General features: G+C 43.9%; 1 protein-coding gene across 1 annotated transcript; it reads left to right on the top strand.

The window, feature by feature from the left end:
* The first annotated feature begins 20,360 nt into the window (after positions 1-20,360).
* Positions 20,361-41,558, top strand: GRPR (gastrin releasing peptide receptor). Its single transcript, XM_069028644.1, has 3 exons — positions 20,361-20,779; positions 37,899-38,250; positions 40,750-41,558. Exons 1-3 carry the CDS (start codon positions 20,361-20,363, stop codon positions 41,140-41,142), a joined length of 1,164 nt encoding a protein of 387 aa, XP_068884745.1. The 3' UTR covers positions 41,143-41,558.
* Positions 41,559-72,089: the final 30,531 nt, after the last annotated feature.

Here is a 72,089-nt window from a genome sequence, read left to right as displayed (position 1 = left end):
AAAAGAAGCTGCTTAAAATGTTTGGCCATGACATGGCAAAAGAAGACACTTTTTAAATGCCCTGTATTGAAGCATGAAACATGCTCTGAAAAATGAGAAAGAAAATTGAAGGGAAAGTATCACCTAATAATACAAGAAGAGAATGCACAAAGACAGAAGGAAATTAAATGAACCAGTGAAAAGGACACACATCAGAAGGAGGGCTAGCAAGATAGCAGGTCAAACACAGATTTTTTTTTTTTTAAGGAGAGTTGGGATGAAGCTTTTGCAGCACATTCTCATTTAATGTATGACACAAGAGAAAAGATGACACAGATTAAAAGTCCCCCTTTGGAAGGGGGAAAAGAAATAGCAATTTTAGGCAAATATCAAAGGGTGTAATAGCTCTGTTTATATTGAATGAAAAATGTTCTGCAAAGGAGTCCATTTACATAATGTGGAGGCAGTTAGTATGATTTATAGCCCTGCCTTAAAGGCAGTGGAGTGAAAAAAAATGTTGTTAAAACCCCTGAATTTTCTTGGAGGAATAATTAGTGTTGAAGAAGAAACTTGTAAGAACATCATGAGTTTAGAGACTGAGAAGAAGCTGCAGGTGGACATGTGTTATTGCACAGTTAGATGGGGGGCTGCAATGACACCTTTTCCCCAGTACCATTATGGGGAACAGGAGGAAAGCACCTTACAGCCAGAGTCAGATCCCATGAGACCTTGAAGAGGACAGACTTTCCCTCCAGTGCTCTAATGTGTGGTGCATGGATAAGGATATACTCTCCATCTTAAGCAGTAAACTAGCAGCCACATGCCCTGCTGCATCTCCCCAAGTTGCCTGCCTGCCCGTGCTCTAGCTCATGCATCATATTTTGCTTGGTAACTTCCACACCAAAACCAATCTGGATGTAAAAAGTGTTTAGTCATTTATTTCAGCTCCTGTTGCCAGCCAAACTTGCTTCTTGAGAGTACCTCAGGTCTCAGGTACCAGTAGTCATAGGAGCACAAAAGTGTATGTGGAAAACACATGGCCCAGCAAAGGGACAGGCAGGACCTCTCTTGTGACAGCTGCCCCCCGTTTTTGCAGCTTAAAGCAGCTGCAGAATGACAGCCTTGTTCCCTGCAGAGATCCCAGTGGGGAAGAGAGCTAAATCAGTGAGCGGCACAAGACCTGAGATTTTATCAGGCTTCAACAGTAAAACAACTTTCTCGTCACATTTAAATTACACTCAGAGGGAGAGGAGAGAAGTGCAGATAACTTAGAAGAGCCTCCTTTACGCCAGTGTGACAGGGCAGCCCGAAGTTCATGGTAGGAAAAGCCTGACACAGAGGGTCTGGCAGAGCTTTGAGAACGAGTTCCCTGTGGGTGAGTTCCCAGCTCTAGGAGCTGTGCTGATCACTGCCTGGGAGCTCAGAGGGTACACATGGCATGAGCACTTGCTGCTGGGTGCCTTTAGGCTGAGCCTAGAGTTACATCTCAGCTGTGCTGCTGGGATCCAGGGCAGTTTTACTCCCAGGCTACCTCTAGCCTTATTTTGCTCTGAAAAAGGGACTGCTTTTCCCACAAAGATATTGCCCCAGCACTCTGTGCTTGCTCTCTGTGCTGATCCCTCGGCCCTTCTCCTGTTCTACAGCTCCAAATGCAAGTGAGTTAGCTTCCTATGACTGGCACAGGGATATTCCTGTAAGTTCTGCATAGCATGGAAATACTCTCCTTTCTGAGAAAAACTGCTCTGCTACTCACCTTCCAGCTGAGATGGAATTCATGGCATGCCTATTTTGTTTTGAATCAAAAGAGGTGATCACGTTTTGATTCGCCCATGGATAATATTTAGTACAGGCTTTTAAAGGGAAGACTTTTTGCTTTGTTCTGCTAGACACTGAGCACTCCCAAATTTTGAGCAGCCTGGTGTAGTGGGAGTTGTCCCTGCCCATGGCAGAGGGGTTGAAACTCAATGATCTTTAAGATCCCTTCCAACCCAAACCATTCTCTGATACTATAATTCAGTGGCCTAAATGTGAAATCATAATCCTCCGCACAACAAGGGAACCATCTTGATCATGTTCTGGTGACAGTCACTGAGAAATTAGTAAAAGTTGGAGCTAAGCATTCTTCTTTTCAAATTCAATGTTCTATTTACTTCTTTGAAAATGTGGAGATTGAGTTTCCTCAACTGAGTGCAAAATAATTTCCGCCAAACAAGTACTTACGGAACATACTTGTTCATGTATTTTTGAGAGGTGTAAAAAAAGAATGAGAACATTTTTGTGAAAATTGCCATAGACAATGTTTTACTGCTTACCTTTGAAAAAAACAACATTAAGCTAAAGACTCTACCTCTCATAGTGTCAAGAGTTTCTGCTAGCCACAGGTTAGCAGGTTGATAGTGTGTGTAAAATCAATACCAGATAACTTAATTGTTGACCAATCTCAATTCACACATTCCTAAGGATAAGTGTACTATAGAGTCTGCTGGGAATTTTATCCTGTTTCGTTAATGAAAAAGGAAAGATTCCAAGATTACCCAGGCTGTTCACTTTATAGACTGTCCTTTAAAAAACACCATTCTGTAAAATTGAGGAAACAGAAATCTGATACAAATGTGATACAGAAGGCAGCCGGGTAATTCATAAGTTGAGCTCCATTCATAAATGTGTTAGATTTATAAAGGTAGAAGAATATTTACCCTCTCACACACAATCTAACTCCTTATCTCTGTCTGGTACTGTAGTCAGGGCATTTGTCTTTTGAGCACTATTTAAACAATCTAAACTCATTAGGGACCACAATACCATTACTTATAGGGAGCAACATCTTACATAATGAGCAGTCTCACCAGTCTCACCTATGGAATAAGATACTGGCCAAAATCAGTACAGGTTGTACAGCAAGGTCCTGAATATGTGGTAGCCACAGAAGAAAGAGCAGTAAAATGTCATGGTATTATTATGTCAGCAGGAAAGGTCTCATTGTTCCCAGTCCAATTCTCTTTATTACTGAACATGTTCCCATTACACACTTGCTGTGGGATTTTCAGGCTATTTTAGAGTATTTGTGACTCAGTTCTGAATCTTCATAAACATGGATCACTGTCAGCATGGGCTCAAGTGAATTCAGCATTTCCAAGGAGAAATAAATAGCTATTAAGAAGCCCACTTCGCATTTCACACGTCAATTCAAATACTGTCTCACATCAGTCAGATCTATGCACTTTAAAGCCTGCCCCAAGACACTGTGGCTGCACTTGTAAATAGGAGCAGAAGCACTCAACAAGCTGAAAAGGAGTCACTGAAACAGAGGGTATGTCACTGGACACAAAGCTTGACAGACACTCATAATGGAGCATGACAACATGAAAGCCTTGACTGAATGCAGATTATGTTCATGGTTGTTCATTTGTGGGTTTTTTTAAGGAGAATAATCTTTGCTTCCAGAGTGGTTAAGAGTCTTATTACTTCATTCTGTTCACTGTATAACAGCACTTCACTGCTACTTCTTTCTTTGAATCACAGAATCACAGGATCAGTCAGATTGGGAAAGACCTCTGAAATCACTGAGTCCAACCCACGACCCCAACACCTCCCAACTAGACTGGGCACTGAATGTCACATTCAGTCTTTCCTTAAACAGCCCCAGGACAGTGACTCCACCACTTCCCTGAGCAGCCCATTCCAATATCTAATCACCCTTTCTGTGAACAAATTCCTCCTAATGTCCAACCTCAACCTCCCCTGGTGCAGTTTAAGATTATGTCCTCTTGTCCTGTCGCTGGTTGCCTGGGAGAAGAGGCTGATCCCCGTCTGGCCACAACCTTCTTTCAGGCAGCTGTGGAGAGTGATAAGGTCAGTCCCTCAGACAATACACTTTGGTGCTCTGAGAGAGCATTTCTGCCAAAGGAAACACACCAAAGCTTGGCAATTGTCTTGTATGAAATGGGTTCGATTTCAGCTCACTGTCTGCTTCTCTCTTCAGTGAAAGAAAAGTGAGTTGCTACATACTTCAGAGGGCTTTGCACCAACAGCCATGAATTTACTGGATGATTACATGGATAAGGAGTTGCTTATCTGTCTGAAGCCAGTGTTCCTGTAAATTGTTAGTAAATAACAGCAATCCCATAATTAAGCATTTCTCTTCCTTTGGTAAGAATTGCATTTGTAAGAGAACGCACTTAATTTTCAGGACGTAAACCATTAAAAACCAGATGTTTGCATCTTTACATTTGCCTTAGGCTGTGATGCCTAAACCTAAGAGGAAGACAAAAACCAAAACCAAAACCAAAACCAAAACCAAAACCAAAACCAAAACCAAAACCAAAACCAATGTAAAAGAATATATAACATATCCTGCATCTATCCCCATGCTGCACAGGTGGGGCCCATAGCATTAATCTAAAAATCTGAAATCCTTTCTGCTAGTTCTTACAAATTATGAACTTGGGGAAGATGAGGAGAGGAGTAGTTTTTTGAATCCTGGTATCTGTTACAGAAAAGGTGGTCTTACTTCATCCCTGACAGGAATCTGCAGGGAGTTTCCCAGCTTGCCAATTCCTCTTGATTAGGGCCATTTGGATCAGCTCCAGTGAAAATGTTAATTATTCTATTGAACCAAATGAGGAAAGATAAGATGGATTGGTTGGTTGGAGTAATGACTGCTGCGTTTGCGGAAGGTGCAGAGCCAAAGGCATTAACAAAGAGTGCAAGGCTAAAGAGTGGGAAGGAGATGAGAAGCCAGGGTGAGAAACGTAAGGAGGGCCAGCCGTGGCAGGGGCTCTGTGTGTGCTTTGTGCCCTCATTCTGGCAGTGAAGTGGGAGTCCTGCCCCACTAGAATATGCTTACCTTCCCCATCTTCCCACTTGTTCACGCCTTCAGTGTGCAGTGGATGAACAGCACAAAATACAGACACATCTGAGCTGGCAGTGTGCCCTGGTGGCCAAGGCAGCCAATGGAACCCTGGTGAGCATAAGGAAGAGCACTGCCAGAAGCTCAGGGAGGTAGGTGATCCTGTCCCACTATGCAGCCCTGGTGGAGCCACATCTAGAGTGCTGTGTCCAGTTCTGGGCTCCTCAGGACAAGAGAGACATGGAGATCCTGGAGTGGGTTCAGTGGAGGTCAACAAAGATGATTAAGGGATTGGAGCATTGTTACAATGCGGATGCTGTAACACACGTATCAAACAACGAGGCCCGTGGAAAAGAAACATATATGGACCGATTCTTGCTAGATGTTTCAGAGATGTTTATTTCTCCAGCCGCATGGCCGGGATCTGCCAAGGAACTGCCACAATCAGGGGACCCGAGGGTCCTTGCCCACGCAGGGGAACACAAAACAACCAATGGGGAACGAGGCTGACCAGGGCCAGGGAAACCCTGTGTCTCCCCCCAGGGCCCCTCTCCCACGACCCTACGGCAGGGGGGAAGGGACCCTGACATTTCACCCATTTATTTTTAACAAAAAGGGATTTAAAACTTAACATTGAAGACAACAAGGACAGTTTCAAAACAAAACAAGCCACCCTCCTGAGTCTTTAAATGTCCAAACAGATTCTCCGGAACATCTTAAGACTGACAGAATGGAGACAGGACTCTCCAGGCACGCTTTGTGGGGAAACTGAAGCAGGAGAGGATTTAATTTCTTCCCTCCCCCTTTTCATCCCGCCCTCAGCATCGGAGAGGAGTTGTAGGGAAAAGGAATTGTATAGGGAAGCCATGGGGTGAAAAATGGATTAGGAATAAACTGGGGATGGGGTAAATTTAGGAAGGGTTCATATTGGGTAGAGGGTAAAAGGCGAGAGTGGGATTAGGAAAGGGAGACTGTAGGAGGGGGCTTATAATGGAGATATTGTCTAACATGACTACGATTTTTAGCATGTATACTGCCTTTCGCAAAAACACCATCAGGCCCAGTGACCTCTGATGCTTGTAACCCTTTTCTACCTTGCAAAATTTTGAATTCCACCACCTCTCCATCTCCCAAGCTTGGGATGCATTTTTCAGGGTTATTCTTTTTAATAGCAGTTCTATGAATGAATATGTCTTGTTAGTTGTCACATTTCGTTATAAAACCATAATTTTGTTTAACATTATACCATTTTACAATTCCTAAAACCTTAGCTATGGTGATTTTTTCCTTTTTTCGAGTGGCTACTGTTTTCTGTCTCGCTGTGGTTTTGCTTTCTCTTTCGCTCACTCCCGTGTTGGAATTGTCGGGGCTGCTTGTGCCTGCGTGCTCTTCCCGGGGTCACATTCGGGGTCTCATTTGGGGCTGCGCGGGCTGGGCCAGGCAGCGCCGCTCAGCTCCCTGTGTGCTGTCTCCTCTGCTCTCAGCTGCATTGCCACTGCCTGGGGCTGCGCCCACGTCTCATCCGGGCCCCCGAGCGATGACTCCCCCATACCCTGCTCCAGCACATGTCTCGGCCGGGTGCGGCTCCGCTCCACCACCACCGCCACCAGCCACTGCCTACGTGCCACCCCTCTCAGTCGGGCATTCACAGGGCTCGCTCCACCACGCGCTGCGCGGGGCCGGGCGGGCACCACCAGGTCGCCCCGCTCCCGCCGCGCCTCACTCTGCTGCTGACACTGCAGCTCGCATCACTCCGCCCGCGTGCAGGAACTGCCTCGCTGCTGCTCGGACAGCACTCAGTCCACGTGGCCTGGGTCTCACAGACTCTGAGGCAGGCTTCCCTTCGCCAAGACACAGCTGACATTGCTCAACAGTCTTGGTAATTAAATAATATTCACGAAAATATTCTTCCATCGGCATATATTTTGACTCAGAAATTAATTGTGTCCAAACGGTCTTCCAAAAGTCTTTGGTAAGAATCAGATCCCAAGAAACATAGAAAAAATTCTTAAACAACCATGCCAGGAAGTGTTTCAGTTCTTTTTGAGCTTGAATTAAGCTAAAATTTACAAATCATTGTTCAAGAATCTTTTCAAGTTTAAGATAAATGTCCATATGCAGCTCTGAGAGCCAAGAGTCTTTCCACGGTTCCTCCATAGTTTAGATATGGAATAGGAAAACAAAAACAAGAAGAGAAATCCAGAGTTTCTAGGGTTTATTCACAAATCAGTCACTTAGGGATCGGGGATCGTTCTGCCCGCATTATCCACCATTTTGTTACAGTGAGGATGCTGTAACACACATATCAGACAAAGAGGCCCAAGGAAAAGAAATTTACATGGACCAATTCTTGATAGATGTTTCAGAGATGTTTATTTCCCCAGCTGCATGGCTGGGGCTCTGCCGAGGAACTCTTACAATCACAGGACCCGAGGGTCCTTGCCCATGCAGGGGAACACAAAACAACCCATGGGGAACGAGGCTGACCAGGGGCAGGGAAACCCCGTGTCTCCCCCGCAGGGCCCCTCTCCAAGGGCTACATGGCAGGGGGGAGGGCCCCAACAGAGCATCTCTCTTAGGAGGAAAGGCTGGGGAAGCTGGGCCTACTCAGCCTCAAGGAGAGATGACTAAAAGGGGACCTCATCACTGTTTATCAGCATCTGAAGCAAGGGTGTCAGAGGATGGAGCCAGGCTCTTCTCAGTGGTGCTGAGCAATAGGACAAGACAACAAAAAGTAAGAATCTTTGAGCTCCACTAACAAGTTGATAGGTGATTTCTCAGAGTGGAAAACTTTTGCTCATAGCTTTTTATTGTGGCTTAGTTTATCCTCATGGAACACTGAATGAGCACTCTTAATAACCATTCTGAGTGAAAGAACAGCTTGGGCAGTGAGGTGAAGTGCCTGCACCTGCTGTGTTAGCCCAGACAAAAAGAGCACTTTGAATTGCCTTTACACACACAGAGCTTACTGTCGAAAAAGGTATTTTCATTTATCAGCTCCCTCACAGACTTTTCATAATAACATTTTCTAGCTTTTCTGGTTCTTTAGTCTCAAATTAGAGCTATTCAGATAGGAAATGTAGGGTGCCTTCCCATGTATGAATATCTTGATACTTTTTGGTCTTCAGCTTAGGTAAAGTTTTTATGTCAGGAAAATGGCTGTGGTTAGACATTGGTTAAGAATGTTCCCAGTGCAGCCTATTGGTGTTAATGGAAAACCTCCCATTTGACTACCAAGGTTTGGAAAAGAACCACAAAATCTGTACTGAGTTTTCAGATGTGGCTGAAAGTTTTACAGCTGTGTTGGGTTGAGTCTGCCTCAAAATTGTTTTAGACACTGTTGCGGACATGGTTTCATTTTACCTTCATCATATTTAACATGCCTGAAATGGTCCATTTGCATTGTACATTACAGAGAGCAGCCTCAACTGTTACTGCTGTTAAATGTCTTATCAGTACTACTGGGTTTTTTCATCTAAGGGACAGAATGGTTTTCAGATTTGGATGGCAAAGCATTTAATTATTTCTACTCTTTCTTCCCTAGCGTTTTAAATATTAATATGATATCTGTGTTCTGGCACACCTGAAAGAGCAGACTGGATTAGGCAGAAAAGTTTAATCTCACAGAATGTGGGTGAAGGGTAGTGCTGTTTTCAGTCACTGTTCAAGCTCCTAGAAAGGATTTTCAGTGTGACAGCATAATTGGTGTGTTACAGATAATTGTTGATAATTCAGAGTCCTCTGATGCTTTTCTTCTGTGTGTCCAATACCCTGCCAGCATAGCTGTTTTTCTGAGTGTCATACATGAAATCCCTATTTGTGCTTGGTCTTTGCATATTAAGTGCTTTAATTAATTTTGAGTTAAATATTTTTAAATTGAATGTTAAAATTAACCCATCAGCCCAGGTACACAAATCAAGTTTTATTATTTTGGTTTTCACTTGTTCAAAGCAGTTCATTTGCACCCTTCCCAGTAAAAAATCCCCAGTTAAAAGTTCCCCAGTTAAAAGCCCTTTTCAAACATTAATCACTTGTACACCATAAGAGTTATCCTTCCTGTGTTTACTGTATACTTTTACAAGTGTTTTAAGATGTGTTGGATGTATTTTTTTATGTTTTTACTTGTACTTTGGTTCCAAAGCAAATCTCAAAACCCCAGTTCCAACAAACAGCCCAGCCCCCATAGCCATTGACCTGTAAGCTCCACGGCAACCTGAATTTTAATGACCCTTATCTCAACTAATACCACCCCTCTGACAAGGATGAGCCATTGGTGGACAGAGATAATCTGTCAAAGGGAAAACACCAATCACCTTAAACCAAAGGGGCGGACTGTGGGCGGACTGTGGGCGGAGCAAAAGCTATAAAACAAGGAGCACAAGAAAGACACGCCCTCTTTCTCCCTTCCTCTCCAGCCTGCTGAGTTCAGTGCTGGAGAAATCTACTCCTTTTCAGGAGCCTTTAGAAATATATTTCTTTTTGACCAGCCTAGCACTGCAAGCCCTTTTTTTTCTCTACCTGAGGTCCAGTGCTGTCTAAGACTGAAGATCTCGAATCCCTGCGCTCCTGGGGCATACCTCCTGAGCCACTAGGATCCCAAATTTTTATATTTTGCTAATTTTTGCAATTTTTCAATTTTTCTGTTTTAATAAATTGTTTTAATTTCTACTAAGAGTTGTCTCATTCCTCACACTGAGGCTAGCTAATCTCCTTTACTTTTACTCACAACATCTTTGCAAAATAAATGCCTCTTGAAAATCTTTTCTTTCCTGTCAGATTTGTAAGGTGGAAGTTGAGGACCTCGATGTTCTTCATGTAGTCCACAATGTGTTTATATTACCTAAAGTTTGAAGTCCTATGCTGAATAGAAGTGAATAATTTAATTTCAGCAGCAAAGTTACTGACAGCTGGAACAGTTCATTTGCCTTTTCTAGTGCTGCATATCTCATCCAAATTAACAATACAAGTACACTAGAAGAATGTGTAGATTGTGAGGTGGATAAAAAGCACCCCAAAGTTAAAAAAAAAGGTACGTGTCCAATGTACATGGGTCCCAAGAAAAGGGATCAAAGCAAAGTGTCACAACTACAGCTCCAGTTGAATGGCTGCAGAGTCATTCCTTGGTAGAGAATCCTCAAAGCATTTGTCAGATGCTTTGTCTTTTCCATATTCACATTTTCACTGAACTTCCAGGATGATACATTCACTTTGTACTTGAATTCTCTTCTCTTCTAACAATGCAGTCTGACAGATAATAGGATTAGTTCCATGAAATGCAGAAAAAGCAATAGTTGTATTGTATCAGAAGCCCCTAATTTGGGATTTGTATGAATAAGATGTTTGCTGAAGCACAGTGATATGCTGAGAAAATTATTCAAAAAGTCATTTGTTTTTCACACACTTGTCTGTCTGCCCAGAAAACCAATAATTTGTTTATTCAGTTAAATAAGATGGGACACTGACTTGCCAAGACACAGGAATGAGTGCTTAGAGCTGTCAATACATTCATGAATATATAGTGTTTTACACTGACTTTGATTTGATTTTAGCTGAGGGCTTATGCATCTTCCTGAAAGATTTTTTTCCCCATGGTATTCATGGTGAGAACCCTCAGGGCTGTAAACTCCAGGGATCTTCCAGCTCTCTTATTTCATATGGATAACATCCATAGTAGGAAGAACAGCTGTATTTTATTGGAATGACATAACTGAATTGAGGTCCTACTAAATCATATCCATTGGCACATTCTCTACAAACCTTCGGCAGTCTGATTTCTGAGTGAAGTTTAGGAACATGTTTACAAATGTATTCTCCATAGATGGAGTGGGAATTGCACACTGTGCCTTACTTCTTTACAAAGGATCAAGAGCTTTCTTCTCCTGGTTCAGGGCTGACTTTTCCAGTGCACTCACAGTTCTGCATCTCAATTTTGTCTCTCTCTGCAGTTGCCATAAATTCAGAATTGAATTTGCTGAATGCTGTTACGTGTCTGTTTTTTGTGTAAATCAAGACAACAAATCACAGAGTTCAGGGAAGTTATGCCATTAGAAAAGCAGTGTGATATCAGAGTTGGCTGTCTGTCTCATTGCAAGCAAAGCTATACTCCAAATCAGACTAAGCTTTACCAATTTCACACTTTCAGGTTCCCTTCTGATGCAGTATTTTTCTGGGGATAAAAACCCAGTTATTTCAGCATTGCAATTCTATTTCAAAGCCTTTTATCCCTCTGTCTTCATTGTAGCTAATCTAATTGCTTGTTGCAAATGATTCATTTCCCCTCTTTTTTCCTTCATTAGTTTATCCTTCGTTAGATGCTCAGAGAATACCACAAGACCATTCTGAACACCTGTCTACCTGTATATTTTCAGAAGTTGTTTATACGAAGCACTCTCCTATTTTGTAACCTTTATTAAACCCTAAGTTTATGAAAGCTTTCATGGAGTCCAAGCACACATGTATTGTCTGACTATCCTTATTTACAGCCTCACTGACTCCTAACTTAAATAATATTAGGTTTGAGAGCTATGACTTCCTTCTATGAATGTTGTGTTGATCTTCCCCTACTCTTTGTATTTCTTCACATAGCTACTGATTTTATTTTTAATATGCTGTCTTCTTCAGACATCAGAAGCCTGGTGTCTGCCCTACAGCACCCTAGCTCTCTCTCCACACTTTATGGACAACAGTGTAACATCTGCACCACCCTTCCTTCTGCTACCATTTGTCAGAGCAAAGCCACTACTTGGCCCAAAACCTAGCATTGCCAAATTCATGGGAGGTGTTCTGAGTAAGGGAACTACACTGGCAGATGGCTTTGCTTTCCAGAAAACCCAATTCTTCCCTTGCTTCTCAGACATGCCAACCTGTGCTCTCATATCAAAAATACAGCTGGAGGTAAGCAATAAGGATCGAGTCAGATGCTCCGTTGATATGCAAAGCCACTAAAACAAATCCTGTGAATGGATGTTGGGGACAGCCCACGAAACTAAAATCAGAGCTAAATTAAACTGAGACAAGAGCAGAAGCTCTGCTCAACTTCTGCCCTTTCCTCTCCCTGCGGTAGGAAGATTCTCCGAATCTGTCGCTTGCTGACTTCTCGCTCCTGCTGAGGCCGGAGTGCAGCAGAGGGGGGCTCTCGGCCGGCTCTCGGTGGTGGCGGTGTCAGTGCCTGCGCTCGGTGCTGTCGGTGTCGGTGCCTGCGGTCCGTGTCGGTGTCAGGGTCGGTGTCGGTGCCTGCGGTCCGTGTCGGTGTCAGGGTCGGTGTCGGTGCCTGCGGTACGAGTTCTCGGTGTCGGTGCCTGCGGTCCGTGCGGTCGGTGTCGGTGCCCGGTGGGGCAGCAGCGGCCCCCCACGGCCCCTCACGGTCCCCCCACGGCCCCTCACGGCCCCTCACGGTCCCCTCACGGTCCCCCCACGGCCCCTCACGGTCCCCTCACGGTCCCCTCACGGTCCCCCCACGGCCCCTCACGGTCCCCTCACGGTCCCCCCACGGCCCCTCACGGTCCCCCCACGGCCCCCCACGGCCCCTCACGGCCCCTCACGGCCCCCCACGGCCCCTCACGGCCCCTCACAGACCCCCCACGGCCCCTCACGGCCCCTCACGGCCCCTCACGGCCCCTCACGGCCCCGCCCGGCAGCGCCGCCGGCTCAGCGCCGCCCTCTGGCGGCCGTGCCCCGCAGCGCCCGGGACAGCGGGGGGCTCGGGAGGCTCAGCCCCGGGGAAGGGGCGGCGGGGGCGCATCCGACCTACCCCAACGAAGCACAGAAGGCTTTGTCAAACCAAAACTGCCCTCAGAGCTTCTGTAGGGGTCCAGGGAGCTCCCCTTCCCCGCGAGAAGTCTCTGGAGCACACTGCGGGGATGCGCCCCTCGGAGAGATCCACGCACGGCTCAACCCCGAGCATCACCGGCGGCTCGGGGCCTCTTGCTTGTCACAACTACAGCCTCTTCCCCTTGTAACTTAGAAGGCAAATCACTGCCCTTAAATATTTGAGATTTGCTCTCTTTCTCATGTGAGGGAGTATAATAGAAAACAAATCAGATACCAGCTGCAGACAAAAACAATTTGTTTGGAATGATTGTTACTGCATGACTCTACATTACATGATTTTCTTCTTGAAACATCCCTCAAGTACAATACAAAGATGGTAAATGGTAATATCACGTTGCTGTGTTCCTCCAGCACATTTCTTGGTGAGTTATGCCAGCTAGCTTTGGAACCATTTGTTTAGAAAAAAGCTTAAACAACCTTGTTGATGAAGGCCTTCAACATATTTTTCTTCTCTAAAATACATATTTGACACTGAATTGTTTCATTTGTTCCAATGTCCCAGAGTACAATTCTTATTATTAATAATAACAATATTTCCATCTCTGTGTTTTTCTCTTAGGTGAGGAATTGTACTTTCCCATGACAATGAAGATGGAAAAGAAAGTACATCTTACCTTTTAAAAGGAAAAGAACATCATGCATTAAGCAATAATTTATTGCACCAGCTACTTGTCAGTGACAACATTGAGAGAAAAAATATTCCAACCCCAGGAGCCCAAGGAGGATACTGGGATGATGCAGGGAAGGAAGGGAGTGAAACTGTGTGAATGGGTGTGAATGCATCAGCACTGCTCAGCCCAAGGAAGGGCTGGCATGTCCTAAATGATACTTCTGCAGGCCAGGGGTCAGGAAGGAAGATTTAGTCTTGTTAAAATGGCACCTATATTTCCTGTGAAGTGACACAGCTGAGATGCTGATGGACACAGGGCTGATGCTCATAATTCTAGGTCTCAACATAGATCTTCTGGCCCTTAGTATCCTGCCTGACCTCGCTAGAGTTAATATTTGAATAAACTCTCTGGCTGACTCTGCCCAAGTTTCACCTACCAAGTGAAGTCTGAGGTACCTCCTAATGGTCCCAGTGGAGCTCAGTGCTGTCTGGCAGTAGGTCCTGAAAGGAAAGGTGTTAGTAGGAAGGATTTGTAACCTTGAGGTGGTGTTACAGGCCTGGGGCTGCCTGTTTTGCAGTGTGTATGCCACTCCGTGCTCTGCTCTCCTCAGAGATCTTGCCAGGGAACTGCTTCCACATCCCTGCTAAGGGCCAGCAACTGCAGGGAAGAGCTGGCTCTGCTGATGGCCAAGAGCAGGAGAGCTTTCAAGGAGTGCTTGACCAAAGTGCCATGCTATAAAGTGCCCAGTTCAAGGTGCCCTTCAGGAAGAATTAGGAAACTCCGGACAAGCATGACTTATGTGCACTTTTCTTGCCCTTCTGATGCTGCTGTCCCCAACCTTCTTGCACCCAGATCCCTTTTTTCCCCTTTTGTCTTGGAAAACAGATGCATGGAAGAAGAGCACCTTCTTTTACACCTCCAGCCCAGACTTTTAATCTGGATTCATCACTTCCACTGCACTGAAGTTTCATGCACAAAAGTCTATAACTCTTCAAGACTCCTCTAGCCCAAACTGTGCTACTAGCTTCACCTTACTTGGCCATGTATTACTTAGGATGATGTGTTTGATTTTACATTTAACCCAAAACCTTGGCTTCCCCTGCTTTTCTCATCTGCCTTCTCTTTTTCTGCATGCTTTTTCCTTCTGCAGGATCTTTGATGGTTTCTTTTCATCTCCCCTCAGATGTTTGTGGGATGATCTTTCCTTTGTACCCTTCCTTGCCCCTCTGAGCTGTCCTTATCCACAAACTTATGTCTCCTTTCCATGCAGATGACTTTCAAATCTCAATGACTTTGGCTCCATCTATCAGGATGGGAATCTCAATCTGCAATATTTCCTGGGGAATTATTTGTTGCCATCATGAGCTCAGCATGGTTAAAAGAGACATTAATATTTTCTCTGCACCAAGGTGGCAGCACTTTTCCTGACTTCTTTTCACTCGGTCCTGCTTCCTACTTGTTGCTCTCTCTGCATCCCCAGGTCTTTTTGTCTTGCAGGGTGTAGGTATGGGGAGGTGTGTGTCTGTATAAAGTATGGGAAATAAAACTTTTCCTACCTCTTTTTTAGCTAAGATTTTTTTTGCCCATATCTTGCCTGCTACAGCATTCTTTGCTCTCAAAAAATGCATTGTTGCTTCTTGGAGGGCTGCCAAGATCCTTTTCCTTGCACTGGGCTCACATCAACACTCTCTGTGGATCTTTTCCAAATGTGCCCTCCTTGCAAGAGGCTCACACATGCAGCTCTCTGTGTTCTCAAGTCCCTTTTCCTCCCTCATTTACCAGGTACAGCCTGGTTCCTTGCTCCTGCTGGCCACCATGCAACCTTTACTCTTTCACTTACTGCATTTTCAGATGCTGTTATGGCTGTGTTACTCTTTCAGCCAGGCAGAATATTCCTGTAAATATATATCTGCATGTGTCTCCTTCAAACACTTCCTTCTCCATGAGCACACATCCAGTGTGTTAGGCATTTCAGACATCCCTTCCAGCCGTGTCAGTTTTTGATGACTCTGTGTCATGATGAAGTGCTGGGAATAAGTAAGGGATTTGTGAAGCTAAATAACACACTGAAGGAGTTGTCTAATTTAGGATGAGCAAGCTATTTTCAAAGGCACAGTGAGAGCACTTCACATTGTGTGGCCTGCCTCTTCATTTGCACTGTAGGCTGTGCATTAGCAAGGCTGCAGGATGGAGGAAACTTGACAACGCTTCATTTCCATTTTTCCTTATGCAAGAAACCAGCACATCGTATCTACTCAGGGGACTTTTATGCTGTGAATTATATTCAGTTCCTTCCCCAGCCCCTCTGACCTCCAGTCATGCAGGTACGAGTACAGATCTTTGCTCAAGTAAAAGTTTATGTAATTTACTCTCTAAAGCCCTGATGTAAATCTGAACCCTGGAATGAACTGGGTTTAGAAAATCACTCTCTTGTGAACAGTTTCTGTTAACTTGGTGACTGAAACAGAGCGGTGAACACAGAGCATGATATGGGCACGTAGGGGTGACAGCAATAAAAATGAAGAATTTGCTTGAAGACATTATAGGCAGGATGCACGACACTGCTTTATTCCCTCTGGGAGATGAAGAGTTTGCGGAAGGAGAATATTTGGTAAATCAGCGGATGTTGTGCTTCACAAGCTCAGCAGTGAGTAATCCCTGGTTCACTGGTTCCTAGCCCCAGTAATCCCGTTATCAGGAAACAGCAGAACCCTAAGCACAGGGACTCCTCTCCTGACTCTTGACTGTGGATGCAAGTTTATCCATCTCCTCTGAGATGGGAAGAGGCTGCTACAAAGGAAAGTCACACAAGCAACCATCACACCCCTGGCAAAGAGCCATGCTCCAAGGAGGTGATTCCCCATCGCCTCCACATCCCCTGGGTGCTGGATATGCCTGGTGTGGGGGATCCTGCATGGGCTTCCCACGCTGGTGCAGCACGTTGCTCCAGCTCTCTGAGGTGATGGCTGGGCCAGCCTCAGGGTCTGCTGGTGGCCACACCAGCATTCTCTGTCTTCCATCACCAGGTCTTCTCCCGTGGAACCTCACAGGGCCTCAGAATCCCCTACTGCATTAGATTTTCCAAAGTGGTGCATTTAGATATGTAGAGCACATGATCAGTGTCTTTCAAAAGACCTCGGCACACTGGCTGTTTGGGCTTTTTGAAAATCTGCCTGGAGTGGTGACTGCAGCAGCTGCAGCTCTCCAAGAGCCTTTGAAAAACAGGTCCTCGTGTACTTTTCTCAGTGCAGACTGCATTTGTTTGAAACTCTGGTTCCACTTCTGGGTGGTGAGCTCATAAGCAATGTAGGAGCCTAAATTTCATTACCTTTCATATAGGTTTAAGTGCTCTTGAAAAGTTTGCCCATCAAACTTTTTCAAATCTACCTCATTGTGCACAGTCAAGGAATAAGAAGGTTGTCTCTTTGCAGCTGTCATTTGGAGGTTGGACAAAGGTTGAGAGATGAAAAAAAAGAATCTCTTGAGACCATGTGGGGAATCTCTCACTGTCCAACCAAAAACCATTATAGTGCAGGACCAGGCTCATGAGCCCTGCATTATTCTATTAACAACTCTGCCAACAGCTTGTTAAGTAACTTTGTGCCAGTCACTTCTGCTTCTTGGTTTGTTTTTTTTCTGGTTGGTTGGGGTTTTTTTTGTTTGTTCGTTTGTTTTAATGCATGCAGGTTACTCCAAAGGTGAAACAGGGGTATTGATGCTTACCTTCCTCTGGAGAAAGGCTTGGGATCTTGAAATGAACACAGAGGTGGCATGCTCATACAAATGCCCAGACATTTTTCCCACTCGGGGAAGATAAATGCTAGAGTAAAATTATTAAAAAGCTACGCTATTTATTATAAACAAAATCTCTCAAATGAAATTTATGAAGGACAAAAACTTCTCTAGGAAACATCCTCAGCATTTTTAAGTTACCTCTGGGGGACATCTGCAGGCCAAGGCAATGGTGAATAAAGCCTGTATCCTTCATCTTCCCTGAAACAGTCTATTTACATTTGACATAAATAATGAATATTTTTAATAATCTAAACTGTTTCAAGCATTATAGAATCTGGCTTTGTTTGGTTTAGGGTTTGGGGTTTTTTTTCTTTTTTTTGTCTTTTCAATTTCCAATTCTCTGTGGTCAAAAGAGTTTGTCCTAAACCTGAAGCCTGGATTTGTCAAAAGCAAAAATGAGAAAGCTGTAACTTTAGACTTGAAGTGCTTCCTGGAATGCACTATCAGCCTTTCAAAGATAAAGGTGAAGTGCACCCTCCTAGAGGTCATGAGAGCCCCTTCCTTCACTGATGGAGACATCTGGGATATGGTGATGTGCCCCATCTCAAAAGCGTGATCAACATCACTGTCTGCTGGAAGATCAGCAGGATTTCCAGCATTGCTTCTCGTTTCTTGCTTTGCTCACCCCACATAGTTTGCCATGTAAAGGGAAGAGAGATTTCAGTGTAGAAGAGTCTAAATGGTGAAGAGTGATGACTTAGTGATTCTGTTAGAGGATTTTTGTCAAACTGACCACTTTGTTTTCCATCTGGAAAAATAAATTTAAAAACTTAAAATTTGGTGAGTTTATAAATCCCAATGTCAACAAACCATTATGGGAAGGGAGACAACAAGTCCCCACCTCCTGCTCAGGGCAGGTCACTACCAACTGCTGACGAGGCTGCTGGGCACAGGGGTCCATCAGGATTACACCAAATGGCTGCTCACACTTCCAGAAGTGTCCTCTCCACTTTATCCCAATGCTCAGAAGGCAAGGTGTGGGGGGAGGGAGGGGGGAGGTGTGCATCCCTTTGACAGGCAGCCCCTATCACCAGGCTCCCAGATATGCTGGGGGAAGTCCTGGGAAAGGTGTCCCACCATGGTGCGTGGCAGAGCTGCTTCAGTAGCTCCGCAGTTCCTCTCTGTCTGTGCCTTTGGTATGTCCTGCTGTGCCAAACAAGGCATTGCCTCCAAATGGCATCCACCCAACCTGGCAGCCTTGCCCAGAGCTGGCCCTGACCAGCAGAAGTGCCCGTGTGCCCCGATCAGAGTGTGCACAATTGCTCTGCGTCCTCTGCTTTTAACGGTGGTAACCTCCAGCCTATTCTTAAAAGCAGGCTTCTGTCTGAAAGGAATACCAGAAAATTTGGCTTCTCCTCTGCATGCTCAAGCTCTCAGCACAGCACTTTCATGGGTGTTTGGCTTGAAAAACTTATGTAAGAAGCCCTACTTAAAGTTAAGGGTACACATAAGTCCTTTGTTGACTTAGAGTGGACAGCAGAAAAACAGCTGAAAACACTGACCCATGTCACAAGAATGAGGCAGAAAAACAACTATTGAAGACTCTTGCTTCGAATCCCACCCTGGGACACCACTTTCAAACCCCTGGAGATTTTCCAGATTGTGTCCTGAAATGCTTCTTTTATGCAGAAACCAGTGATCAAACTTTAATGCCTGCTTTGAATCACCTCCCCTCTCACTACCGAGTAACTCTAGCAGTCGGTGAAACATTCTTTTGCCTGCAAAAATGAGCAGTGGCAAGAGAAAATATAAATTACATCTTCATTTAATTCTGCAGGCTGGTTTCCAAATTAACTATGTATCTCTGCAGTCCAGAAAGTCCTTGTATCTATTCATGAATAGCCTGTTATAAAGCAGTAAGGCATCAGTAATAATTATATCTTAATTCAGTTCTAAGAAGGAGTTTTTCCAGACTGTTATGAGCCAAGCAAGTTTCTTTCTGTTGCATCTCAACATGCATTATCTGTGGATGCCAATATGATGGGTACCTCATAAATAGAAATTATCGCATAGAGTGGTGAACTTTGTCCCTCAGTATTGTTACCTCCAAATTAAAAAATTAACAAAAAAAGATGCAGAATTCAGGCTTCCCTGGATAACTTCAGGCTCGCACTGCCTAAATGTATTCATTTGCCTACCTTAACAACGATGTTGGGTTTTATCTTAACTGGCTTTATTAATTTCATTTGTCTAGGGAGGAGAGGGGAAGATGAATTTGGCTTCATACCATCATTCTCTTTCACTGGAACAATTGAATACCGGAGTGCAAGGAAAATAAGTGTGCTTTTAGTGAAGAAGGTGGGATGGCTTTTCTGAACACATTGTTTGCAGTATGAAATTAACTGGGTTGGGCTTTGTTTGTTTGTTTGGTCTGTTTGGGGTAGAGTTGTTTGGTTTTGGTGGGTTTGGGGTTTTTTTGGTTTGTTGGGGGGGGGCTTGGGGTTTTTTGGGGGGGAGATTTGGTTTTGGGTTTTTTGGGGGGTGAGATTTTGGGGTTGATTGTTTTTGTGGGGAGGGGGTGGGTGGCGAGCCGGTGACGCACGTCAGGAGCCCTAAGTGAGCAGATGTGTATTTTTTCACCTAAAGAGTTAAGGGCGACGCTGGCCGCCGCCCGCCCCGCGCGGCGCTGCCCGGAGCATCCAGCAGGCGGCCGGCGCTTCCCGGCGCTTCCCGGCGCTCCCGCCGCCCCCGCCGCGCTGCCGGCAGCCCGCGCACACCGTGGGAAGCAGCGCAAGGACTGACGTCCAGAACATCCTGCCTATAGGATCCGAGCCGCCAGCCGAACCCCGCTTTCCCCTCTCACTTTAAATCCGGCTGGCGAGGGCAGGCACCGAAAGCGGGAGAGATTGGCAATGCAGCGTGGCAGCAACTCCCGAAAGTTCTTGTTTCTGTAACTCCCTGCTTTCGGGCTCGGAGCTGCCGGGCAGACCTGAGGCTGGGAGTTTAACAAGCCCCGTTTGTGAAAATGCCTGCCACTTGCTGGTCTTTGAATTTGATAATTGGCCTTCCAGAGCTGAGGAATACTTAACAGCAAGACAAGTCAAGGAGGAAAAGGCAAGTTTCACAATTCAACAACGCAAAAACATGTTCTCCTTTCACCTTATGGAAACAGGACTGTGGAGAAAGCTGCAGGTGCTTTTCAATTTGGTTATTGACAAGATGTGTCACAAAGTAATATGACTTTTAAACTTTTCTGACTGTTTAAAGCCAGCAAGGAGCCACAAAATTAAGGCAAGAAATTGATTTGAGGACTTTCAAAGAAGAAAGCTGTTTTCTAAGAAGAGCAAAGTAGGACGATGGCATCTGGAGAGTGCCTTCTGCTAGACCTAGAAACAGATAACTTCATTTTCTACAACATCTCTGTCAACCAGAGTGCAAACTTCTCCCTCCATGGGGAAGATTGGTTTTACCCAGCGTTCCTCTATGCCATCCCCACGATCTACGGGATCATCATTCTGATAGGTCTTATCGGCAATATCACTTTGATTAAGATCTTCTGTACTGTGAAATCCATGCGAAATGTCCCTAATTTGTTCATTTCCAGTTTGGCTCTGGGAGACCTGCTGCTTTTAGTGACTTGTGTGCCTGTGGATGCCAGCAGGTATCTTGCTGATGAGTGGCTGTTTGGCAGAACTGGATGCAAACTTATCCCCTTCATACAGCTCACCTCTGTAGGGGTGTCAGTCTTTACTCTCACTGCTCTCTCAGCTGACAGGTAAGCTTGGCTGCTATTGCCTTGAAAAGAAGCCTGCATAATTATGACTCCATAAAATGCACAATTACAAATTCGTATTTTCAGGTAAAATGTTTATTTTTAATGAGGGAAGAAGAACCACCTCAGGTAATTTCTGGTGGTTATTAGCATACAACTTGAGGAGGGTGGAGACTGAACACAGGATACTTTTTCTAAACTAAATGTTTGTGCAATTTAGCTAATAGTCTACATTAGTTCAAATAGAGACAAGAGCAGATCAAGCTAAAGACCAGAGAGAGAAAATACCATTAATGAAGCTCTGCTAAAAGATAGCATGTTCATATTTGCCCAAAAGATAATTGATCCATACTTCATGAAGTGTGAAGGCACTGGAGCAGCAATTTAAAGTGCAGTGAGAATCAATTCTTTCTAGTGGCTTGCTTCCTTAAAGTTAATGATATGTGAGGCAATATTTCATAAAATATTTTTCAGATATTCAAATGAGTTTGCCTGAAGCCAGGAATCACAGTTTGCCATAGCCTGTGTATTTCCCTTGGCTAAAATGTTTGCCCCTTAGCCAATCAAAACTGATCTGTGCTGTTGGTTCAGAAACTTCATCTTCCAATACTGTTTAGTAAAAAATAATGTGTATTAAATATGCTGGTTTATTTTCTGGATTCTTCCAAAAGAAATTAAAGAATACATTGTCACCATGATGAAGTGACACAGAACCAGTGAGTGAAAAATTATTTCAGTTTTGTTTTGATCAAAAAAGACATGGGGATTGCATCCTTGCTCACAAATAAGTGAAACTAGGTTTGCTGTGGGTAGTCCCTTGCATGCCACTCTTTCTTGCTAACCTGCTTTAAAACACCAGACTACTTTTGATCATATTTCAATTTAGTTCACACACATATTTCAATATAGTATTTGCAGTCTCAACAAAAGCAGATGACTCCTTAGTGTTTCAGAGACAGAATAGTCAATATGTTTGTCCACTCCTCCATGTCAGGATCTATATAAAAATAGCACTGTCTGCCCAGTAGCAGATGACAAACACACCTATGTGCAGATAAAAGTCTTAAAGCAATATGTTTTAAAGTGCTGTGAAAATAGGAAAACTACACTAGTGAAGGACCACATGCACTTTTACTCATGAGTTTGATGTGGTGTCTGGATCCTCCCGATCACTCTGAAGAAAATGTTGGGAAAACAATAAGTATCTCTCCAGGAAAATACATCTTTCCAAAGCTGTAATGTAAGTTGTTTTAAGGGGTGTAAGGAAAAGAAAAATGCTTTGTAAAGAAGATTGTTAGAGAGATTTATTGCTATCTGATCACATGCTACATAAAGTAAACATTGCAAATGCTTTTACTGAGCAGCACACGAACAGCACTTTTTGCCTGAAGTTATAGAACCGAACAGAAAACAGCAGCTAAGACAGTTTATCTAAGATCTGAAGCTTGGGGTTTGGTGACTTCAAGCTCTGAACTTCAGCTGTATCTGGAACCTGTTAACCATCATGCTGCACGGGTGATCAAATGTTCCCATTTCCAAGGAGTCATTTTACCCTCTTCTAATGCATCTGTGGTCCACTGCAGAATGAGATAATAATGAAACTTGTAACTTTGTTAGGTCTATGAATCTAATATGCTGTGCATTGAAACACAAGTGTCCCTTATCTGTTATGTTTGCTGAAGTTTCTATTTTGATAAATTAACAGCAGTGCTGGGTTAATTTTGTTACAAAATAATACAGTCTATATTTTGTCAGCTCACAGCCCGTTAGTCTATTTACTTAAAACTGTCACCCTGAACTACAGACCTCAGTATAATCATGTCAGAATCATTAGGGAAATAACCTTAAAATGTAAAGGGAAAGCTTTCAAAATGTGAATTGAATGTGAATCAACATGGTAATGCCTGTTGGGGGCTGTGGAGGATGTGGAAGCCCAACACCCTGCTGCAGGTGAGTTGCTGAGCCCGGCGTGTGGGGTGGTTTCATAGACACCCATTTCTGATGACAGACATGGCACTGCCTGAAGGGAAACACCTGCAGAAGAAAGGGGCATGGTGGTGAGATGGTTAATGTTCAGTGATGTGAACTCCACCTGAGATGCTCACATGAGGCATGTGAATGTCCCTGTTCTCATTAATCAAAGCCATAGACATGTGAGAGAAAAGCCTCCTAAACCTGCTCTGAGTAGCATCACATGGCATGGTCTCCAAGGAAAGGGAGACTTGTCAATTTACTACAGACCTTGTGTCTATAATTCATCATCTGCAAAAAATTATCATACGACCCTCTTGGTTTCAGCATCCTTCCATTGACAAAAGCAAGTGGGAACAACTTCTGGCATTACTGACTGTATCATGGTGATGGCTAGAGAGACATCACAGGGAACAGAAGTCTGGTGTGTAAAGAAAAGCATTGGAGTGTGATACGAGAGGGTCATTTCCAGAGACATGACCAATAGAACACAAGGTGTAAGGCAGTGGGTAGGTGTGATGGGCAGATAGAGTATGTGAGAGCATGTGAGTCACTTATGCTGCATTACAACAATGGTACAAATCATCCTGGCTGCGTTGGATCACCTTCTGAAAACGAGGGGCCCAGTTTTAATAGGTTTTTGCACTGACATCATTGGTGCAAGAGTATATGCCTTCCTGAGGTATACTTTTAGTCTTTCCATTTCCACTTTCCCCTGTGTTAGGAATCTCTCATCTGCCAGTGACGGCAGCCACTTGGCTGAGTGCCAGCCTCCTGCATAGAGCACCTAAAGCTGCTCAGTGGTTTGACCCACCAGGAACGAGGGGTTGTGCTGAAGACTGACTGTTCACTTGAAGACTTCTCAAGGAGAAACAGAGGGACAAACTGCTGACCTCAGCTTTTCCTGCAGTGGGAGCCTCCCAGACTGCAAGTGCTCTGTGTGGACACATACGGACACAGCTGAGCATGCCTGCACAGGTTTGAGCAGGAAGGGACAGCCAGAGGGTCTCTGGGTGCTTAGGATGGCTCTGTGTACAGTCATGAGATTCCATTCAGATTTTATCATTATTTCAGACAATATGTAAGAAAGGGCAAAAAAAGAGTTTACAGTATTAGAAAAGTATTTCCTGTGGAACCACTCCACTGGCTGCACGGTGCTTTCATCTGTCTGGCTGCATTTGCAGGAGCAGTGGGAGCTTGACACCTGTTTTCCTGCAAGTATGTCAAATTTTCAGAGCAGCTAAGAGAGGGTTAAGGCATGTGCTGTGCTTACAGCCACCTTCCATGAGTGATAAGGCACCAGTGCTGAGTATACAGAGTGAGGAAACAAGCAGCCCATGTGTGTGCGTGATGTTTGTGTGTTTTAGAAAGACTGTAAATGAGGTTGGCAGGGGAAGGACATCTGTCTGCCCTGCTGCTCTGCACTGTCGAGGCAGTGGTTTCTTCAGTTACTGCTCAGCATATTCCAGAAAAAAGGGAGTTTGGGTTCGGCCCTCCTCCTCCTCCTTCACCTCCTCCTCAGTGCAAGGGTAAGGGGTGCGTGAGAGCAGTGACACCTGGGCTTCTAGCCCAGGCAGAACAGCCAAGGCTGTCTCAGCAAGGGACAGGAAATCAAGGAAAATCTTTGCACAGCAAGAGGAAAAGCATCTTTTTAATTGCCGATGTCATGGGAGACGTCTTTATTTAATTGACTTTCTCCCGTGACTGACAGGGTTTATACATTTGCATTTGAATTAACCAGGCTGTCAAGCATTGATCATAGCTCCCTACTGTTAGGCCGGCATCGTAAAAGATCGAAATGCCCTGGTGCTCATGCAGAGAAACCTTCCTGAAGTAATGCTGTTTTTACAAGCACACAGCAGAGTAAGTGTAAAATGTAATTGGAGTTTACAAGCAGCATCTTTACTTTAAGCACCTTGGATTATGTGGATTTTAGTACTGGAAAACTGCAGCAGTACCTGCCAGCCAGAGCTGCCTGCAATCCTGTGGAGGGAGGGAGTGACAGTGTAGTGAGATGTGTGGAGTGACGTTACACAGGAGATTAGGTGGCTTACAGTGGTAAAACCAGCTGCAGACAGCAGGATTGCAGTCGTGTGGGAGACCTGAAATGAAGATGTTAGCTTTGGAAATGTGGGCCTCAGTGCCTTGGGTGCCTGGATGGATGCAAGGATGCTGCAGGGTTCCCAACTCTGCTGGGTCTCTTGGAATGCATCACGAACACAACTTTTGATGCTCCTCTGAACTCATACGACAGTTTGTTTATCTAAGACATAAAACTTTCAAACAACACTCCTAAAAATAGCAGCAGTGCAAGGAAAGAAATAAATCCAGAATTTCTAGAAATACACTTTTAAGCATGCAAAATTCTTTGTTTAGTGGACTCATCTCTTCTATGATTTAGATGTCTCCAGCCCCTACTATTAATATTACCTGCAATACTACAGGAGGTGTAATATCTATTTGCCAGTTCATTTATTTTATTTTACAATCACTGGTTTATATCTCCACTAGAGAACTAAGGGAAGCATGCCATCCTAATAAAAATCTATGAAAAGTCAACACGGATTTCCATTGAGTTGATTTACAGAGTGACACTTTTTGTTTTAAATACCATCAGTTGCAATGTGCCAACTCCATAGCGGTTATGAATTTATTCTGGGCATTCTAGTCACAGTATTCATGAAATACCTTCAGGACACTAAGGCACTATTTTGGAGCATTTTACTTGTGCTGTAATTTACTGTGCAGCCCCAGGAAGGTTTGAGCGGGTGGCAGAAAAAGCCACTCTGAACTACCAAGACAGCCTCTAATCCAGTCAATGCAAGTTGGCAAAATGGTACCCCACATGGAGAGTTTGGGTCCACTGATGTGATCTCAGCCAGAACATCGATCCTTCCAAGCCAGGGAAGAAAACTGGAGGGACTTTGAGGCCCAGCCCAAAGCCTTCCTGCGCACTGAAGCACTGGGCAGCCCCATGTCCACCCTTGCCATTGGCACAGCGTGTGCTGCTGCCCTCCACATGCTGATCGAGGCAGGGTGATATACACATATCTCCTTCGGCTGACGTACAGGAGTCTTAGATCCTGGTTGCTGGCCACTGTCTCAATATAATCTCAACACTCTTTACACCCTTAGTTTTAGCTGTCACTTCCTCAGCCTCTGAATCCATCTGCACCAAGAGCAACTGATCAAACAGCACAAACTTTCTGAGTATCTTGATTAACCAGAGCAGATGGCCAAAACACAATAGATGAACTTCTATAACCAGGAAGATTAGAGCTCCCATTTATAGCAGTGGGACTGGTGCGGAAATCTGCGTTTAGAGTCAGTGCTAATGTGCTGGAGACAGTCAATATTTAAGCAATCAAAAGGAAGAAAAGTCAGATTACCTATTGTTTACATTTCAGTAAAACCTAAAACCCCCAATCAGTTGTCATGGTCTCATAGTACGAGGTGCTGTACACGCTGTTATTAAGGAGAGCAACTCTCTGTGGAGAATTTGCTGGCTGTGTGTCCCAGAAGTGGGCTGAGATTTCCCCATCGCTGCAAGGAGATGAGCTTATGGTGGACCCATCAGTTCATGTCTTACTACATGATGTTCAAATGTGGACAATGGCCTGGCTGAGAAAAGTAGGAGGGAGCTGAGCTGAAAAAGGAGTAGCAGGCGCAACCATGCTGTGAAACATCTAGTACCTGCTTTGCTCATAGACAGCCATTGCAATAACCTGTTTTCCTTTATTTTGGAAAGAGACTTCACCACTGTCCCTATGGAGTCCCCTCACCTTGTTTTTCAGCAGTTTGACACCCAGGTGCCCACCTTACCCCATACAATCTAGGACATCAAGGGCCATGAGCTCCTGTCCATAGCAGGCTCTGCAATCCCCCCCACCCCGAATGTCTGCTGCGTAGGATCTCAGGCAGAGCAAGGGTTTTTGATGTCCCTGTGTCATGGGGCAGAAAACGGGGACAGTCCATGGCCCCCTCACAGTGCTGAGGCACCTGAAGGCATCGCAGCAGCAAGCCAGTTGCTATGCTGTAGATAGAAGCAGAAAGCTGGAGATCCCTTGCAGAAACTCCCCTCCTGATGCCGGGCTAGTGATCAGTTTAACTGGACTGCAGAAGACTGCGGAGCATCAAAGGGAGAAGCGTGGTCAGGGCTCTGCCCATCCTGTCCTCACTTGCCCTCTGGCTACAGTCAGTTCCTGCAGCTCCTGGGATGGCAGGACAGAAAACAGTACCATGACACCCTGAGAGAAAAAAATGTTTCTTCACACCTTCAGGCAACCCTGAAGCATGAGACTGAGATGTGAGTGCTCAAATGACCTGGGAGAACCAGAGACATGGATGCAGGACTAGGAGATACTGCACTAGCCATCAATTCAGCAGTATTTCTTGCCCACATCTGTGCACAGAGGCTATTGAATATCTCACAGGATTTGGATTAGAACAAATGTTTCCAGTGACATGAGGCTGCTTTCTGAGTATTCAGACTAAAGGTGCATATATCACCCTGCCCCCTCTTGTGTGTCTGGCACTCTGTTACCCTCTCTTCTTAGAACTTCTGTCATATTTCAAATTGAAATTCATCTGACCTTTAACCACTGCATAATAACCTAACTCAGAGTAAAACTGGAAGGCTGAGAGCATTGGGGTTGTTCAGTCTGGAGAAGAGAAAGTTATTGCAGTCCTTCAATACTTAAAAGGGTTTATAAGAAAGAGAGAGAGGGACTTTTTAGCAAGGCCTGTAAAGGACAAGGGGCAATCGTGTAAAGCTGAAAGACAGTGGGTTTAAGTTAGACATAAGGAAGAAACTTTTTACGATGAGGGTTGTGAGGCACTGGAGGGAGGTTGCCCAGAGAAGTGATGGATACTCTGCCTCTCAAAGTGTTCAAGGCCAGGTTGGATGGGTCTTTGAGCAGCCTGACTTAGTTGAAGGTGTCCTTGCTTATTGTGAGGGGTTGGGCTTGTTGATCCTTTAAAGGTCCCCTCCTAACCAAGCTATTCTATGTCTCTGTGATTAGAGCAGTCAGGGATAGCAATAGATTGTTCAGCCCCTACATGCTGCTGAAGGTTCATATAGTAGTGATGATGTCTTACGACACCTATGTTTACTGAAGCCGTAAAAAGGACTTAAGCATCATATAACTGGCTTAGCTTTATACTGAATTACACTAAAGCCATGACACGATGAGAATCCCACAGGATATCTCATTTTGTCACATGCAGAAGAGTCACTCTAATGTCTTCTCTTATCTCTTCTTTCCTTAACAGAGCACTAGCTTTTTTCATCTCCTGCTCACTTGGCTCCTGTATATACTATTTACACATAACTGAGTTAAAATGGTTTCTTTTAGACTATGGCCATTTATCCCAATGAGTCTACAACATTCTCAGTCTGGTTAGCCACTGTGTCATCTGCAAACTTTTCCAGCAAAGGTTTTATAGCCTGCTCAAGGCAGCTGATATGCACAATAAATAACACTGCAGCTAGAGCCAGTTCGCAGGACCCAGGCTACAAATGGTTCCACATACTGCTTTTTACCACCATGCTTGATGCCCTGCTAGGGAAGCATGGGGCTCAGGGTCCCCACCTGGGACTCCCCCTTCCCAGGCCAGGAGTCCTAGTTTTAACCCTTGTCCTGTGGGAGTGGGACAGGGATTGTGTGGATAGGGGAGGGAGAACCACAAGTACCCTGGCTCACACATGTGCATATCTACGTGCACTGTCACCTGTGCCAACATGCCCATGAAAGCTGCAGCTTCTCTGTACACCAGCATGGCCTACACCCTATTTACATCCCCTATCATGATGTGATAGGACAAAAAACCTGAAATCTGCTGTGTGTTAAACAAGACAGACTAATATTAATTATCACCTGTTAGCAGGATTAACCTATCTCTTATTCTCTCTACAACTGGCCTTGGGCAGCCCAAATATTTGCAATTTTCTTGATCACACCATCCAGTTTTTCTGAATACCACAACTTTGAAGCCAGTTCTCCACTTCTGAGGAAATTCACCACTTTTTCAAGATCTGTAAAAAAATTAACACCAGTTGTTCCTCAGCTGGTTTCTTTAATACTCCTAGGTGTAAATTATTCAGGCCTGCTGGTGTGAAATTAGTTTGTGTTAGCAGATGTTGGCTCACATCTTCTTTAATATAACTCACAAGTTTTCTGCTACATCTGTAGTACTGCACACATAGTATAGAACCATATATATCTCCTACATATTTGGTCCTGAAGACAAATATCGGGTTATTGCTTTTCACTTTGTCTCATCATTGTTCATATCGTCACCATTTATGTGTATGGCTGACTTACTGATTTTTTTTTTATTCCTGATGTATTTAAAAATGCACATTTGTCAATTACAGAGTGACCTTTGATAATTTGTTGGCTCCCTCAGCTTCCCTTATCAGCCACCAACATTTTAAAACTCCAATACTTGCTGTCATTTACTTTTGCTTTTTTCCCATCTGTTGCATATTGATTTTTTTAATTACTTCTTTGAGGTTTTGGCATGACTCCTCATTTTCTGTTATCCAGGGCAGCTTTTTGCCCTGCTTTTTTCATGGCAAGGTGGGAGACACCAGGGAGCAGGCTGGAAGTCAGCAACTAATGTATAGTTAGTGTTGCCCCTTTACATTTATGTTCTCCGTCAGTTGATTTGAAAGTTGCTTTTAAGTTTAGGAAATGTGCTTCTCTAAAGTTAACAGAATCATAGAAACATAGACTGGTTTGGGCTGGGAGACCTTAATGGTCATCTACTTCCAATCCCCCAGAAGTGGGCAGGGACACCTTCCAGTAGACCAGGTTGTCCAAAGCCTCATCCAACCTGGCCTTGGTTCTAAATATATATAGCTTTTTATTCTATTTCCACAAAATTAAGGTAAGCACACCACAGCTGCTATAGCTTATGGAAGTGCTAATTTTTAGGTCAATGATGAGCTCGTCTTTCTCTGTCAAAACAAGGTACAGTATTGATTTATTGTACATCACAGGCAGGACTTTTTGTGTTGAGAAACTGCCATTTTTAGAAACTCTAATGAATTTCTATAACTGCCTCTGTGGGATATCCAGCAGTTATGCCACCTGCTTAGATAACTCAGTGATGCTGTCTTTATGTACCAAAGGTGGTTCTTTCAGGAGAAATATGGCAGATTCTCTAGTGAAATGAGGGGTTCATGTCTGAGGCCCCAGCTTTAGTTGCCCTGGTCAGGTTTCAATCCTCAGGCATGGAGATCCCCCACTCCCAAGCTGCTGACATCCCTAGAGACTTGGACTGAGGCAGCAAATCCTTGGATGGAAAGCATCCCTGGGGCTTGCTCCTTCTCATGCCTAGTGGCCCTGGTGCCAGCACCAGTTCTCCAGATGCTCACCACATTGAAATCCCAACAACAGCATGTGTTCTGGTATCACATGACACAGAGCAGGCACATCCCTCTGGCTCTACCCAGGCACTGAGCCCATAGAAATGTGTGCAGTGCTTAGCTGGTGCTGGAGAGCTGTGTGGAAGCTTGCTGGTTTTGAAGTTAAAGGATGTTTCTAAACCGTGTCCTGAGGGGCACCAGGCATAGCATCGCCAGCTGGGCCAGGGAGGGGTTTGTCCTGCTCTGCTCTGCTCTGCTCTGCTCTGCTCTGCTCTGCTCTGCTCTGCACTGGGGCAGCCTCACCTCGAGTCCTGGATGCAGTTCTGGGCACCACAATGTAAGAAAGATATTAAACGATTAGAGAGTGTCCAGAGGAGGGCTATGAGGATGGTGAAGGGTCTTGAGAGGAAGCCATATGAGGAGTGGCTGAGGTCACTTGGTTTGTTCAGCCTGGAGGAAACTGAGGGGAGGCATCATTGCAGTCTACAACTTCCTCATGAGGGGAAGAGGAGGGGCAGGCACTGATCTCTTCTCTGTGGTGACCAGTGTCAGGACCAGAGGGAATGGCCTGAAGTGGTGTCAGGAGAGGTTTAGGTTGGATATTAGAAAAAGGTTTTTTACCCAGAGGGTGGTTGGGCACTAGAACAGGCTCGCCAGGGAAGTGGTCACAGCACCAAGCCTGACAGACCTCAAGAAGCATTTGGACAATGCTCTCAGGCACAAGGTGTGACTCTTGGGATGTCTTGTGCAGGGCCAGGGGTTGGACTCAATGATCCTTATGAGTCCCTTCCAATTGAGCATATTCTGTGGTTCTGTAAATGAATGGGTCCCATCCCTGCTTCAGACAGCAGGTCTCACAGCTGTTCACAAGGAAGTGTGAAGCTGGCCCCACTGAAATCTTTAACCTGGCATCAGGCTGAAGATCACTTTCTGAGAATAAATACCCTGGGTGCAAAGGGGGATTTTCTGATACGAAAAGCATCATCCATGCAGCTGTTGTTCTTTATTTCCTGCAGTAACCTTCTAATCCATTGTTTTTCCTATGTATAGGTAATTTCTGAAATATTTTAGGCTGTGGATGGTTATGATTAGGAATAACACATTCAGTATGAAATGATTAGTGTTTAAGCTCTCCTTCCCCAATATGTAGTGCAGTTCAGTGCTCTCTAAAACACCCTGTCTCAATTTTGAATTTACACATTCCTGGACTGAAATTCTAATTTGTCCATATTCCAGGATGATGTAGCAGTATGCAGGTATACAGACTGAATTTTGAACACATGCTTTAAAAGTAAGAACGATGCCACTTCCATCAATGCCTCCTTTTTCTTTTCATTTATATGTTAAGTTAATAAAAAGAGAATGTAGGCAGTACCTGACAATGTATTTAAGATTTGCCCATTAGAGATGTCTTTGTGCCCATATGCAATTTACTGAAGATTTTAATAACAGATGTTCACTCAAGAATCATGCATAATAATGATAATCTTAACTAAGTATGCAGAAAGCAGATAGACCCAGAATAGGTTGTTGGAGTGTGTTGATGGGTTAGACAGTCTAGCAATTTTGTGGATTTACTGAATTGTATTCAGAGCTATAAATATTCATAACATCCATGGTGGAAACAATAAAAAAAGTTTGTGGTATTGCATTTGTCATAAATTTCTTTGGATATTTAGTAAGACTTTTTTCTTGCTTTCCAGGTGGAGCATCACACTCAACAGAGCTCCATCTTCTTCATTTATGCAGTTTTTCCATAGCATCAATTTTTCTCTGTTGCCTGAGGCTTTTTTGAATGGTAATTGAGCCAGTCCTTCATATTATGTGGGCAAAACAATAATGTGATGCTAGTAGAACATAATTACAAAATCTCAGTGAAAGGATTTTTGTTCGGTCTGTTCTCGGGCCAGGGCCAGATCAATGTGCTCACATTAACCTTACAAACGGGAACAGATGTTTGGGGATCAGAGGGACTGCAAATTGCACTTTTCTCCCCATTTCAGTTACAAGGGGGAACAGAAGAAGTATGGGGGACATGCTGACTGAGAGGCAGTTCTTCCATCATTACCGCATGAAGTCGTGGCAATTTCAGGAGCTCGTTTTCTAGAACTGGGAAGAACTCAGTGTTTTCATTTCCCAGCAATCTACATGACTGTTTCTGTAAGACATCACTCCATTCCAGCCAAAACCTGCTTTTTAAATTTAATTTTGAGATTCAAATTAGCTCAACTTCTCAAAATATAGCTCAGTTTAAACAGATTCAAAACTTCGTAAGCAGATATCTTACTTCAGAGAGAAAATAGAAAGTGTCAGTATGGCACATCTTTCCACCAGCCTGATGCAGTGTAAACAGTAAGACTGGTAATGAAGCAAGGGTGGACAAGGCTTCTGAAATCTTGTTTGAACAGGTTTTAACACACTTGGTTTTTAAACCATTATAAAAATTCAGGAGTGGGGCACAGGATCTATTTATGTAAATGGTGTAGGACATAGTAACAGATGATACTGCTTGGAGGAAACTTTCCTTGACAATTAAGGACTCCTAAAAATTCATTTTGGAGGGGCAGTGTTCCTTTCCTGTGGAGAAAGGATGGGTAGGCTTTTTTTTCTGTTATATTTCTTGCAGGTGTGAGGTTAAGCTGCAGAAAGATGGACGTGCTTGGAAGGACTGAGATAGAAAAGGACAGTACTCTGTGGCAGAGCCTCTTTCAGCCATTTTTGCTCCCTACACTCCTGGGTCATCTACATTAGTTTTTTCTTGCTGGCATAAGGGAAGGGAGAAAGGCATTAATACAAAGCAATCATAAAAGAGGAGAGCAAACTGAGGCTGCCTATAGCACCAGCTTCTCCACACAGCAGAAAGTTACTTCCCTAAAAAAAAAAAAAGCCAACAAAACAGAGAGTTAGTCATATGGAGCTAAATTAATTTAAAATCCCAGGAAAACAAATGATTTTCCTCCCCATGTTTTAGTTAATTTAATTTTTGTGGCTGTTGTAACAGGCACAAGTAAGTGGATGAAGGTGACAGGAAAAAGCTGTGAAGGAAGCACTGAGGCTGCAGTCTTTATGGATAAGGTCCTTTCTTCCCCAGAGAGCAAAACTGCAGCCCCTCTATGCATAGAAATATATAGGCAGTATGGCTTTGAAGGCAAAGCCTGTTTATGCTTCAGGTGGTGTGTATTTTCTTGGCTCAGCTGAGGAGCGCAAAGGTGGCTAAAATATTTTTGTACCAACAGAGAAACTACACCTAGGAAACTTTGACATCCATTTGGGGGCATATTTTGGTTGGTATCTTTGGACAGTATATCTGTAACTGTATTTTTCATGCTACACCTTCTTCTGTGTTTATATTCGAAGCTGCAGCTTTGGGGCTAAGTGCATGGTATTAACCAATGTTTGCATACTCTGAGCTTTAGAGTACATTAGGTGATGCTATCATTAGTTACATTATAATTAACACAGGGACAACTACACAGTTTTCCTGTTTCCCTGGCATAGTAACCTCAGCAGGAAAGTATTTACCACACAAAGACCTTGGGTGTGTCACATTTTAGTGGTTTATGGTCATTTCAGTAGCTTCAGTTGTGAGAAACAATAACTCAATGAGCACGATAGAGATCCTAAGAGATGCGTAAAAGACATTTTCAAGGATTCAGTGGAGATGCACATGCTGTGTGGGCTCCTACCAATCCAAAATGAACTTTGGGGCTTAAGTTAAAAAGTGATCAGGTGTTCCGGGTTGAAACCACACAATCACCCACTTCCTCTTGGAGACTGACCTGGAGAACAGGGACAGCACCATGGTCACTGTGTCTGGTGTGGGGAGGATTTCCTTAGGGGGGAAATCCTCACGGTGCCTCATGAATTGCAGTTGTATTAAGCACACTGAGGATAGCCCCATGAGTAATTTCTGTTTGAGGGCTTCTGTGAGTGAGACTGCGAGACAAGGAGCTGACTGGCATCCATCCTGGCTAGGAGGTCATTGGCAGCTGCAGTGTACATGGCAAGTTGCTGCTTCACAAGTGAGAACAGGGAAATTCAAGCACTAGCAGTAGTAAAGATCAGCATCTTTTTCATATTTCTGATCAGATCAGCAACACAGTCATTTTCATCTGGGCTGTTTGGCATGAGTTCTTCGCTGTGTCTTTTTTTATTCAACTGAATATTCAGAAGGCATATTTTTAAGTTTTGGCCGTTGTTGTAGGGCATGAATTGTACCTCTGGTTTTTAAACTTCTCCAAAAATTTCTTTAAAAGCTGATAGGGAAAGTTTAGCTGAAAAATATATATATATTTCAAATAATAATTAGAGACTGAATGTGTGAGCAGCAGAGGGGATCAGTCCAGTGCCATGTCTAGATCTACTGCAGACAGTTGAACATGCAATGTGAGACATACTCTAAGAGCCCATGTTTGTACATGGGTTAAAAATAATGCTGTGGCAAAGGCAACACCTTTGCATGAAAGCTCAGCTCCGTGATGTCCATGGCTCCTCTAGGGTGTATAGGTATATTCATCAATGTCCCCTTCAAAGTGGATTGAAATATTCACATGCTGGATGTTAAATATGGGAAAGTTACATGCCTCAGGCTAGCTCATTGAAAAACAAAATGCAGGGGACAAACCTGTGGAAAGCTTGAAATATTATTTGACATACAAACTGGAAATACACATGCTGAAAAGCAGAATGAGCTTCTACTCAAACCCAGTCTACTTTGATTCTGAAGAATAAACCCAGTCTACCTTGATAAGTTCTGAAGAAATGTCAAATAAATTATAAAACCCAGGCTTGACCCTGCCAGGAAAGAGGTGTGGAAAAGACAAGGAGTGAAGGCATTTCTGAGCCCCACTCAGAAGCCAGCCAGGAGGTGCAGCTTTTTCAGACCCTGAACACCAGCAACAGGAAAATCTAGTGGTGTTTCAGCCCAAGCAGCAGCCTGGGGGGCCATTCCTCATGTGAATCCCCCACCCCCCGTGCTCTTTCCAGGAGCAGCCCCTGCAGCTGCTCTCCAGAGCCCGAGCTGGCATGGGAGAGTAGAGCAGCTGAAACACAAACTGGGAGAGACCCACTGACACATCAGCAAGGTGACTGGAAATGGGGATTCCTACCAGATCAGTACAGATCAGTCACACATCAATACTCGGAGACTAGCAGAGATTACTGGAGATTTCTGAATAAATTAACCCACAGTCAAGGGAGTCACACAGTCAGCAAAATAATTTAATTTGACTGTCAGGCTATTAAGAAAGTATCTACCTGTGCTTCTGCACCTGAGAACTTGTATTTTCAAAGTCTGTTTTCTAGTTATGTTTCTTCTGTTTTATTTCTGTTCTTTCATTCCCATGTCTTGAGTCTACATTGAACCCCTTGCAATTAAAACCTCTCTCAGATCTTTTACATCTGCTGTAGGAGGTTTTAAAAAGAAACCGAATGCCTAGTAATCAGTGCCAGCATTCCTAAACATTTCTAATTATGTTCTGTCCAAATTAAATTGTTTGTAAATGCCATCTCTAATTAAAATGTCCTAATAACTTGAAATGGAGTAATTTTTTGTCTATTCCAACTCTGTTAATGTTAATAAAAATCAAATAATTTTGCTTTCTCTATATTCTTTAACTTATCCACGTTCCTGGAAAATAATACTGGAAAATATTCTCTCAGCTGTCTATATTTTTTAAGAAAATCCCTGAAATAATCATGCTAACATTTCATGTTGATAAGCATACAGTAGACATCTGCAGAAAGACCTTTGAACCAAATAAATCTGCTAGTACCTTGATATATTATTAATTTCCTTTTGCATTTCTCTTCTTTAAGGTTTACTGAAGACTTTCAGTGAGCTAGTGTTTCTGTCAATAATCTATATCTGGACAATGAGACTATAAATTGAGCTATTTCAACAACACTCCTTTAGTAATCTGCCTAGCACTTCTGCTTTATGACTGCAATAGCCGGAGCATCATATTTGTTTAAGTGCCGTGACTTTCTTTACCTGAGTTCATGATCTGGTGCTGGAAGATTGTGCTTTGTGGTATGACACCACTTAATCCCCAGTTTCAGAGTGGAAGTTAAAGAGATGCTAAGCAAGCCTTAAAAATACTGTGTCTGGCCACTGCAGCTGGAATAAAGGGGAGCTTGGAGAATAAGTGGTTAAACAGCAAACTACTGAGCACGGTATTCATAGTACATGAAAGCAAAAGTCCTCTACACAAGACATCTGTATGAAGAAATATCTGCAAATGACAAAATGTCCAGACACAGTCTTCATTAAAAAAGTATGTAACTATGTATGTAGTTATGTATACACGAATATATGTGTATGTATATAAAATTCATACAGAGATATGGAGACACATATACACTTACATGAATGGAAAGTTAAGTATGCTGAGCAGGATATTGCATATAATCAGAAGTTGAATGCATGTTTAGCCTGCAAATAAAGCAGTTACCCAGTTAAAACAGGGCAGGACTGATGGGCTCCTCTTTCAGATTCTGAGCTTTCGGATAATGCAGGCTATAGCAGGTGGGGAGTCATGGAGTGTCTGTAGAGTGTGGGTTTGGGCTGTGCGTGGAGGGGCCCTGGTGTGCTGCCTGGACTCGGGCAGGGTGTTGTGCTCACTGCCTCTGCTCCCACCCGGGTGCCCAGTTCAACTGTGTGAAGGAGCCAGGATGCTGGAAGGAGCATAGAAATGGACTCTGGAGCAGCTGATGGGATGCCTGCCATGCCAAAGTGAGCTGGGACTGCCCAGGACCCAGGCACACACCGATCCCCAGGGAGCAGTGAGCAAAGGGGAACCAAATGCACCATGGGCAGAGTGAGACAGAACCTGGAAGAAATATCTAACAGTTTGTATCTGTTATAATAATGACCCTACATGCTAATTTTTGAAACCTGTAGATACTCCTTCCTAATTATGGTTTTTTTTCTTCATGTTTCTTAAATGCATATGCGAGTTGCAGTTTACTTGGAGTGTCAAATCCTGCCAGAGCAGGGCTCCAACATATATGAAGCACTGATGCTTTCCATTCCTTTCACTGTGCAGAACAATTTCAAATAAGTTTAATTCTGTGATATTCTTGGATTCTAAAGTACAATTTTCTGAAAGGCTGAAATCATGAAAGACAAAATTTCAAATAAAAAAATATCTCTACATATCTAGAATAGCAAGCAATAATGTGGGGTTTTTCCTGCAAGAAGCTCAGTTAGGTATTCTGGCTGCTTAACCTGAATACATCGAGTTAGAGAAAGCTCTTGCCAGCTACACCACCAAACAGCAATTAAAACAGGAAACATGCTCTTTGTAGCTTGAGAAAAAATAAGGAGGCCAGTATACTCACAACTTGAAATGTGTGGCCAAATTGCAACCCAGTTTCCTTCAACACTATTCTGTGAAGGGGTTTAAGCTGTGGTACACTTTTGAAGAGAAGTCTATGATTGCACTTCCTGTCTTAATGCTATTTGGACATATATTAATGTTATTAATATTAATTAACATGCTAATGTCATGGAGCCCTGTGCTTTGTCAGGTCAATTACAAATTAAATGAACTCATAATCAACACACATGAAACTGAATGAACTGATGACAGGTGGCTCTGATTTAAAATGAGAAATCTATTGAAAACATTGAAATTTAAAACACCAGAAAAAATCCAATCTGGAGTAAAGAATGGTTTTGTTTGGGTTTTTACTTCTGAACGGAAGGGAAAAACAGGAATACTATGCTCGAATGTTTAGGCCAATAAACTATTTCCTTTTTTTTGTTTGTTTTTTTAGGTATAAAGCTATAGTAAGGCCAATGGAGATCCAAGCATCCCATGCACTGATGAAGATTTGTGTGAGAGCTGCTATAATCTGGATTGTATCCATGTTGCTTGCCATCCCTGAAGCAGTGTTTTCAGATCTGCACCCTTTCCATGACAAAGGGACTAATAAAACCTTTATCAGCTGTGCTCCTTACCCCCATTCAGATGGGCTGCATCCCAAAATTCACTCAATGGCGTCATTTCTCATATTTTATATCATTCCCCTATCTGTCATTTCAGTATATTATTATTTTATTGCTAAGAATTTGATCCGGAGTGCTTACAACATCCCCGTGGAAGGAAATGTGCATGTGAGGAAACAGGTAGAGATTTGACTTTCTTCAAAAATCCACATTCTCTGTGAATCTGGGAGGAGAGAGAGAATACAGGAAAATTTATACTGTGAAACCGTGTGTGTCATGCTGATTTTAATAGATTAGGCGGGATAAAAGAATGAAAATGGTTGAAAGAAGCCATGATGCAGGGCTAAACAGTTAAAGCATCTCCTCTTTGTAAGTTCAGAGACTTTGGCAGAGTGGTTACCATGGCAAGCATAGCAGGAGACCCTTGCCAAAGCCTGGGAAGGTATTGACTAGGATACAGGGAAAGAGGCAGAGCTGAGTAAGTGTTTACGGATTGAAGCAAAGGGGTGATATAGGAGAAAATCAAAACTTCACAAAGTTGCTTTGTCAGAGAGAAGACCTTGCCTGTTTCTATACAGCCTGTTTACCTTGATGTATTTATCTGACTTGCTTTACCTCTTCCTTTTAAATGAGGTGCGCTTCAACCTCAGCTAAACTGGCACAAACGGTTCTAAGCTATGCAATTGTCCACTCAATTGCACCCACTGACACCTCCACCTTAGGCTGACCAACACAATCATCTCACATAGCCTTCAGGTGCTGTGCTGAAGCATTAGGGCTGGAAAGACTTCGGTTCTGCCCATCAAATGGTGTGAGATCCCTGAAATCCTTATCCTTTTTCCCTTCTGAATGTGCGTAAATCTTTTCCCCCCGCAGGCCATTCCTCTGCTAATTCAATGGCTGTTTTGATTAGTGGCAATAAAGTGAGCAGTACAAGCAGCCCTTTCCCCTTTTGGTTTTGGGGAGAGAGCTTTAAAAAAGCAAAAGGCCAGGCTGCACTCTAGCACTCTCCGTCCGTCATTCCCGTCCTGCTGTGCACTCAAGTGCTATACGTCTCCATTTGAGATAACTGGTATCGATTTCTTTATTGCGTTGCTTCCTTTCTTTATAGTGCAGATGTGGCCTCAATAGCCCAATATCAAATTAAGAATACATTTAAAAAGCATATATGGTTAGCCAAGGAGAGCCCTTTCTCAAAGGATTTAATTTTCAGCCTGCTCTCTGGAGACGTTATCACCTGGTACATGTCAATCCTTCCTGAGCTCAATGGCTGATTTTTAGTTGGTGCCGTTAAAAGGGCACAAAATAAAGTCAAAATGGGCTTGTCATGTCTCTCCTGCCTGCTTCCTGCTTGCAGCTGTCCTGAGAATAGATCAGCCTGTGTGAGATGCTCAGTTTCTGATTTACCTGTGCAGCTTGGAAGGGGGATGAGGATGGGGAAGTGTCCTGGGAGCCTGGGCAGGCACTGTGGCCACACTGTTGCAGGAGCAAGGGGAGAAGGGCTGGAGCCAGGAGCAGTTGCAGGCCATTCACATCCTATTTAAATACAATAAGTGGGATGCAGCTAATTCCCTAGGAGTGTCTGGGGAGCATTACTGGGATTACCACAGAGGACAACATTAGGAAGCCCTAAAAGGTCAGCAGTGTTACACTTTCCAATCCTGCAAACTCTGGTCACACTACCTCACACAGGGAGGCAGTGTATTTTAGCAGGTTTTTCTGGGCAACCCTGTCTGTCCTCTCATTTTGGGCAACCTACTTCATGGCTTTTGTGTTCATTAGGAAGAGAGATATGTTTTTCAGTGGCTTTGTTATCTTAGTGTGCAGCACTTGTGGACAAAAGACAAGGTATAGCTTATCTCAGCTCCCCTCAGTTGAGCAATACCTTTGGGTTGAGTCCAAGCCTGTAGAAGTAAGTAAAACAAAAGTGTGGCTGGTCTGCATGAAGGTTATACTGCATGCTAGCTGGCTTTGTGAATGCACCTTTCCCTGACAAAGCTCAGATTATGCTGAAAGGTGGTCACCCATCGATTCACCACCTGTAGCTCTCTCCTGGTGGCTCCAGTGCTTTCAGCTGAAGGGTCCACCTCACTGCTGCCTTGGTGTTTCTCCAAGTACAGAATATCCTCTCTCTGTTTCTCCATCTCCTCCAGACTCTGAGTACTGCACTTGGTCTCAAAGGGCTGTGAGCTCTTGACAGCACTTTTGTGTACATACACCACATGGCCCTGTGGCAGAATGTCCTGCCTCTGAGCTCTGTGAAATATTCCAGATTCCCACATGATAACTGATTATAGTAATAATAATACTAAGGTGATATATTAAAATTACATATGATTGTATATATTATGTGTGGATAACTAATGAAGATTGTCCACACTTTTGTTGCCAGAGCTGGGATTTTGCAAAGTGGCAAGCCATTGGAATTTTATCTCTAAACAGGAAAGGAAAGACTACTTCTAATGTAATAAATTTTCAGAATGATTTGTTTATAAGGGAAAGGGGCTGAGGAGAGACAAGGAGAGTTCTTGACTGTGTTTACCTGCAGTCCAGATTTCCCTGCTCTGGACATGCCACCTGCCATTTGTTAGCCTGAAAGCTGCAGCACTGGCAAAAGTAGCCAGCCACTGGTCTGAGCTAGGAATAGCAGCTAATCTGTGTTTCTCTTTCTTCGTCCAGATTGAGTCCCGTAAGCGCCTGGCCAGGACCGTGCTGGTCTTCGTGTGCCTCTTTGCCTTCTGCTGGCTGCCCACTCACATCATCTATTTATACCGCTCCTACCACTACTCTGAGGTGGACACCTCAGTGCTGCATTTCATTGCCAGCATCTGCGCTCGGATCCTGGCCTTCACTAACTCTTGTGTCAACCCCTTTGCTCTCTACTTGCTCAGCAAGAGCTTTCGGAAGCAGTTCAACAACCAGCTGCTGTGCTGCAGAGCTCGCCTCCTCATCCGCTCCCACAGCATGGCCAGGAGCACGACACGAATGACCTCCCTCAAGAGCACCAACCACTCCCTGGCCACCTTCAGCCTGATCAATGGCAACCACATCTGCCACGAAGGCTGTGTTTAAAGGGCACAGTCAGGGACATAAAGTGCTGAGCACAGCTGCTGGGCTTTGCTCTGTGGGGATGGGGAGCAGCGCACACGTGCATGTACACACGCATGCAAGGAGGTGTGGTGTGCTCAGAGAACTCAGAGGAGCTTGAAGCATCCAGCATTTCATTCTGGGATGAAGTTGAAGCATCCAGAATTTCACCCTGGACTGAGGCATCGCCGGAGCATCAGATCATTGAGCACCAGCCCACAGGATCTCCCTGGGAACTGCTGCTGTGCTTTCAGTGAGAGCAAAATGAGCACTTTAAGATCAAATCTCTTTTGGCTCTGCAGAATCACATCCTGCTCAATCCCAAATTTATGCAGACTTACAGCAGTGATAAAGACCCTATCAGGTGCACACAATTTCTCAGAACAGTTGCATCCATCATTTCATGGTGTAATGTATTTTGACAGAGAAAAAAATACATTTAAATAAGGTAAATTTACAAAGGAGTTCACCATAGGTCATTTACAGACTTTTAAAGTATTTATTAATCTTCTGAGTACAGTATTAATTCATGGTCTGAAAAATATCAAGAGTTTACTGGGGCATGTCAGTGGCTCCATTTGAAATGAGCAGTATCTTGCACCATGTCAATGTGAAAGCAGTAACGTGAATAAATGTGAGTTGGAATATGTTTACAGCTTTCAGCTGTGTGAGCTTTTGCCATGTTGCGGAGGACACAGCAGGGCAATTTCCAAGCATTACTGTTTTGTTCTTCCTGTCTTCAAAGGTGTGAGATAGTGAATTATCCATCACCCAAGTGGTACCACAAAATTTTAGTTGGGTTTGGCTAAGGGCAGGCAATAGCAGAAACTGAAGTACAGCTATTTTTCTTGTAGTAGTGCTTTGTAAAACACTTGTTTTTCAGCAAAACCTTCCAACAATGCAAGATCTGATCTCCAACCTACATTTTTTCCTGCTGTATTCACAGAAATCTGTGGAGACAGAGTGCCAAAACTGATTGGAGAATCAGGTCTACTGTAATGTTCACCCCAGAACAAGTCCTGTGCCGGGTATCATCTATTCTGGAAACAGGAGCACAGTGTCCTGCAGAAAACAAACTCCTGAAGCACCTGGGCTATAAGACACGCAATGAAGCTGCACACCTGATTAATAAAACTGCTGCCAAGTGAGGCCATAAACCAATCACTGTAGCAGACTATTGGGTTTTTAATGGCCCTTATTCTCTTTTATTAATTTTCTCCTTTTCATTTCTTTTCTTCTTTGCCTCTGTTTCGTGAGTTCTTTTACTCAGAGTTCAGATTGAAATGCAGAAGATGCCAGGCTTCTTCTTCTAATTGATGTTTATTATTTCTTATCTATAGCACAGCTGCACAGAATGTACCTCTAAGTTAACAAGGTGGAAAATGGCCCTGAAGTTCTAACTTCCAAGGCCATTTAAAGTCCACACTATCCAATTATGGAATGCCAACTAATTTATTTTTACTTATAATCCAATAACTAATTATTCATGATCCACACTGTGGGTTTTTTGAACCAATACCAAACACCTAGATTTGTGAAGAAGAAGGAGGAAAGAAGAAGAACAAACCCACACCCCAAATCTTCCATCTTGTTACTAAATCCCATAAACCTTATTTTTCTACATCTCTACATATTCCACCCAGTGACATAACTTTAATTACACAGCAACAATCTCAGTGCTATTACATAATCTGGGAAGTTTTTCCCAAGGCCTCAGGTCAAATGCACTGTGCTTTTGAAGATCATTACCTGTCGGCGCTGAAAGACTGAAATTCTCTGAACCCAGGATTGCAACATCTCCCCCTCCTGTTTGAACCATGAACACTGCTTTAACTGCTTTCTTAAACCATTGTCGGATACACTGAAGTAGACAAGGTACAAGTACCACGATGACTACAATGACAATCAAAACATACATGCTCACTCTCAAAAGCTCTCTCCATAGTGGAGCGAGGCTCAACCAATCAGACAGATCATCCAACCATGATCCTCTTTCAACTTTGAGTTTAGTGAGACCTTCTTCTAATTGTTGGATGCTCTTGTGTATTGATAGCGAATGGTCAGAAAGGTTCATGCAACACATTCCATCAAAGTCTGCATCCGTGTCTGTGCACTAACAAAAGGAAATCTATTGCTGCTCTGTTTTGCAAAGTTGCATGTCTTACACTTTCAACATCTGTTAACAAGTTGCTCAATGTGAGAGAAATGGCATGAGAGCTCTTACTTAGCCAACAGCCTAATTGATCCAATTGTTTCAAGGCTGCTCCTGCAGCAGCTTGAGGTACAAAGAGAGCTGCAGCAAACCTTCTTCCAAAATGCCAAGCTTTCAAATTATCATTACAATCAGGTATATTGGTCGACAAATCTTTTTTCTCTATGCTTATGTTCTTTAATCATTTTTATGTTAGGTATTAGTAAAGTAAGTCTCCCAATGCTACATGGTCCACCTTTGGGGTTTGATGGAATGGCAGGCCAAACTCTATTTCCACAAATGAAAATGTCTCCTTGAGGTAACTGTAAAGGAACATGGTTGGGTGCTGTGTGCAAGACAAAAATTCTCTGAACCCAGGATTCCAACACTCTTTGATGATCCTTTTCATTACCACACCAAAAGATAAATGAAAGCTGGTAAAACTTTATCCTGGGTTTGCTCTGTGTTTGTAGAAAAAGTCGTGTGCAGTGTAAAAGCACTCAGCCCTGCATCTGCAGCTGCTTTGTGATGCTCGTGGGAGCTGGTGTCTCCAAGGACTCAAACAGGCTCTGATGCCAAAGACAGAGCTCTGAAAACTTCACCTGATTTTTCCTTTTGTCCTCCAGATGAGATTGGACATGCAGGTACGTGAGCTCAGGATGTGGCCACACCACTGTGCTGATGTGCTGCTAAGGGCAACACTGCCCTGTTCCCCCACCAGCCCTGGGCACTGCCACCTGTGTCACCCCCTCCTGCAGTCATAAGTGCCCCTACATCCTAATCAGCCTGAAAACTAATGGGATAGGGTTATTTTATAGATGAGTCAATTCCCTTGCTTGGCTGACTGTGTCACTATGATGTTAATTTCGGTTTACTGAGCTATCTAAGGTCCTCATTTATTAAAATTTTCAGTGCTTTCCCCAGTCTTTACTATAAAGCCACATACAGTACCAGGCGCTCAGTCTACAACCATTTCAGAGAGTTTGGTTGAGTTTCGAGCTGTTTATGACATTTCAAAATGAGAAAAATTTATCTGGCCTAAGGTATTTTTATTAAATATTTTCTTTAACCTTGTAAGAATTTAATCAAAGGCAAGCAGGAATTACATACTTCAACAGCAACCACACCAGGTGCTACATGATGTGTCCTCCTGTTCAGTAACAAACAAGAGATTACTGTTGTTCTACAAGAGACTTCAAAAGTTTCTGCATTTTTTTTCTGAGCAAAGGGGCTAAAATCATAAATCATGAATCATAAAAATGAGAAAATCATAAATATGGGGAGAAGAGCAGTGTTATAACTCCCTTAGGGCTAAGCTGAATCAATTACCCTGCCTCTCTGAGAAAGGTGCTGTTTTGAACACAGGAGAGTTATGAAGATTTAGCACTGCAGATTTAAATAAGTGCTACTGATTTTACCCTTCTCTTACAAACAGAGGTAGTGACTCCTCCAAGAACAGGAAAGATGGTTATGGCTATGGTCTGGAAAATGCTTTCCAGAAAGGCAGCTGCAGGTTGTTCACATGTGTCACAGCCTCACTCCTACCTAAGTTGCTCAGTATTATTTAGTGGTGGACTTGGCACTGCTAGTTGAACTCAAGGACCTTAGAGGTCTTTCCAACCTTAATGATTCTGTAATTCTATGATTCCTTTTAACTTGGTTTTTGCATCTGATAGGCATAAGTTTAGGGGGAGCTCCATGTAAAATGCAATCCTTTCGTCAGAATCTAAGATAAAGACAAGTTCTTTTAATATTTAGAAAATTAGATCTAGTCTTTTCAAATGAGATGTCAATTTGCATTAACATTCTTCATTTTATTCAGATCCTGGCTCCCTGTTCAATATCTTTAAGACAATTTGGTGGGTCTGTGGGGAAAAAAAATGCGTTGAAAAAAGTTCCTTGCAAAAAGTATTTTGAAATGTATTTCACAAACTTGCACTCATTTTTTAATACCTTTAAAAGAGCAAACCTGAGGTTGGAATTGTTTCTCTTTCATCCTCATTTTAAAATAATGAAATAAATTCAGTTCAGCAGTTGAGGTCAGGGAAGGAAGGAAGATTCAAGAACGTTTTCTGAAATATCCCAGCATGTAACTGAAATATTTGTAGCTGCAATTGTGTGTGTGTTTCTCATTCCTTGTCTCATTACCTTGGTTTCAAAAACACGATGTACTTTACACTGCCGCAGCAGCCTGATCCCTTATCTAGAGCTCTCGCAGTGTTTGCTGGCACAGCTGCAGTGCTGATTCTTTCAACCTGGAGCGTTGTCTGCAGCGTTTCGTTTGTTTGGTAAATTTCAAAGTGCCGAAGATACAACCTGTGCCCAAGATACAACCCAAGAAAACCTGTGCCCAAGATAAAATCCTGGCGGGCAACTCCAGCACTGTGCACTCAAGTACTGCCCAGTCCTGGGAAGCTTTGCAGTCCCTGGCTGTGACCCTGGGGTGGCTCTGCACCCCCTTTTCAGCTCTGCTCTCTCCATCAGCACTGGAAGCATTAGTGGAAGCAGTAGTGACTCAGACCATGTTGTTTAAGGAATGCTGTGTTTCAGTGACCCTGAAATCCCTGGCTCCTGGGAGGCTGAGGAATTTTCCTGCTGGGTCCACACAGACACGTCTAAAAGTGGAAAGGTAAAATTCTCTTTGACCAAGGCAGCCCTTTGGGTTCAGTCTGCCCTGTCCTGTGTGACACATGGCAGTTGTGTCATTTCGACTATCTGCGGGGGGGGGGGGGGAAATGGTCCCTGGGTGAGAATGTGGGTGTTACACAGCAGAGCAGTATTGCTGTTCCTTCCCCACAGGGCAGCTGTGCCTTCGTCCTGGGTCACAAGTGCTACTGGGCAGAGTTATTAAAAGTACGTAGCTGCCATTTGCTGAATTGGTATGAAATGCAAAACTAATGTTAAACAGGGATAAGTCCAGTATCTGAAGGGGGACTACAGGGAAGCCGGAGAGCCACCCTTCATCAGGGACTGTAGTGATAGGACAATGGGTTCAGACTCAAAGAGGGGAAATTTAGGTTAGATATACAGAAGAAATTCTTTACTGTGAGAGTGGTGAGGCACAGGAAGAGGTTGTCCAGGGAAGCTGTGGATACACCATCCCTGGAAGTGTTCAAGACCAGGCTGGATGGGGCTCTGAGCAACCTGATCTAGTGGAAGGTGTCCATGCCCATTGGAGAGGGGTTGGAACTCGATGATCTTTATGATTCCTTCCAAACCAAACCATTTTATGATTCTACACTATGTTCATGCTTATATTGAGTTATGTCCATGCTTTCTCAGGAGAAATTAAATAGGATAAGACATGGTTCTTCATTAGGAATTTAAATTTTTCTGAGATTCCTGAATTCCCTTCACTTACACTGAACCTGGTGGGAGATGAAGATGCCAAGTAAATCACAGCCTTCAGCTGTTCTTGCTTTAGTTTAGGATTATCAGATACAATTTCTCTCTAAAATTATTTATTCTAGGTTTGAAAAATCACCACAAAGGATCAAAAAGCGTAGAAGCTTTCTAATACTGACACCAGGTAAACAATTCAGATTCTTCATCTCTGTCTACAAGGGGCATTTTTTTTGCAGTATTTCCAATATTGCCTTTTAGAAAATGTTTAAACATGAAAAATCAAAGGTGTGTGATTCTGCTGCATGGCAACAATAGGTGCAAGCAAGAAAAAAATATCAGATGGTGGAAGAGTTTTACTTTTAAACACAAATATTTATTTATGAAAATATTTGTTGAACTCAAATAGTTATTTTTTTTAAATCCAGGTGATGAGTTTTTCTTTGTTTTAAACAAACGAACAAAAATTCAAAGCACCTCTATGCACCTAACAAGAAAACAGGAAACCTGTTACTGATATGTGTAATCCTGATTCTCCCAATTAGCTTGATTTATGTGGAATGAATGTTATAGTTAAAACCCAGAAAAATTACACTTTTATGCATGGTTTGGCAGAAATAATATACCTTCTTCCTCATTTTTCTGACAAAATACATTTTTTTAGAGCAGAAAACCGTCTGTGGATATTCAGTTGGGAAAAAAAACCCCTGTTTTTCAGCCTTCTTTAAAGGCAAGAAGCTCAGTGCTGCTTATCTGAGCAGTGAGCAATCCCCTGAATGCTAACTGCTCATTGTTAGTGCTGGGCCATGATAACAGGGTAGCTTATCCTCTCCATCCTGGGAAACCACAGCAGGTGATGGGCCTCTATCATTCATCATAAATCATTAGAGATTACTGATATTGCCTTTTCCAAGAGGAAGATAGCAGCAGTTCAAGGATGCAAGGAAATATTTAGACGGCATCATTCAAACCTGAGAGTTTTCTCCACCTCAATGAAATATTTGTGCCACTCTCACTTAATTTTAATATTTTTTTTAATTTTTATGACACCATCTTTATATATGATACTGTATTTTAAACCTGAAAAACATGGATGGAAGATAGCTGACTTTAGCTGATTTGGGTCTTCTGTAAATTGATATTTATTTAGGAACAAAAAAGTTGTTGGGCTGTAAAATGTATTTTTGCTTGGGTGGCTACAGACCCCCCCCCCCCCACCCAAGCAAGTTCAGCCAGCCTGCAGAGGGGCTCAGCAGATGAGCTGGACAAGCTGCTCTTGCTGCAGCCCTCCCTGACACAGGGTGTTTCTTGCAGGGGCTGTACATCTCACATGCACCACTACAGCCAGACCCTCCCCAGAGTCAGGAGCCCTGGGCCAGCCCTGTGCTCACACACCCCTTTCTGGTCAGACCACCTTGTCCCTGACCCCTCTCTCCTCCCAGAACAGCTGGCAGGGGTCCACCCCTGCTATCCTGCCTGCAGCTGGGGCTGTAAGCACCTGGGGCTGTAAGCAGCTGGGGCTGTAAGCAGATAGGGCTGTAAGCAGCTGGACAGCCTCCTGCAAGGACCCCTGGAAGAGGCACTACACATCAAATCATGCTTAGGCACCTCAGGTGCTGTTCACTCAGGCCCAAGCTACAGATCTCCTATAACTTACTTCTCCATTGTAATAGCTTCCCTAGGAAGCCTGAAGTTTAATTGTACAGGACACCTTGAAAGGCTTGGCACCTTGAAATTGGTGGAGCTGGATGTGGATTCACAGTTACTGAGTCCTCACACAGGTAGGGCAGCTGTGCAGGTCATGCCACTAAAGGGATGAAACAGTACCCCCTTGGAAAGACCCTCACTGCTGGCCAGCTGGATGAATATTTATGTGTCTACCTTGCACTTCATAATAATTGAGCACAGCAATTGTAAAATCTTTAAAGAATAGAGACTGAATAACATTCTGCTTAATTCTAATTACCAATTAAGACCATGTCTCATTTTATATTAAAATCACATCTAAAACTCATTTTATAAGTGCCTAATTGCTTGTTTATGGAAATAGCTACTTCAGATGATTTCTGTGATTAGCTTGACTGTTTTACTGTAAGGGGATATGAATTAAAGAGAATCAATCCTAGAATTCTTTTGAAATAAAAGATTGAATCTATCTTAATGCAAATTAATTACACTTAATGGTGAAATGCCTGCCTTATGCTGAACATTTCTTTGTAAGTGCTACTCTGTGTTTTCAAGGCAAGTCAGGTCCACCCAGTATGTTGCTTTGAAGTGGATGGGTCTGGGCTTTGTGTCAGCACTTCCAGCTGCAGAGTCAGACAGTGCATTATCCACACCAACATCTCCCTGCAGCTGGGTTTCAGTGGGGGTGGACTTGACACCAGGCTCTGCACTGAGACAGAGAAGGAAGGCTATAACACCTGTCCATTGAACAAGTCTTCTTTCCTAAGCACTTCAAAGGGTTCAAGGAATTTAAAAAAAAAAAAAAAAAGAGAGTGATGTTTCTATCTGTGTTTCATGATTGGCCTAAACCCAAGTCAAAGCAGGTAGAAATGGGTGGCCCCCTGACCCTGGAGGTCAGCAACAAAGTTGAGCGTAGTCCCCAGGTGTGGGGTGCCACTCTCCTACCTGTGGCCCTGAAAAAAGCAGGCACTCAGCCCCATTCTTTTATTCTTACCAACTGCTGCCCTATCACCACCATCTCATGTCACCTTAGGCAGGCTCTTAGGATTGTTTAACAAAGAGAAGGGGTCTTTTACTCCCCATAACTCACTTTAATGAGGCACATAGGAGACCTCTTCAGATGGTGGTTTGGGTCTTTGCTCATTGGTCCCGCTGGGGTTGTCAAATTCCCCACTGGCATGATAAGGGGAACTGGCTGTGAAAACATTTCCAATGGCCATGGGGACCCTGTGGGAAGACTTTAGGCAACTTGCTCAAGCTCTGTCAGACCGTAAATCTAACTTAAGGCCTGTCTCCCCTGGGCCATGTGGTTACTCCTGTAGCAGACTGAATAGGGAGGAAAAGTCAGAATAAAATGTCTTATTGTCGTTGATTCATTCAGAAGAAGGTAATAGCAAATCCAGAAAGTTCTCAAGCCAATCTCATGCCTACAGTCCACTTTTGCTATCTATGCAAGAGGCTGAAGGCAAAGAGCAAGATGCTCCTTGGTCTGAAACATACTCATATGTGCCATGAAAGGGACAATCTGTCAGAAAAACAATTTATTGGTGTCCAAAAGGAAACTTGGGAAAATTGGTTTTGTTGCTCCCTGTAAGGGTAGTGTTGCATTCCAGGGAAGAGGTAAGCTCTGTCTGAGGGACAGAGTCTAGGTTGAAAAACACTCTAATTTTATGCCCTCACTCAGCAGTTCCCAGTCTCCAGGCAGAACTCACCTCATTCCAAGAGGTGGAGCCCTTTGAGAGAGCCGTGAGCACTGAACTCCAGGAGGGCATTTCAAGTTCAGTTGTTTGTTCCTGGAGGAAAAATTGTTGAGCACTTCTAATCATTCAGAATGTGCATTCAGGACCAGTTGCTGGCAATCTAGAACAAGCCAGGAATCAATTCAGGAAGGGTGGCGAGCCATTACTATGACATGCACTTAAAAAATATCTTAAAGACACCACACAGAATTTGCTTTTTATAAAAATTATAACAGCAAGATGAGAAGCAGTACCATACCACAGACTGGCTTTATTAGCAGTGCACTCTGAGGACAGCTGAAGACACAACCCACTTCATTTAGGTTTCCAAGTGCATGTGTGCAAAAGCTTAGTTACAAACTACAAGATTGTACACATTTCATAAAGTGTGTGTAAATTTGACATCTCCTATGAATATTATTTATTACTTTGTAAAGTAATGTATGTATGCATTCAGCTATCTGTATAGAATTTAAATATCTTGAATCGCTGTGCACAGAGGCAGTGCAGTTTATTTTATCTGAAACATGCTTTGGTTTCCTTTTCCAGAGGCTGTATAATCTGCTGTGAAAAATAATTTCCCTATTAAATGAAAATTTGCATTAATGTCAATGTCTCAGCTCCCTTGAAATAGGACTTAGAAGTAAATTTAGAAAAAAAGTCAGAAAGCGAAAACATGTTGCAATTTGGATTTTTGTTCTGTGACTTTGATGTATTTTCTAGTTTTATACACCATGCTTTTAAAATTGCTCATGAATGGCCTCTACAGAAATATGGACTCAACTGAAGACTCTGTCAAAACATGAATATTGAATTGCACAAAACTTACAGCTAATAAAGCATGACAGACAAAATAGATTATATCTGTTGCTTTTTAGTTAGGAAAAACCACACGAGTTTCATAAGTATTTTTTCCACTTGCTTTTGTGTCAATTTTCAAACATTAGAAAGGGTTATTTTCCAGTGACCTAATAGACAACACCAGAGGCTGTGTCACCAAAAATCCCACCAACAATCCTCATCCCAGGTCCAGTTTGCTCCCATGGGCAACACAGGACTGGCAACAAGTGTGCAAACCCATAAGACTTGGTAGAGGTTTTTGAAATTTGTACTACTCCCATTTCTGCCACCACTGACCTGCAGCAGCAGTGATGTGGATGCAATACCTGGGAACTGTGAAGGGAGCAGGTGAGAGAGGAGGCCACAGACAGAGCAATGAAAAGCTGCAGTCAGCCTTGCCTGTAAAAACAAAAGAGCATTTGTATTAGAATAGTTGAATACACCTAACAGTTATTGGCTGTGAAACTCAGCTGCATAATGTTGATTAATTAATGGAAAAACACAGAGGCATGTTATGAAAGCTCTCCTGTGATATGTTGGCATCAGTGGGCTTTGTGTCTGGCTCACTGGAAAGAAAGTATGAGTGACCTTTGCTTCAGTATCCATACCACTTTGAGCATCTGTTACACAACAGTTTTGGCCCTCTAAGAATCAATTGCAGCTCACAGCTTGAAGGAGATCTTGCTTTTGTGGAGAGTTATTGCACTTGAGGTCATCAATCCAATCCACTAAGTCTGTGGATCTTTTCCATCCTCATTACAAACATTGTGAGCTGGATGCAGACATTAGGAGTGTAGGAGTGCTGCGGGAGGCAGAATGTCACACTAACTTCAATTTCTGCTGCTTGGCATGGTTTGATTCAGATTTATAATGCAGCTCACACTTCGTTGCATGTTTGACTTACTATTAATAATATTATTTAAAGCTTAAACAGTATAGACAACTGACAAAAGACTGTTTATTGGAAAGGTTCTCTTTCTATGTTTATGCTATCCCGCATTTAAAACTTCAATTTCTTTTTCTATCCTGTTGGCTACAGTTCTGTTATATATTATTATACAAAACTGCTTCTTATATTGCATTTTGTTGCAGGTGATCTGTGTATTATAATATTAAACAATATGAAATAATCAAAATACTGCATTTGAGTAGGTATTTTTCACAGAGTACAAGTATCAAGACTCGGACCTTTCACTGTGCATTTAGCATGAAAAGGTATGGAGTACGATAATATCCCATTAGTTTAATATTTTTTTAATGTAGCACTTTGCACAAATTGGAAAGTCCCTAATACTCATTGGAAAATCTGTAGAGAAAAGTGTTCCAAGACATCTCATAGCACTGCACATAATGAAGTGTCTAGAGACTGCAAATTCTACGAGTCTGCAGTCTGGTTTCTTTCCACTCAGGCAGACAAGGCCAGTACAAGTTGTACTGGCGCAGCAGCAATCTCATTACTTGAACCCACGAAGGAGTAAAGAAATTCTCTGGGCAACCTGTTCCAGCATCTCACCACCCTCACAGTAAAGAAGAATTTCTTCCTAACATCTAATTTAAGTCTGTGCTCCTTCAGTGTGAAGCCATTCTCCCTTGTCCTAGCACTACAGGCCATTGTAAAAAGTCCCTCTCCAGCTCTCTTTTCAGCTCCTTTAGGTACTGGAAGGCTTACAGAAGGTCACCCCAGAGCCTTCCCTCTCTAGGCTAAACAGCCCCAACTCTCTCAGGCTGTCCTCATAGGAGAGGTGCTCCAGCCCTTTGTCCCTCTTATATTGGGGGCCTTGGAGCTGGATGCAGAACTCTGGGTGAGGTCTCATGAGAGCAGAGTAGAGCGAATGAATCCCTTTCCTCGACATCACTTCTGATACAGCTGAGGACACGGTTGGCGTCCCGGGCTGCAAGCACACACTACTGGATCATGCCCAGCTCCTTGTCTACCAACACCCACAATTCTTAGAACAGCTTTGTCATATAATACACAGAATGATACAAAGAACCACCTTATGCTGCCTAACATCACTTCCAGATAGTAGAAATGTTCTGGAGCAGAACTGTGCTTCTCTTTGTTTCTGCTGCATCTTGTCCAATGTTGACATTAATTACCAGTTTATATTGTATTTCTATTTGCATGGGAGATCTTGGGAACTCTCTACGGGAAAAACACATTTCTTTGCTGTTTCATACCACAGACTTAGGGATTTATTAAGATATTCATTAAGAAAATATGCCAAGTCTCTTACCTACTAGGTTTTATTCAGTATTTTGGGTTTATTAACTTTACTGGGTTTTATTAAGTTCTCTGCCACTGGCTTAAAGGACACCCTTACCAGGAAATGAAGTTAATGAAGCTTCTATTACCATATTGTACTTATATTAGGAAGATTATATGCACCGTCATTCAGAGCTGGTCAAATATAAATAAAGATATCTTTACTGGGAGTTACTCTAGGGTCCCTCAGGCCACTTAATTCAGTTTAATTAATATGATCAAGAACTGATTCTTATGCTTTCTTGTGTAACCTCAGCTTCTTGCTATTCCTTCTGGAACAGAGATTATTGGCCTTTGATTAAGGTAGGTTATTATTTTCTTTATTATACTTTTTAATTTATTTGTAGTAACTGTACTTGAATTTGTTACCTCTCAGGAGACACTCCAGTAAACTTGTGAGCACTGTTTCCATGTAAGAAGGGAACAGATCTGACAAGTCACTATATATTCACACAAACACACCAGATCTTAGAACAGGCTCTAAAATTCAAATTAAGGCAGAGGATCTACACACACATTCTCTTGCACTGAAAAAGGAAATAAAGCATATAGTATTGGGGGGAAAAAAATAAATGTTTGCTGATAGAAAAATGTGCTCTCCCTGCTGCCTCACCAGCCCAGGATCATTTTCTGCAATGACACTCTCCAAAGTCTGCCCAGTACATAGATCTTTTCCAGGAACAAGAGGTGCAGGAAGGACCAAATGAAACATCACTACAGCCGAGTTGCGGTGTGTCATCAGTTGAGAGTGTCATCAGTTGAGAAACTTGAACTGAAATATTTCCAATGTTGGAGATGTTGGAGAAAGTGTTACCTGCAGCACTGGCTTCTTTGCAGACATCTTCTAGATGAAAATAAGGCTTCAAAGGAAGCAGCAAAGACGGATGGGGTGAGTCTTCTTAAGAAATGCAAGATGTTTTTTGATAAAATCAGGCCAAGTCACTGTGCCTGGTGAAAAGAGCAGAAGGACAACTGGGAAAAAAAAGTGATGGCGATATCTAAGAGAAAGACTGAAGTTTTAAAAAGTGACTGGCCATACAGGCTAGAATTACTTTCAGTGAAGAAAACAGGGTTACCCTACTCTTTTTGAAGATCAAAACATCAAGAAACTTCTCCAAACATTACAGACTCTGCTATTACCTCTAACATGGGCATTGCAGAGAGCTAGAGTCTTACCTAGATTTGGCTGTTCATTGAAAAGAGGCAATGACACTGATTTTCACTCCTTTTTATTACATTTATTACATTATTTAAAACAGCATAATTGTTATTCTGACTTTCTAAGAGCACAGGATCAGTTTTGCATCTGAACATAGGTGTTGGCAGCATGTGGAAGATGTCAAGGTGGGTGTAATCATAATTTCCAAAAAAAGCAAAGGCACATGAATACAGACAAAATAATGACTCTTTGCTCTTAGATTTTGCTTCTCATTGCTAAACTAAGTGCAGTATAGACAAAATGCAAACACGAGAAGCAAACTGATCTGCACTTTAATAGGCACCATTGCCATACGAGATACATCTCCACAGGTATCGGGCAAACAAAGAGATAATATTAATTTTCATGTTTCTAAATGATGAGTTGTAGGAAATCTTGACAGCTCCTTTATAAAGTAGTCTTTTTGATTAAGCATTTATCAGTGTTGTCAGTCCAATTAAATTATAATCCCAGTGACAAGTTCATCTTTTCCCTGTGTGCTGCAATGATTATGAGCTGGACACATGACACAACACAGAACACTCCTACCTTGCAGTGGGGATGGATAGTTCATGAGTTTCAAAGAGGCTGTGAGAACCTGTTAGACTCTTCTTATGGATAGATACAGGGAGTTAAGCATTTTTTGGGGTTGACTACAGCCTTCTGCACCTTCCAAAGTGGAGAAATGTGGAGGCTGGTGGGCCTGCTGGACAAGGAACGAAAGGAGTCCTACAGTGGGATAAGTCCTACGTTCCTTTCCAGCTTATGGTGACTGAAAAGCTTCCCCCAGAATGCTCTGTTATGTTAATGTACCCCAGTTCTGCTCCCCTGGTTGGCTCCGTTGGCCACCACAACCCTTGTTACCTGATACACCCTCAGAGTTTCTCGATTAGTTTCCTTACCCTGGACCCCCCCGGACTTCTCTGAAACCTTGCACGAGTGCGGATGCATTAAATCTCTCCTGTAGAACCCTCTGCAAAGACTCTTCCTGCTCATTCATCGTCGGACTGTTTTAGCTGGCCATCTGGTGTGTGTGTGCCAGTGTGCTGGCTGCACCAAGAGGCTTCCTTGGAGACGCTTTGGGGAAGGTCACGACATGATACCAGACAACAGAAACGCGACAGAGAAACACAGGTCTTTCTTGAATACTGAAGAGAGGCATGTGAGTGTGTGCCTTCTCCTGGCTGTGTATGAATGGTCCTTGCCTATTGATGGCTGTTCTTGTGTGTGTCTGACATGGATGTGTGGGTTTAGAGATGTTTTTAAAAAAGGGTTCTCAAAATGCAATTTTTAATTGTCATTTTAGCTACGTATGCCATGAGTCATTCCTGTGATGAGTGTTTTTTAATGGTAAATTCTCACCTTACAGGGAATATTCTTAGCCCCAGATATTGATTTCAGACCACCCTGAGGCAACTCCCATTTGAAGTGGCAGATTCCCACTGAAATCCTTTCCAACCCTTGGAAAAGATGCCACCAAGGCTGAAGACTCAGATCATGGTTCACACTTCTTTTCAACATTGTTTTGGTGAACACGTGTCCCTGATAGTGTTTAAAGGGCAGAGGAGCAGCACTCAGGCTTGATGGGGTATTAGCTGCACAGGCTTTTTGTAACTCTGAATCTCTAGCCTTTTCTGGTGTCTCATTCCAGTACTGTATTACGCACAAAGTTGGGATCTTTGGAACACTTCCATGTAACTGTGGCAATTGTTTTGTCTCACAGTGTATCCAGTCTGCCTACAGCTGGTGGTGGCATACCTGCCTTTAGGCAGCCTGAGTTAAGTGCAGATCCTAGCTGGTACTAGCACATTCCAGAATTTTTCTAAGGAAACTCCAAAACTTGATTCTATCAGTACCTAGGGGAATGCCTTTCCATGGGAAGCTGCAAATGCAGCACCAGTCAGGTATGGACATCATGACTCCAGCCCTGGTACAAGCTCTTTGCCCAAGTGACATGGCTCTGCTGCATCAGAACACTGCAAACTTACACTCCAGGTTGCCTTCCAGTAACTTGCTTGCATGGCAGTTTTGGTAAGCCAAACAGGAAACACTAGCTGAGCTGAGAGATTCAAGGGCATCTTTCAGTGGGGGCATGCTTGTATTTGAGATTTATAGTGCCCTGAAAAAAATCATGATTTACTGCTTATGCCATGGAAATTTCAATTCCTGTGATAATCCAATCTTCTTCAAACCTAGTTAAGAGATGCCTTATTATGGCTCTTAAAGTAGACCACAAAGCCTGAAATTCCCATTAGATTAATTAATGTTTTGAAGGCACGCTCCTACGACACTTTGTGAGAGCCAGGATGAGAAATAAATTTCATCATGACACCCACTCTGGTACCGCCTTCCAAAATGCCCAAACCTTTCAGGGTAGCTCATCACTCATGTGCCGCGAGTGAAATGTTTATTAGATGCTCTGCATCTGTCCTTCCTGTCTTTGCAGAATGTTTTTCTGAATCTCTCTAGACACAAATTCTATTGCTATTTTTAAATTGTCTTTCAGATCTTTTATTCTTCAGTAGTTATGCAAGTCTCTCTGCATTCCTGAAAGATTACTTTAGTGTCATAGATATCAGAATTTCTTTTTAAATATAATTTTTAATCTGTATTTTACTATAATTCTTATTATCAGCAGGAATTTAGGATCGCAGCTTGGCAATTTGCAGAAAACTAGGACATGAGGAACAGCAGCGAACAAGAGGCCTTCATATAAGTGTATAACTGCAAGATAAATATTTTGGGAATTTATTGATTGTTATCTTGATTATTTGCCATATTGATATCTCTGGAGCTGCTGGAAAGAAGTGAGAGAAAAATCTGTTTTGCTTTGGTTTTGTCTGCCAGAATATGCTGGGTTTGGCTGGGATAGAGGTAATTTACTTCATAGTTTCTGGGATGGGTTTGAGCTTTGGATTTTTGCTGAAAACACTGCTGATAATGGCAGAGATGTTTAGAAACACAGAAAGGGATGAAGGAAGGAAGGAGGGAAGGAAGGAAGGAAGGAAGGAAGGAAGGAAGGAAGGAAGGAAGGAAGGAAGGCCAGCCAATCCTGGCTTCAGTTTTGATCCAGCTGATGGGGTGTCCAGTGTCCACCCAGGCTTCACAGGGATACCTTTTATAGATGAGTTTTCCACACCCTGGAGCTAAGTTTCTCTCTTTCTATGCAAATGAATTATCACACAGATTTTGTTCTTCTAGACCTTGCTGGAAAGGGGTCAGAGGGCTTCAGGGATCTTTGGTGGTCTTTCCTGGAGATGGCAGAACACCTGCCTGACCGTGGGAATTAGCTGCATGGGGCTGAGCTGCCAGCTGGGGGTAAATCAGGCCACAAATCTTGCCGTCATTCAGAGTGACCTGCAACAGATGGAAGGGTAGACCCAACTTCCCACTCTTGTGATATGCTGCCAAGCCACAAATATATGACTTTTTTCCCCCTAGTGGATGTTTCTGTTTGTGAAATTAGAGGGGATGAAGCAGAGCTTCATTTCTTCTGGCTGTGCCAGCTGGAGCAGAACAGATGATTTAAAAGGTTCTCTAGTGTTCTCTTTACTTCAGAGGTGCAATTCCCACCCTGACCCCCCACCAGCCCTCCCCCAAAAGCTAGAAGAAGGAATAAAAATTATTCTTTGCTTTTTATATTTTGGACTACATACCTTTGGATAGCCTATCTAACATCCAACATTACCCCCCCTCTCTCTCTAGGAAAAGGTTCCCAGCTAAAAGCCATCCAGTTTGCAAGGTATGGCACCAACTTGTGTAGTTTGCACACCCCCTTCATGCTCCGCTCCAGCTCTTTCTGGGGTCAGCTGCCCTCATGGTTCCCTTCAAAGAGCATTGGTTGTGACAATTGTATCTGAAAACTTTGGCAGCTAATAAAAAAAAAACCCTGGCTTTTGGTGACCTGTAGTTCATGCCCTGATTCCATGAAAGATCTAGTAATAAGTTTTTCTACCTCACATGGTGACGGGAAGTGACTGATGTTTCAGAGCTAAGTCAGCCTTTCACAAAAATTTCATTACTCTGTTTCTCCAGGTCAAAAGGCTTAGGAAATGAGACACTTAAAGAGCTGTGACAGAAGGAGCGGTGAATGACCAGGAAATGAAAAGGGCTTGTTGCCTGCAGCAGTTCCCGCTGCACTGACTCAGGAGGAGCTGTCTGAGAAGGGATTCTCATTGTTCTGGCGTCTCCATTACCAGGGAGAGGAATGAATTCTTTGCTGCAGCACCTCACCCAGGAAACACAGCCAGAGCCCGTGGGTCAGGTTGTCAAGAGGAGCAGAGGATATCACACTGCCATTTCAGCATGTACCCACTGCTCCTCTGTTACAGTGCAGATTCTGTAACACGATGTATCAAACAAGGAGGGCCAAGGAAAAGAAATATATATGGATGGATTCTTGGTAGATGTTTCAGAGATGTTTATTTCCCCAGCCGCATGGCCGGGCTCTGCCGAGGAACTCTCACAATCCCGGGACCCGAGGGTCCTTTGCCCACGCAGGGGAACACAAAACAACCAATGGGGAACGAGGCTGACCAGGGGCAGGGAAACCCCGTGCCTCCCCCCCAGGGCCCCTCTCCCAGGGCTACATGGCAGGAGGGGATGAACCCCAACACTCCTCCTCCTTGCTGTTCTGGGAATTCATTTCTTCTCTCTTCTGCATTTGTACTTACAAGAAAACACTGTGGTCTGCATGTATTAAGTATTTGATGATCTAGTTGCAAGTTGTACCACCATCATACATACTTTACTGGAAATATAAATGATACTCTGTTCTCTTGTGTACTTTAAAAAGATAATAATTGCTCTGTGTAACATTTTGATTGTCTGATTATTCCAGCTGTTTATATATGTTGGGGTTTTAGTTTAGTCCCAGTTTTTTTCCTGTTAAAGGAATTTTTTCCCATATGCATGTTGCTAGGGGACAAATGACTGTACTTAAGAAAGACAAAAAGAGCTGCCCATTGGGGGGTGGGGTGGGCCTGGCTACTCCTTTGTTTCACCTGGGTGTGGGGTCAGTTCGCTCTTGGCGTTCAGAGAGAGAAGCTGCAGAGAAAGGAGCTGCTGGTTCTTTTTTTCTTCAGCCGTTTTTCTTTTCTGCTGGAAACAACACCGGGATCCCAAAGCTGTTTTCCCTGCCCTGCTGGAGGCTGGGCTGTGGCCACCCTGTCCCGCTGCTGCTTTGAGCCTTCGCTACGTTGTAGCCATGCTCGCCCTGCTGATCTAGCCTGACGCTTCAGCCTGCTGCTCCAGCCTGCTGTTCCCGAAGCTCCAGCCAGACACCGGGGCCAGCCGTCTGGGGTTTGTGAAGCCTTTGTCCCATCCCTTCCCGGGATCCCAGGGCCCCAGTGCCGTGTGCTCCCTGAGCTCGCTCCGGAGCGCCCCCTGCAGCCGCGGGGGAACCATCGCACCTGCCCTGCTCACCGGGAGCCGCCAGCGATCCCTGCCGGCTGCGAGCGGAACTGCACCCGAGGGGAAATAGCGTGACAGCCGAGAAGGCTGGGACTGGGTTTGTGTTTGCTGTTACTGTCATAGTTATTGGTGTTTGTTTGGTTATATATATAATAGTAAAGAACTGTTATTCCTATTTTCCACATCTTTGCCTAAAAGCCCCTTGATTTCAAAATTATAATAACTCAGAGGGAAAGGGGTTACATCTGCCATTCCAAGGGAGGCTTCTGCCTTCCTTAGCAGACACCTGTCTTTCAAACCAAGACAATATATTACCTCTGAACCAATTAAATTATGACAGATGTAAAGGTAATATTTTATAGAGAATGGAGACAGTCTCTGTTGTTGACTGCAGGGGAGAGAAGGGAAGAGAGCAAATCTGACAACACAGGACCATGTAGTCCAATGTAAAGAGCTGTAAATTGTGGAGAGCTAGAGATGAATTATGCTGAGTACTCAGGAGACTGGAATGGGGAAGTGTCAAGGGGTAAAGTCCTACTAAAGCAGTTTGCTGCTGCAAGTAACAGTTCGGCTTTGTGGATTGGAGAGTGGTAACTAAACCTTCCTCACTTATGTTTTGCCTATGTAGCACTTACCCCGTTCTCTCTATATAGGCAAAACCAACAAATACACTATTTTAGCTGCTTGTATGTTTTGCTACTACAAGATAGGACCCACAAGTTTCAATTAACACAGTGTTGCTGGAGCAGTCCCACACATCTGCAGAGGGGCAAGAATTATCATGTTACAAGCCACATTAACTATCATGATTAAAGATTTTCAGCTGCACTTCTCTGTTGCAGTGAGTGGCTCAACTGAGAAGTTTTGAAAACAGGACAAACTTCAGAAAGACGCATGAAGGGGTCTGAGTAGCTTCTCTATCACAGGCATGAGCCAGTGCTGTGTCAGGAGGCTAATTACAGAGATTTTGCCAGACCTCTTTCTGAACTGCTCTCTTCTGTATCCATCCAGCCATAAGTCCCTCCTTGTGACTTAGTCCTTGCATAGCTTCACTCAGTGAAGGGTTTCTGTTTGACCTGCACTTCATCCTGCTCCACTTTGCAATGCCATCTCAGTCATCTTCTGGAAAAGAGGGAGATATCTGTCTGCTGGGGGCTTTTCTCACCACACCAAACATGAGGAACACCAGTCCCCACACCAAATCCCTGTGGGAGCTTCATTCTGACTCTGGTTTGTCAGGGAAGAGGGATTCATCCACTACGAATGACTTCAGCAGATATCTTATCCCAAAGAAACACCACACATTAACTTAGCTGTGTTCCTCTGTCTTTTCCATCCATTCAGCCTAATGTCCTAATGTCCTCCTCAGGACATGAGCCCAAGTATATCTGCTCTGTGGAAAGGGATGCATGCTCCATCTTCCCTGAGTGTTGCAAGTGTAGAATATGAAGATTTTGGTGGGCAAATAGATAAAGCAAATTCCCAAAGTTTCCTAGAGGGATTTAGGCAAAGCAAAGGCTTGATGTAGTGCAATGTCCGTGGCAGAGCTCTATCAGTAGCAAGTGGACCTTGGAAACCATGTGTGCTAGTTTGAAAACAAACCAGTGAGAGGCACCAAGTCAGAATAACAATTTAATGGAAATTAAAGAAAAGGAAAAGAAAGTAAAAGAAAACACTGACAGAGTCAAGATACAACCTGAGTCCCTATTAGGCAGGGTAGTGGTAGCAGTCTGGTGGAATGGTGGCTGCAATCCTCTGAAGTGGTGATCCTGTAGTAGAAGGGGTCTGCTCTTCCTCAGAAAGTCCAGCGGTGGCTGTGTAGCTCCTGTCCTCTGGAAATCCAGTGGAGCCCCCAGTCTCTTTGGTGCTCAGAGTCCCAGTTATATCCACGATGGGATGCTTGGTTCCTCCCTCTGGTTGGAGCATCTCACAATGGGGTAATGAGTCATGAGGCCAAGTGTTGATTAGGCTCGTTAACAGAAGATAGTCTGGAGGGAGTTATCTCTGAGTCATGCAGCAGGACAATGATGGGCCATTAACAGCAAGATAGTCTGGGGGGAGGAGGCAAGGAAAACACTGCCCCTCCTGATTTCAACAGCTCATGAGGATGGTAATAGAATACACCTCAACCCAGGACATTATCCACCCCTTATTCTATTACCATCTACATCATCCCAAATCAATACCTTCTTAAACTCTAAACACACATACATATATACATATATATATATATATACAATGAAACCCTACACACCATTCTCACCTAAGATTAGGTCTCCCTGTGGTACACAACGGGTTTCCCCATCTTTTTGCATTACCCACCAAGTGCAACCAGGTCCTTGAGCAAAGACAATCCCACGGATGGGTTTGCCTTTGCCTGAGGTAGGATTAATCCAAACAGTCTTTCCTAAAATACCTCTCAGGTGTACCACAGGGACTCCATCTCCATCCACTGTGTGCAAGATTTCAGACTCGGCAGGACCAGCTCGATTGATGGACCCTCGGGTATTGACCATCCAGGTAGCCTTCGCTAAGTTCACTTCCCAATTTTTGAAGGTCCCCCCACCAAGTGCCTTTAAGGTGGTTTTAAGTAGTCCATTGCAGCGTTCAACTTTTCCGGCAGCTGGTGCATGATAGGGAATGTGATATATCCATTCGATACCGTGTTCTCTGGCCCAGGTGTTGATGAGGCTGTTCTTAAAATGAGTCCCGTTGTCTGACTCGATCCTGTCGGGGGTGCCATGTCTCCACAGGACTTGCTTTTCCAGGCCCAAGATGGTGTTCCAGGCTGTAGCATGAGGCACAGGGTGGGTCTCCAGCCATCCAGTGGTTGCTTCAACCATGGTCAACACGTAGCGCTTGCCTTGGCGGGTTTGGGGAAGGATGATGTAATCAACTTGCCAGGCTTCCCCATACCTGTACTTTGACCATCGTCCACCGTACCACAGAGGCTTCACCCGCTTGGCCTGTTTGATTGCAGCACAGGTCTCACAACTGTGGATGACCTGTGAGATGCTGTCCATGGTAAGGTCCACCCCTCGGTCACGGGCCCATCGGTATGTTGCATCTCTCCCCTGATGACCAGAGGCATCATGGGCCCAACGAGCTAGGAATAGTTCTCCCTTGTGCTGCCAGTCCAGATCCACCTGTGATACTTTCACCTTGGCAGCTCGGTCCACCTGCTCGTTGTTGCGATGTTCTTCATTAGCCCGATTCTTGGGTACGTGCGCATCCACGTGTCGAACCTTCACGGTCAGCTTCTCTACTCGGGCGGCGATGTCCTGCCAAATCTCAGCGGCCCAGAGGGGTTTCCCTCTGCGCTGCCAGTTGGCTTTTCTCCAGCGAACCAGCCATCCCCACAGAGCATTAGCTGCCATCCACGAGTCGGTGTAGAGATAGAGCCTTGGCCACTTCTCTCGTTCAGCAATATCCAAAGCCAGCTGGACGGCTTTAAGCTCTGCAACTTGACTCGATCCACCTTGTCCCTCGGTAGCTTGTGCAACTTGCCGTGTGGGGCTCCATACTGCAGCTTTCCACTTCCTGTTAGTGCCTACAATTCGGCAGGAACCATCAGTGAAGAGGGCATAACGTCTTTCAGTCTCCGGTAGCTCATTATATGGTGGGGCTTCCTCAGCACGAGTCACTTGCTCTTCCTCTTCTTCAGAAGATAATCCAAAAGTCTCACCTTCAGGCCAGTTTGTTATAATTTCCAGAATCCCAGGGCGATTCGGGTTTCCAATACGGGCACGCTGTGTGATGAGAGCAATCCATTTGCTCCATGTGGTGTCAGTGGCATGATGCGTGGAAGGAACCTTTCCCTTGAACATCCACCCCAGCACTGGTAGTCGGGGTGCCAGGAGGAGTTGTGCCTCTGTGCCGATTACCTCTGAGGCAGCTTGGACTCCTTCATAGGCGGCCAAGATTTCCTTCTCAGTGGGAGTGTAGTTGGCTTCAGATCCTCTGTAGCTTCGGCTCCAGAATCCCAGTGGTCGGCCCCGAGTCTCACCAGGCACCTTCTGCCAGAGGCTCCAGGACAGACCATGGCTCCCGGCTGCAGAGTAGAGCACGTTCTTCACCTCTGGTCCTGTCCTGACTGGGCCAAGGGCTACCGCATGAGCGACTTCCTGTTTGATCTGGGCAAAGGCTTGCTGCTGTTCAGGGCCCCAGTGGAAATCGTTCTTCTTGTGGGTAACCAGGTAGAGAGGGCTCACAATCTGGCTGTACTCAGGAATGTGCATTCTCCAAAAACCTATGGCGCCTAGGAAAGCTTGTGTTTCCTTCTTGCTGGTCGGTGGAGACATCGCAGTGATCTTGTTGACGACCTCGGTGGGAATCTGACGTCGTCCATCTTGCCACTTTACTCCCAGGAACTGGATCTCTTGGGCAGGTCCCTTGACTTTGCTCCTTTTGATGGCAAAGCCAGCTTCCAGGAGAATCTGGATGATTTTCTCTCCTTTCTCAAATACTTCCTTTGCTGTGTTTCCCCACATGATGATGTCGTCGATGTATTGCAGATGTTCTGGGGCCTCACCCTTTTCCAGTGCAGTCTGGATCAGTCCATGGCAAATGGTGGGACTGTGCTTCCACCCCTGGGGCAGTCGGTTCCAGGTGTATTGCACACCCCTCCAAGTGAAAGCAAGCTGGGGCCTGCATTCTGCTGCCAAAGGAATGGAGAAGAAGGCATTGGCAATGTCAATAGTGGAGTACCACTTCGCTGCTTTGGACTCCAGCTTGTACTGAAGTTCCAACATGTCCGGCACAGCAGCACTCAACGGTGGTGTGACTTCATTCAGGCCACGGTAATCCACCGTCAGTCTCCATTCTCCGTTGGACTTACGCACTGGCCATATAGGGCTGTTGAAAGGTGAATGGGCCTTGCTGACCACCCCTTGGCTCTCCAGTTTACGAATCATCTCATGGACGGGAACCACAGAGTCTCTGTCTGTGCGGTATTGCCGACGGTGTACTGTTGCTGTGGCGATTGGTACCTGTTGTTCTTCAACTCTTAGCAGTCCCACGGCAGACGGGTCATCTGAGAGGCCAGGCAATGTACTCAGTTGTCTGATATCTTCTGTCTCCACAGCAGCTATCCCAAAAGCCCAACGATGTCCCTTTTGGGTCCTTGAAATATCCATTTCTGAGATAGTCTATGCCGAGAATGCACGGGGCCTCCGGGCCAGTCACGATGGGGTGTTTCTGCCACTCGTTCCCAGTTAAACTCACTTCAGCTTCCAGTACAGTCAGCTGCTGGGATCCTCCTGTCACCCCACAAATGGAAATGGGTTCTGCTCCCACATACCTTGATGGCATCAGAGTACATTGAGCGCCTGTGTCAACCAAAGCCGTGTATTTTTGTGGGTCAACTGTGCCAGGCCATCGGACCCACACAGTCCAAAAGACCCGATTATCCCTTTCCTCTACCTGGCTAGAGGCAGGGCCCCTCTATTCCTGGTTCTGGTGCATGTTGCTCCCTTCCGGTGAATATGTTCCTGGGGTCCCTTCAAGAGGATCAGTCATACTATCATTCTGGTATCGTCTGGAGTTCTGTGTGTGAGAGACCGGAGCAATGTTGACTCTAGATGCGCTTCTTGTGGTAGTTGTCCCTCTTTTTAGTTCACGTACCCCGGCTGCTAAGGAGGAGGTGGGTTTTCCATGCCACTTACTCATGTCTTCTCCATGTTCCTGAAGGAAAAACCAGAGATTACCTCGTGGGGTATATCCTCTCTCCCTGGTTGGGGGATGCCGGCTCCTAATAGCAGAGACTCTTGTTGGTTCTGGCGAGATCTGGTAAATCTCTTCCTTAAGTTCCTTTTTCAATTTCTGATGGCCTTCTTCAATCAAACTCCGGACTTGCTCAGCTGAAAGACTTGTTTCCACGGATGAGACATGGGTGCGAAATGGGGCTGTGACGGTGTCCTCGTAAATCCTCAGTTTGTTCACCAAGACGCCCACCCTGTCCTCGCCTTCCCTCCATTGCAGCGTTGCCAGGTAACGGGAGTTTATCTCTGGTCCAAGGCATGCGAACCTCAGCCACATCTGTGACGTGCACTGGACACCATCTGGGCTCTTAGGAAATCTCTTGTCTTCTGAGAAAATGATCTCCAGCACAGCCAATTCCCTCAGGCACCGGATACCTTGTTCCATTGTGCTCCATTTCCCTTGGTGCACCTGGAGGTCTTCTTTACAAAGGTACCTGTCCCTGACACTTGTAAGCAGTCGCCTCCAGAGGCTGAGAGTTTCTTGGGTTCTCCCGATCCCCTGGTCAATGACCACATCCCGGGACAGAGATCCCAGCTGCCTGGCCTCACTTCCGTCCAGAATGGTGTCATTGGCTGCAGCGTCCCAAATGCGGAGCAGCCAGGTCAGGATGGACTCGTTCGTCTGGCGGGTGAATTCCCTCCGCAGGTCACGCAGCTCCCCCAGGGATAGCGACCGAGTGATGATCTCTGGCTCTGCCTCTTCTGCTGGGTGCGAAGGTCCTGCTGCATCCTCGTCAGTCACTATGCGGACTGACTTGCTTTTTGATTTCTTCTTCTGAACGGGGGCAACTGCAATCGGTTTAGGCTGTTCTGGTTCAGTGACAGTTTGTGTGGAGATGCTTACAGCTCCTTTGGTTTTTTCCTTCTCTGTGTCAGTCTGCATAGACATGGACACTGTGGTCTTGTGTCTGGGTTCTTTCTCCTCTGTGTCAGTCTGCGTGGACATGGACGCTGTGGTCTTGTGTCTGGGTTCTTTCTCCTCTGTGACAGTCTGCGTGGACATGGACGCTGTGGTCTTGGGTCTGGGTTCTTTCTCCTCTGTGACAGTCTGCGTGGACATGGACGCTGTGGTCTTGGGTCTGGGTTCTTTCTCCTCTGTGACAGTCTGCGTGGACATGGACGCTGTGGTCTTGGGTCTGGGTTCTTTCTCCTCTGTGACAGTCTGCGTGGACATGGACGCTGTGGTCTTGGGTCTGGGTTCTTTCTCCTCTGTGACAGTCTGAGTAGAGATGGATGCTGTCACTTTGCTTTTGGTTCCTTTCTTCTTTGCGACAATCGGTGTAGACATTGTGCTTGTTGCTTGGCTCCTTTTTTTCCTCTCATCCTGAGGATGCTGTGCCATAGCTCTGATCCTAAGCATGGTGTACACAGTGCAGGTCATGGAGAAAAAAGAGAAAAGAACTGCCAAAAAGATTATGCCATCCTTAACATCCACAGGGAACTCAATATTTTCAAAAACTGCTGTGTCCGGTCTGAAAGGCTGGAAAAAAACATTCTTTAATCCTCCCCCCAGGGGCTGGGTATGATTGTTGAGGCCCCAGATGTAGCAGCCTAAAGTAGGACAGGCAGACAAAGTTGAGTATATATTCCGAATTATGTTCATTGTCTCGGAGGTTATCATGCAGTAAGCATAATACACTAATAAAGCAAATTTTATACCATACCCTGGTCTACACAGGAGCATTACAATCGGCAGATAGGTCCCCATGTGTGGAAAAATATAGAGAGCTATGTACAAGACCCATGTAAGCATGTTGAGCACCATAGTAAGTAGGTGGCTTCTACAATACAAAATTGTAATTCTGACTTTTCTCAGCAGCCTAGCCCCACATTGGGTGCCAAATTATGTGCTAGTTTGAAAACAAACCAGTGAGAGGCACCAAGTCAGAATAACAATTTAATGGAAATTAAAGAAAAGGAAAAGAAAGTAAAAGAAAACACTGACAGAGTCAAGATACAACCTGAGTCCCTATTAGGCAGGGTAGTGGTAGCAGTCTGGTGGAATGGTGGCTGCAATCCTCTGAAGTGGTGATCCTGTAGTAGAAAGGGTCTGCTCTTCCTCAGAAAGTCCAGCGGTGGCTGTGTAGCTCCTGTCCTCTGGAAATCCAGTGGAGCCCCCAGTCTCTTTGGTGCTCAGAGTCCCAGTTATATCCACAATGGGATGCTTGGTTCCTCCCTCTGGTTGGAGCATCTCACAATGGGGTAATGAGTCATGAGGCCAAGTGTTGATTAGGCTCATTAACAGAAGATAGTCTGGAGGGAGTTATCTCTGAGTCATGCAGCAGGACAATGATGGGCCATTAACAGCAAGATAGTCTGGGGGGAGGAGGCAAGGAAAACACTGCCCCTCCTGATTTCAACAGCTCATGAGGATGGTAATAGAATACACCTCAACCCAGGACACCATGCAGTGATCCTCATTGTCTCCAGTGGCCTGCATTCCCTCTGTATGGAGGAGGGAGCAGCCCACTGTGGCATCCTGGTAGCCCGTCTGTGTGCTCAGGTACCAGCAAGAGGTGGAAAGTCATGATGGGGAAAAGGTGCAGAATTGTGCTTCTTCTTGTACCCTGATTCCTGGCTTCAGTGTGACCTTTGTTCCTGCACCATCTAAGGGAGTGGGGGAAGTCATGCAGGCAAATATCTTATAAATGTACAGTCATTCCTGATCTGTAAATACCACAAACCAAGAAGAAGAAGTAACAAAACCATGAATATCATCCTCCCTCAGTTGCCCCAAGGAAAGTGAGAAATTAATGCTCTTGTGGCTGAGTAATCCCACTGAGAGCATCCTCTTCTCTGTGCAGGGAAGATTTCAGAGGCCTAATGATGCATGTCACTTCTTGATGCTGCAACTGAGACTGTATCCTGCCGTGACACCATGCCTGGGAAAAAGTGTAATTGTTGAAGCCTGGCCTCAAATGCTGAAAAGAAAGGAACTGCATATGTGGGTACGTCTTAGAATAGATGAAACTGGGATATGGTTGACAGTACACCAGGCCCCTGGGTTAAATACAAAGCTATTGTATACAATGCAAAAGGCTTGGGAAAGGGGAAAGACTGATGACTACAAATTAGCTGTTTAAGAAGCCATTAACATGTGGCCTCTGGAAAGTTCTTTGTTATCCACCCTTTTACTTTATTTGGGAAAAAAGGACAGTGGTGGGGATGCAGACATTCTCATCTGTGCTATGGAGCAGTGGAGCAAACTAAAGGCACGATGTGAAAGCACAATTGATTTTGCAAAATTTGCTTGAAAATCCCATGGGAAGGCATGACTGTAGCAAGGTGCTCTGCCCTGGAACATGGCCAAGCAGCTTGGACAATGTCCTGTTTGCAAAGCTATCAGTAGTAGATTGAGAGGGGTTACCATGTGCTGGTTTTGCTATTTTGAATTATGCTAAAAGCTGTCTGGCTAACTAACCCCAAATTATCATCCTGACAGTGAGGCAAAGATTTGGCAGATAAGATGCTAAACTCACCTGGAGATATATGATGGGCAGTCAATCACTTTCTAGTGTAAAAGGCCAGTCCACTTTCATACAGTTAGGTTCTTCCACATATTCCTCCTTGGACTGTGTGACGTTTAACTCCCTTGGGTAGGGGAGAGGCCCCCCACAGATACCCCTCAAGTTTAAGAGAAAGGGATCTGCCCACGAGCACTGGTGAGTTATACCAATATCTGCTTAATAATTGCTTCTTTTTGCTAGCTTTAATATAATTGCTTAGATATAGTGCACTATACTGTACTATGCATTGCTAGCAGTTTTAGCTTTTTGTACTGTGTAGTAAGTAACTCTTGATTAAGATCTTTTGTCTAATCATTTGTCATAATAAATAATTTGTTTTATATAAATATATCTGATTTGCCATCATTAAAGCCTGCAGGACAAAGTTACTTAACCCATTGACAGTCTGAGGCTAAGATCAGATCCATCTGCCCCTGGGTTCCTCTCTGAGAAAGAGTTTAGCACACAATGGGGTCTTTTCTGTACCTCATGGCTCAGTGGCAGGGCTTCTCTAATATACTTCGTCTGAAGCTCCCACAACAATGACTTAAAGGCTTCTCATGCTGTGACATTACAAATGTAGAGTATAGGATGAAAATGAGAAACATCTCTCTGTATCAGATGATGAAAGACTAAGTACAATACGGCATGAAGGACCAGTAGCACCCATTGGTTGATGAGATCTTGCCCTAATCCAGAGCAGAGCAGACTATTGTGCAAAAGTAGAACCAATAGAATAGTCAAAAGAGTAAAAGGCAGAATCTTTAGAAATATTCAGTGATATCCTCTGTAGGTATTCTTCCATCTGAGTCCCCATAGCTCTACTAAAGGCAAAAAAATATCACAGGGAAAGACAGAGACACAAGTACTGCTCACCTATTAAGAAATCTCCTTTTTTTTGTCATTATATGTCCTTAAATCATTAAGTTAACAGACAGACTTTACACTTTGTAGCTCTTTGAAAGCATTTGTGCCTGAACTCATGTTATCCCACATGTTCATATGCCATCTGGAAAAATGAAGTAATGAAATTTTCTGGTGATACTCTATTATTTAAGGCAATAAAATGGGATTCAACTGTGAAGAGTTGCAGATGGCACACAATATCAAGTGATTGTGAGAAAAATGGCAGATGAGATGCTGATAAATATGAAGTATTGCACATGGAAATAAACATTCTTAACCATGCATAACGGTGATGAGCTCTAAATTAGCTATCAGCAAGCAAGAAAAAAAGATCTTTGAGTTACCGTTGACAGTTCCAATAAAATCTCAATGCCATGCTCAGGAGCCATCAAGAAAGTAAATAGAACATTAAGAATTCTTGAGAAAGGAACAGAGAACAAACAGAATAATAATCCTCTGTCACTTCATGATTATACTGTGAATGTTATGTGCTGTTCAGATTCTTTTCTCCTCCAGGAAAACAAAAGTAGAATATACACATATGAAGGCAAGAGCAGTCAAAGCCTTGGAATAGCTTTTGTATGAAGGCTGAAGAGTTCAAAATGCGTTTGTCTTTGAAAGAAAAGGCACAGAAAGGAACCTGTGTATCTTCATGTGTATACAGCCATGAATGGCATGTAGCAGTGAATAGGAACTCATATTCACTATTTTTTACAACAAAACGGGTAAAGGTCAATTGATTAAATTCTCAGGCACCATGTTTAAAACTTTAAAAGAAATTGTAGTAGTAGTAGTCTTTCATATGGTGGTGCTAGGCTATTCAGGCCAGGACAAAGGCCATAAAATCATCCATTTTGTCTATATTTATGATTCAAACAACATCAGAGATTATTTCTGGACACAGAAGCAATGTGAGCAGCCTCAAATGCAACCTGGCTAGATGGGGATAATTATTGAACAGAACAAAATGTCTGCTGAAATATATTGACAGAGAAAATTCCTGCCAGCCTGGGAGCTGTGAGCCTGGGAACCAGGCATGAGAACCAGAAACATACTTGAAAAGTGCAGCAGCTGGTCTGTTTGAAATACACCCAGGGTGCCTAGAAACTAGAGACATCCTGAGATACCACCAAAATGTGCAAAAAAAAGGGACTGTAATCACCACTTATCATCTGAAAAGGTGAGAAAGAGTCTACTAAAATAAAAACTTCTCTGAAAAAATCAGAAAACATCACATATCTTTTATTATATGTGAAAAATCAAGTTTTACAAGATCTATTGGCTGCTTTAAGGGATGATGTCTACATCCTCTTATGCCTCTATGATGTAAAAAGGACTTAATTTTTATGCAAAATGAGTAAAACAACAGAGAACAAGGCATGTTGCATGCATTTTTTCTTACTTAAGCAGGCTGAATTCTCCACATGAACTCCTTACAAGATCTTGGACTCTCACAGGGGATCCAGCTGACAGACTGCAAGCTCTATGATGTGAGAAAATCTCTGAAGTGAGAGTCTCTCTGTCATCTTCCTAGACAACCTTTGGGCCCATTTTTGGAGTCAGTTTGGTTTGTTCTCCCACCTGTGGGATGTTTTGCCCCTTCTGCAATCTGTCTAATTCATTTGACACAGGTATTATACATCTCTACAAGTAATCTGCCATAAGCATATGTGCTGCTAATTGTTGATAAGCTTTTTCCACTAGTGATGAGATTGCAGTAACCTGTAATAGTACCTACACCTGTTAGTGATGGTTGGCTGTTGGTTACTGTAATATCAATTGCTGCTATACAATTGATGGTTGCTATACCACTGGTTGGTGCTGTGTTGACTGCTGATAGTAATTTGTAAGGGCTTGAGAGATAGATATAAACTTTATTGATAATATGTATCCTTGCATACCATTTGTGGCGATCTATAATGAAAATAGAGAAATTTAGAAGAAAAAAGCCTCTGTGTGCTTGTGTGTTAAAAAATCCTGCAAACCCACCGTCATGATCTCTATATACCCATGGGCTGGATAACCCTTTAGGCCATGACAACCAGTCAGTGGCCCCCCGGAGAGCTGCAGGACATACCTGATGAGTT

This window comes from Aphelocoma coerulescens, chromosome 1, assembly GCF_041296385.1.
Source record: "Aphelocoma coerulescens isolate FSJ_1873_10779 chromosome 1, UR_Acoe_1.0, whole genome shotgun sequence".
Classification (NCBI taxonomy): Eukaryota; Metazoa; Chordata; class Aves; order Passeriformes; family Corvidae; genus Aphelocoma; species Aphelocoma coerulescens.
The sequence above is the reverse complement of the archived record's forward strand: the minus strand, read 5'-3'. Positions and strand labels throughout refer to the sequence as shown.

Coding starts and splice junctions, on each gene's coding strand:
- GRPR (XM_069028644.1), top strand. CDS start 20,361: ATGGCATCTGGAGAGTGCCTTCTGCTAGACCTAGAAACAGATAACTTC. Junction 20,780..37,898: donor ACTGCTCTCTCAGCTGACAG/GTAAGCTTGGCT, acceptor TTGTTTTTTTAG/GTATAAAGCTATAGTAAGGC. Junction 38,251..40,749: donor ATGTGCATGTGAGGAAACAG/GTAGAGATTTGA, acceptor TTCTTCGTCCAG/ATTGAGTCCCGTAAGCGCCT.